The 71,848-nt window shown below is 48.5% G+C and overlaps 1 protein-coding gene across 7 annotated transcripts; it reads left to right on the forward strand.

Annotated features, from left to right (window-relative positions):
* The first annotated feature begins 40,608 nt into the window (after positions 1–40,608).
* Positions 40,609–58,333, forward strand: LOC132386448 (NACHT, LRR and PYD domains-containing protein 3-like). Of its 7 annotated transcripts, none has more exons than XM_059958721.1 (8): positions 40,609–40,963; positions 46,815–47,018; positions 47,396–47,492; positions 49,823–50,830; positions 51,415–51,575; positions 53,126–53,297; positions 53,398–53,463; positions 56,337–58,333. In XM_059958721.1, exons 3-8 carry the CDS (start codon positions 47,483–47,485, stop codon positions 58,073–58,075), a joined length of 3,156 nt encoding a protein of 1,051 aa, XP_059814704.1. In that variant the 5' UTR covers positions 40,609–40,963; positions 46,815–47,018; positions 47,396–47,482; the 3' UTR covers positions 58,076–58,333. The 7 variants fall into 7 exon arrangements, with proteins under 7 accessions (XP_059814704.1, XP_059814705.1, XP_059814708.1 ...); XM_059958722.1 differs by having other exon boundaries at positions 46,818–47,018; XM_059958725.1 differs by lacking the exon at positions 40,609–40,963 and adding an exon at positions 40,977–41,764.
* The last annotated feature ends 13,515 nt before the right edge of the window (positions 58,334–71,848 follow it).

Here is a 71,848-nt window from a genome sequence, read left to right on the forward strand (position 1 = left end):
GAAGTAGGCAACATACACGACGTTTAGGAAGCAATGATCAGATGGGTCTATTGAGGAATTTTGGGTAGCAAGAAATGAGCTTAGGAAGGAACTGAGGAGAGCAAGAAGAGGGTAGTAGAATGCCTTGGCGAGAAAGGTAATTGAAAAAGCCAAGGAATTCTTCAATTATGTGAAGAACAAAATGATGAGAGGAGTGAATATAGGACCTATTAGAGACAAAGGTGGGAAGATGTGCCATGAGGCTGTGGAATTGAGCAAGGTCCTCAATAATTACAAGTCCTCGGTATTCACCAATATGAGGGAACTTGTTTACGTTGAGGACAATATGAGTGAGGTTGGTGTTCGGGAGCACGTTGATATTCAGTGAGATTAGGCGTTGGAGTTGTTAAAATACGTTAGTGTTGATAATTCCCCAGGGCCTCACGGAATGGTCTGCAAGCTGCTCCACGAGGCGAGGAAAATATTCCTGAGCCTCTGTCTAGGATCTTAATGTCCACGTTGTCCACTGGAATGGCACCGGAAGGTTGGTGGGACGCTAATGTTGTGCCCTTCTTCAAATATGTTAGTAGGGATAGTCCGGGTAATTATGGACCAGTGAGCCTTATGTCTGTGGTGGAAAAACTGTTGGAAAAGCTTCATAGAGATTGGATCAATGAGCATTTCAAGAATCATGGTCTGATCAGGGACAGGGTCGTGTCAACCAAGCCTGATAGAGTACTCTGAGGAGTTGACCAGGCATATAGATTGGGGTAGTGCAGTGCATGTGGTCTTCATGTACTTGAGTAAGGCAGTTGGCAAGGGTCCTCACGGTAGGCTTATTCGGAAAGTCAGAAGGCATAGGATCCAGGGAAGTTAGTTCAGGTGGATTCAGAATTGGCTTGGCTGCCGAAAGACGAGTGTTGGGGTACAGGGAGTAAATTCAGATTGGAAGTATTTTGACTAGTGGTGTCCCACAAGGATCTGTTCGGGTATCTCTACTTCTCGTGATTTTTATTAGTGGCAGGGTCGAAGGGTTGGTTGGCATGTTTGCAGACGACACAATATTTGGTAGTGTAGTGGATAGTGCAGAGGATTCCCGAAAGTTTCAGAGTAAGATTTATAGGATGCAGAAGTGGGTTGAGAACTGACAGATGAAGTTCAACACGGAGAAGTGTGAGGTGGTACACTTTGGAAGGACAAACCTCAAGGAAGAGTACCAAGTAAATGGCAGGATACTTGGGAGTGTGGAGGAGCAGAGAGATCGGGGGCAAATGTCCTGAGATCCCTAGATGTTGCCTCACAGTAGATAGGGTAGTTAAGAAATCCAGTGGAGTGTTAGATTTCATAAGTCGAGTGATAGAGTTAAAGAGTCGCGGGTCATTCCAGTTCTGTTCGCTTCCCTATAGGGAGAATGAGGAAGCATTGGAAAGGGTACACAGGAGATTTACCAGTATGCTGCCTGGTTTAGAGCGAATGCATTATGAGCAGCGATTAAGGGAGGTAGGGTTTTACTTATTGGAGAGATAGAGGATGACAGGAGACATGATAGATGAATATAAGATATTAATATGAATAGATGAAGTGGACACTCATTGCCTCTTCCCCAGGGCACCACTGCTCAGTACAAGTGGACATGGCTTTAAGGTAAGGGGTGGGAAGTTCAAGGGAGATATTGGAGGAAGGTGTTTTTTACTCAGATAGTGGTTGGTGCGTGGAATGCACTGCTTGAGTCAATGGTGGAGTCCCATACAATAGATAAATTTAAGAGGTATATTGGGGGTTTATATGGGAGGCATGGTATAAGGGTCGTCACAACATTGTGGGCCGAAGGGCCTGTAATGTGTGGTGTTGTTCTCGGTTCTATATTCTATACAGTCCCATCACACACTCTAGGGGTCCGACACATGGTCAAGCTCCCACCACACACTTTCTTTTTATTTCTGCTCAATTCCACCGGATATCGATTTCTCGTTCCTCAGCTTCTCTACGTTTCTGTGTGTACAGGCCGGTCGTGTGGATTCACACCATTTCCTCCCAGTGATTGCAAACTCACCACCTGTCCACAGCCCTCTTTCCACTCCCCCACCTTCCGCTGTTCTATCTCTGGTCTCACAGACAATTATTATCTCTGGGACAGACACACTGTTGGAGACCACAGCAACCCTGAAAAACTGGTGATAGGTGAGAGGGGACCGATGGAGTGAAGAGGGAGTTTCGCTCTGTTTCTCAATCCGTTACTGTGCTATCGGTCTGTGAGGCGGCAGATTCACTCTGTGTCTGGCCCCAGGAGCGTGTGATGGAACGGTGTAGAGGGAGAATCACTCTGTATCTGACCACGAGAGTGAGCGATAGGACAGTGTGGAGGGAGCTTCAGTCTGAGTCTAACCCCGGGAGTGTGTGATGGGACGGTGTGGAAGCAACTTTACTCTGTGTCTAGCGCAGTTAGTATGTGCTAGGACTGTGGTTTGAAATCTTGACCCTGTGTCTATTCCCTGCAATGTGTTTTACAGAATGTGTTAGGAACATCTGTATGTCTGCCAGCAGGACTATTTGATGGGATAGTGCATGAGGAGCTTCACCCTGAATCCAAACCTCCGAGTCTGTGTGATTGGGCAGATTGGATGGATCCTTACTTTTGATCTGATGCCTGGAATGCGTGATGGGGATGGGTGAAAGGATTCCCAATCTGTGCCTGATTACCCGCTGATGTAATTGACCCTGAGAAGTCACATTCACAGTTTACCGGTAGTATTTTACAGAACAAACGATGGGCGAAGCAACATTGTTCTAACTGTGTTCCAAAGCGTCTTGAAATAAATTTAAAAGAGGAACAGAGATATGTGATATATCCACACCGGAGTGAATCTCCCTCCACACAATGCCAGATCATACCTCGGGTGTCAGACACATAGAGAATCTCCATCCATATCGTCCTATCACGTTTTCTCGGTGTCACTCACAGATTGACTCTCCCTCCGCACCGTCCCATCATACATCCTGGAGTCAGAAACAGAGTAAAGCGCCCTCCACACCTTTGGTATTATTTCTGCTGACTTCCACGCATATCGATCTGTCCGTTGTCTTCTGCTCCGCCTCTCTGTTTGTACAAGCCAGTCATGAACAAACACGACAATGTGTTTTGGGTGAGTGTTTCAGGAATTTCTCTTTAAGACTGCCCACAGGACTATTTGATGGGAGAGTGTAGATGAAGCTTCACTCTGTCTCTGAACCGCCGACTCTGTGTGATCGGACGGTTCGGAGGGATCTTCTCTTCAGAAGTAGCGCCATGAATGTGCGATGGGCAGGTGTGAAAGGATCCCCGTTCTCTGTATGACTACGGGTGGATGTAATGGACGGTGTGGAGAGAGATTCACTGTTCATTGCTCCTGTTTTCCAGAATAGACGATGGAACGAAGCAGCATTGTTCCAACTCTGTCTGAAAGCGTCAGGAAATAAACTCGAAAGAGGAAAAGGTACGCGTGATATATGCACACAAGCGTGAAGCTCCACCCAGTCCATCCCATCACATACTTCGGGGGTCAGACACACAGAGTTGCTCGCTGCAGACTGCCCCATCATGCCCTCCCGGGGTCAGACACAGAGTGAAGCGCCTCGCAAGACGTTCCATCACACAATCCCAAAAGCACAAGATTTCCCTCACGGGAAACCTTTCCAAAATGTCGTGAAACATAGGTTAAATCGGCAAATGGCTGTTTGGATTTTTTTAAATGGCTTAAAGTAAGAAAGCAGAGGGTAGTTGTGGAAGGAAAGTATTCTGCCTGGAGGTCGGTGATTAGTGGAGGGCCGCAAGGATCTGTCCTGGGACCCCAGCTATTAGTGATTTTTATAAATGACCTGGATGTAGAGGTGGAAGGATGAGTGAGTAAGTTTGCGGATGATATGAAGGTTGGAGGAGTTGCGGATGGAGCTGCAGGTTGTCGAAAGTTACAAGAGGATATAGACAACTGTAGAATTGTGCAGAAAAATAGCAGATGGAGTTCAATCCGGACAAATGTGTGGTGATGCATTTTAGAAGGACAAACCAGAAGACCGAGTACAGGATTAATGGTCAGTTAATTAAGAATGTTGATGAATAAAGGCTCTTTCGGGTTCAAATCCGTACATCCGTCAAGGTCGCTGCACAGGTTGATAGGGTAGTTAAGAAGTACTAAACCCATAACCCTCCATTTTTCTTTTATCCATGTGCCTGTCCAAGAGGTTCTTAACTACCCATAATGTTTCAGCCTCCATCACAATCCCTGACAAGTAATTCCAGGAACTCAAAACTCTTTGTTTAAATAACTTACCCCTGATGTCTCCCCTAAACTTTCCTACCTTAGTTTGTTTACATATGCCCTCTTGTGTTTGCTGTTGTTGCCCTGGGAAACAGTTACTGACTATCCACCCTATATATGTCTCTCATAATCTTGTAGACTTCTATTAAGTCCCCTCTTATTCTTCTACGGTTCAAATAGAAAAGTCCCAGCTCTGCTAACCTTGCTTCATTTGACTTGTTCTCCAAACCAGGCAACATCCTGGTAAATCTCCTCTGCACCCTCTCCATACCTTCCACATCCTTCCTATGGGATGCTGGGCTTCATTAATAGGGGGATTTTATTCAAGAGTAGAGAGGTCATGTTGCAACTCTACAAATCTCTGATGAAACCGCACTTAGATAATTGTGTTCAATTCTGGTCACCTCATTGTAGGTTTAATATGTTTTTAAGATTAGATGGGTCGGCATAACTTGGAGTGCTGAAGATCCTTTACAGTGCTGTAGTGTTCTATGTTTCTACGTACCTCCCTCCACATTGTTTTTTGGGGGAGTGTGTTAGGATCTCCTCTGTATGTCTGACAACAGGACTATTTGATGGGAGAGTGCATAAGGAGCTTCATTGTGTCTCTAACACGCCGAGTCTGTGTGACCGGACGGTTCGGAGGGATCTTCACTTTACTCCTGACGCCTGGAATGTGTGATAGGCATGTGTAAAAGGATTACCATTCTTTGGTTGACTACCCGCGGATGTAATGGACGGTTTGCGGACAGATTCATAGTTTATTGCTACTAATGTGAAGAGCAGACGATGGGGAGAAGACACACAATTGTTCTACAAACGTTCGTAATTCTGTTTCAAGGTGTCTTGAAATAAATTCAGAAGAAGAAGAAAATCTGTGATATATCCACACCAGAGTGAAGCCTACTCCACTCCATCCCATTTCCTAATTCGGGGGTCAGACACACAGAGAAGAACCCTCCACACGGTCCCATCAAACCCTCCCTTGATCAGACACACAATCAAGTTCCCTCCACACATCCCTGTGTGTACCGGCCGCTCTTGTGGATTCTCACCCCTTTCTCCCAGTGACTGCAAACTCAATACGCCTTCACAGCCCTCCCTCAGCCCCGCGTCCATACACTGTTCTGCCTCTGGTCGCACACACACTTATTACCGGTGAGACTCTACAGGAACTGTTGTCTGGTGAGAGGCAGGGAGTTACCGTACTGTGAAATGTCGGATTAACTCTGTGTCTGACTCCTGGACTGCGCGCTGGGACTCGGTGGACGGAGCTTCACTATGTTTCCAATCCCGGGGAGGGTGGTGGGACCGTGCGCAGGAGAGCTTCACTCTAGGTCTGACGCTGCAAGTGTGTAATGGGACGGAGTGGAGGGAGATTCACTCTGTGTCTGACCCCGGGAGTGTGTGATGGGACGGAATGGAGGGAGATTCACTCTGTGTCTGACCCCGGCAGTGTGTGAAAGGACAGTGTGGATGTAACTTCTCTGTGTGCCTGTCCCCCGATATATGAAAGGGGATGGAGGGTGCTTCACTCTGGTGTGGATGTATCATTCATAATTCTTGCTCTTTTGAATTTATTTAAGGAATCTTTGAAACAGAGTTAGAACAATGTAGCTTCGCCCCATCCTTTCACACCGGCCCATCACACATTCCAGGCGTCAGGTGTAAAGTGAAGATCCCTCCGAACCGTCCGGTGACACAGATGGAGAGTTTCTGCGAGAGCTCTTGAACTGTCTGCTGAGCCGACGCCACTGCTATTACTAATTTTATTTTTTCCTGTCTGTATGCCGGCCCAGTCAGTGTAACCGCAAGCTTTCAATACTTCACTGAAATACATACACCCCTCAGAGAGTCAAATCTCAGACACCGCGCAGCGTGTGTTAGTTTCCTGTAAACTTCAGCATCTAAATATATGCATTCTTTGATAAGTTCTACACGGTGTGAAAAGGGCAATCTGTTGCTAGTCTCGGTGGCTCGGTTACTTCGGTGGGTGTTTCTGGTTTGTCCCGGGGCCTTGGTTTCTAGAGCACAGAGGACCTGAATAAACAGGAAGTTGCGGTAGGCGATGGGGTGTTGGTTGTAAACCACTCGGACAGTAAATGCAACATATCCGCCCGAGAGAGCGAATAGAAGAAAAAAAAAAGAGGGAGCTCGAGAGAGAAGTCTAATTGATTCCCTCCAACAATCCACCCTCTCTATTTCTACCCAACTCTACATTCTCTTGCACTTCTCGCTCTCCCCTTCTTTCAGTGATACCCCTTTCTAACCCCTGTCACTCAAGATTCTCTCTCCGCCAAACGCTAACTTTTTACTACCTCTCCATCTGTTTCTCCCAGCTCTCACTACACCCCCACCCCGCCACTCTCATCTCTCAAGACCACCCTCCTCACAACCTCAATCTCCCTCTCCCCCAGCACTTCCTCCCCCTGCTTGCGAGTCCTCTCTTTATCAGCAGCCCATCCGGTGTTTCTCTGAGTCGGTCTGATCCGCTTGTCAACACGGGCTTCCTCTGACAACGGTTACTTCCACTCGCTGAGCTCAGAGACGCAGAGAATCCTCCACAGGATGGACGACAGCGAGACTTACATGAAAATGCAGATCGTAAAACCCATCTCACCGTCTCCATCGAGAGGTAAGTGGGGCAGAGACACCCGGGGAGTGTGTGATGCGGAGTTGTGGAGGGAGATTTATTCTGTGTCTGACCCCGGGAGCGTGTGATGGGACGGTGTGGAGGGAGATTTATTCTGTGTCTGACCCCGGGAGCGTGTGATGGGACGGTGTGGAGGGAGATTTATTCTGTGTCTGACCACGGGAGCGTGTGATGGGACGGTGTGGAGGGAGCTTCACTCTGTGTCTGACCCCGGGAGTGTGTGATGGGACGGTGTGGAGGGAGATTCACTCTGTGTCTGACCTCGGGAATGTGTGATGGGACGGTCTGGCGGGAGATTTATTCTGTTTCTGACCCCGGGAGCGTGTGATGGGACGGTGTGGAGGGAGATTCACTCTGTATCTGACTCCGGGAGTGTGTGATGGGACGGTGTAGAGGGAGATTCATTCTGTGTCTGACCCCGGGAGTGTGTGATGGGACGGTGTGGAGGGAGATTCACTCTGTATCTGACCCCGGGAGTGTGTGATGGGACGGTGTGGAGGGAGATTCACTCTGTATCTGACTCCGGGAGTGTGTGATGGGACGGTGTAGAGGGAGATTCATTCTGTGTCTGACACCGGGAGTGTGTGATGGGACGGTGTGGAGGGAGATTCACTCTGCATCTGACTCCAGGAGTGTGTGTTGGGACGATGTAGAGGGAGATTCATTCTGTGTCTGACCCCGGGTGTGTGTGATGGGACGGTGTGGAGGGAGATTCACTCTGTATCTGACTCCAGGAGTGTGTGTTGGGACGGTGTAGAGGGAGATTCATTCTGTGTCTGACCCCGGGTGTGTGTGATGGGACGGTGTGGAGGGAGATTCACTCTGTGTCTGACCCCGGGAGTGTGTGATGGGGCGGTGTGGAGGGAGATTCATTCTGTGTCTGACCCCGGGAGTGTGTGATGGGACGGTGTGGAGGGAGATTCACTCTGTGTCTGACCCCGGGAGTGTGTGATGGGGCGGTGTGGAGGGAGATTCACTCTGTGTCTGACCCCGGGAGTGTGTGATGGGACGGTGTGGAGGGAGATTCACTCTGTGTGTGACCCCGGGAGTGTGTGATGGGACGGTGTGGAGGGAGATTCACTCTGTGTCTGACCCCGGGAGAGTGTGATGGGACGGTGTGGAGGAAGATTCACTCTGTGTGTGACCCGGGGAGTGTGTGATGGGACGGTGTGGAGGGAGATTCACTCTGTGTGTGACCCCGGGAGTGTGTGATGGGTCGGTTGGGAGGGAGCCTCACCCTGTTTCTGACTCTCACTGTTCTGTCCACAGAAGTCACTGATGTATCGGATGTGGAACTTCATTTCAAGACCCTCTCTGTTCCCAGGGTTCGGACGAATGGAGGTCAGTTTCACTTTGTTGGTTTGACTCTGCTCAGCTGATGTGCCTATTCCTGTTGAGAAATTTCTTGGCAAGCTCAATGTTAATCCTAATTGATCCCTGTGAGTCAGTTCAGAGCAATGCGTGAGAGACTGGATGAGATACGAGCTCTCTGGTGTGGTCGGTGAGGAGTGAGCGTTCTGGGAAGGGTCGGTTTGGAGGCAGAGCAACAGGCGGGGCAGTATAGAGGGATGGCTGAAGAACAGGATGGGGAGTTGCTGTGTGTGGGGTCGGTGCAGCGAATGCCTTGAAATATTTTTGTGCGGTGGTAGCACAGTGAGAGGGGTTTAAACTGGGGACACTGAGGAGGGATTGTGTGGTGGGGGGAGGGCGGGGTGCGACAGCCGGGAGTGCTGTGGCATGACGGTGAGCAGGAAACACCTTGGGAGGAGTGCGGCAAGAGGCAACTCTCTCAACCCCCTCTCTCCTCTCTTTCCCCTGCTTCCCTCTTTTTCTCACACCTCTCACACGCCGCTGATCCTCTCTCAGCCTCTTTTCGTCCTGTCTGGCCCACTATTTCCTTTCTCTCACCATTCATCTCACGCTCTCACCCCTTTCCCAACCATTCTCTTTGCCTTTTCCACATCTCTCCCCTTTTACGCCTCCCGCTCTCTCCGTTGCCATTTCCCCTCCAGCTGTTTCTCTTTCCCACTCACCCCTTCCCCACACTCTCTGCTCTCTCTCACACTCCCCATCTCGCCCGCTCTCGCTGTCCTCGCGCACTCTTTCCGTCACTTCCCTCACATCGTCAGTCCACTTCCTTTCCCTCCTAACTCCCTGTCCCCGTTCATCCCCTCTCGCTGTCCCCCAATTTTCCGATCTACTCCCCTATACAGCTTCTCTGCCTCTGTATTCACCCCGCCTCTCTCTCCCACACGCTCTCTCCTCTCTCGCATAACATTCACTCTTTAACCCCTCTCCCTTTCTCTCTCGCTCCGTTTGTCTTGTACCCCTCTGCCATCTAAATTTCTCCTCCCAATCCCTACACTCACCTTCTTTTTCGCTATCCCTCTCACCAGTCTCACTCTCCTTCAGGCATAACCTCGCTCCCTTTCCTCCGTCCCTCTCTCTTTCCCCTTTCTTGCCTCCATTCACTCATTTTCTCGTCCATCGCTCCAATCGTTCACTCCTCACTCCAATTATCCTTTTCATCCTCACTCTCCTGCTCTGTCTCCTCTGCTCTCCCCCCTCTCTTCCACCTCTCTCTCATTCCAATCCCTACCTCTCAGCCCTCTCTTTCCTCTCTCTATTTTCTTGTCCCTCTTTCCTCTCCCCTCCACCATTCTTTACAGGTTCTCTCTCTCTCATTCCCCAGACAGTCAGACTTCCACCTACTCAGAGCTGAATATTGGGAAAGACAAACGCCTCACCGATGAGGATGAGGATCCTCCCATTGCCCCGGGACCCGGCGAGCTGCGAGTCACTGTACAGACAGGTCAGACAGAGTTCTGAAGGGGTCACGTGTTGTACTCCCAAGTGTCCACGTTTCTAATGCATCTGTCTGGACCACTGCCTCTGGCAGTTTGTGCCATGGACCGACCACAATCTGGGTAACAGAAGGTTGCTAATCGGCTCCCCAATTCAATGTGTTTGCAGGTTGCTCCCCTCAACTTAGACCTGCGAACTCTGCTCCTCGATTCTCCAAGACGATAGAAAATGACTCTGCGTATTCACTCTGTTTCTGCACATCGAGGCTTTAAATACTTCTTAAAGGTCACAGCTGTACTCCAAGGAATATAGTCCCAACCTTCCTGACCTCTCTCTGTATCTCCCTCCATCGTGTCCGGACAGTATTTTTGTCAATCTCCACCCGCACTCCTTCCAGTTCAATGTGTTTCAAATGTCGCCCCTCGTAATAACGATCAGACATGTGTTTATGGATAAGTACCTTGGTTGTCTAATTTACCAAGTACGTGAATTCCTACACTAAACACCTTGTGTCTGCACCAGCTAACTCACCCTGACCTTCCATGCACGCTCAGAGTACAGGAAAAATATCACCAGTTAAAAGGGAGTTTCTGCTGCTGGTCACGTGTTTCCTTGTCAAGGGCAGCTCCTGACTCACGAGTACAACTGAGGTTTTTGAAGAAGTAACGACGAGCTTTGATGCGTTTAGGGCGGTAGATGTGTTCTACATGTATTTAGTAAGGCATTAGACATGATCCCACCAGAGACCCATCCAGACAGTCATGAGGCATGGGATCAGTGTAACGTTGGCTGCTTGGGTAAAACATTGGCTTACAGGAAGAAAGCATAGGGTAGTTGTGGAAGAAAAGTTTTCTGCCTGGAGGTCGGTGACTAATGGAGTGCCAGAAGGATCTGTCCTGGGACCACTGCCATTTGTAAATTTTGTAAATGACCTTGATGAAGAGGCGGAAGGATGGCTGGGTAAGTTTGTGGATGCCACGAAACAATAGAGGAGTTGTGGATTGAGCTGAAGTTTGTCGAATGTTACAAGAGAATATAAAAAGGATGTAGAGTTGTGCAGAAAAGTGGCAGATGGAGATCAATCCGGATAAGTGTGACGTGATGCATTTTAGAAGGACAATCCCGAATGCTGAGTATAGGGTTAATGGCCGGCTACGTACAAGTGTTGATGAACAGCGGGAACTTGGGTTTCAAATCCATACATCCCTCTGGACGCTACGCAGGTTGATGGGGTCTTTCAGAATGTCTGTGGGATTCTGGACTTCATTAACAGGGTGAATGGGTTCAAGAGTAGAGAGGTCATGTTGCAACTCTACAAATATCTGGTGAGACCCTACTCAGAGTACTCTGTTCAATTCTGTTCACCTCATTATAGGAAGGGTGTGGAAACTATGGAGAGGGTGCAGAGGAGATTTACCAGGATGTTGCCTGGATTGGAAAACAAACCTTATGCGGCATGGTTAGCAGAGCTGGGAATTTTCTCTATGGAGCGTACAAGGATAGGAAGGGACATGATAGATGTCTACAAGATTATGAGAGGCATAGATAGGGTGGTTAGCAAGTACGTGTTTCCCAGGGCACCAACAGCAAATACCAGAGGGCATATGTAGAAAGTTAAGGGACTGAAATTTAGGAGATACATCATGGGTAAGTTTTTTACACAGAGGCTTGTGATTGCCTGGAATGACTTGCCAGGGATGGTGGTGGAGACTAAAAAAATAGAGGGTTATGTTGTGGTGTGTATTCAGTACGTTTTTAAAGGAATATATATGGGTCGGCACAATATCGAGAACTGAAGGACCTGTACTGTGCCGTAGTGTTCTAGTGTTTCCGTGTTCTACTGCCCACTGCTTTGTCCCCGTCACACCTCTGTCAGATTGGCCCGTTCCTGAGGAACCCGTCCATCTTTGTTGACGCACCACCGAAAGCATTCAATCACGATACAACTGGGCTTGGGAGGGTAACTACTCCCTCGGTGATCGGAGTTAAGTGCAGAGAGTCATGAACGAATCTCAACATATCCGGGGTATCAGCCTCACCTCCACTGACTCGCTCTGCACTTCCCGCTAAAGCAGACAGCCAGTCTGGATAATTCTCTTACACCCCATCACCTCCTATCGGTGGAAGATGCGAAAGCACATTTCACCAGGCTCAAAGATAGGTTCTACCCCGCTGTTATCAGACATTTGAACAGCCCACTATTCCCATAAGATGTATTATTGACCTCAAAGTTTAACTCGCTGTAGTGATTCAGAAACAGCTCCTTCACCTCTGCCATTCGATTCCTAAATGGATGTTGAATCTTTGGATACCACCTCGCTTTTCTTATATACTGTATTTCAGTGTTTGCACTTTTTAAAATCTATTCAATATATGTAATTGATTTACTTGTTTATTTATTTTTATTTTTTAGTTATTTATTTTTTCTCTGCTAGACTATGAATTGCATTAACTGCTGCTGCTAAGTTAACAAATGACACATTACATGCCAATGATAATAAACACGTTCCTGATTTAGATTCTGATACTGATTTTTTCTTGTGTCATCACCTTTGCTGACACATATGTTAAGGTCAGATTGATTAACGTAATGGAGTGGATTACAGAATAAGCAGTCTGACGTCTTTAGCAGATGAACTTCTAGACACTTAAGTTTTGACATCAAAGAAGACATCCTTTTTTGAGATTATCTTACTGTTTTTAAGTGCCTTGAATCTAAATCTCTTTACAATTCTTTGTACTTAGCCCTCTTCTGGTTAGGTATTTTCATATCTTGACTGTTTATCATCCTTTCCCACATCTATTCTAAAATATTCTACATTAGGATTATTGTTCTCGAAATGACTGCTGGTACACTGGAGATGCTTCATCTGCCCTTACTCCCAAAAACTCTATACAGTAACACCTTTCCTGATGAAATGAAAACATACTGATCAAATAAGGCTCTGATGTGCATATTTCAGAGGGAGTGAGTCACCCCTCCCTCTGTCATCTTGCCATGACATATTCTTTAGTCTAGATTCGGATGATCAAATTTCCTTCCAAATATTATTGTGTATCTCTTGTTCACAGGCAGGTTTGTAGTTTCAATTGCAGTTTTGCTCCTCCATGTCCATCAGTGTTCTGGGAGCGTAGCTTCTTCTTTGTTATCTAATTCTTCTCCAAATAGATCTGCTTCCATTGCTAGATGATTTCAAATCCATCCGCTGATATAATTCATTTCTGGGGTCCATGTTGTTCCTTGCTCCTTTTGTCCCTACTTTCAGCTTTCATTGAATATTTTGTAGTTAGCAATTTACTTCCCTTTGAGAGATTTAGAGGCGGAGTATTACAGAGCCAGAGTTGTGTTACTTGATCTTTAGCATGTGTTTGTTGGCATTTTTCATTTTAACAAGTCTGCTAATGTGTTGATCTGAAGAAAAAAGCAAGTGCTGGAAGAACTCAATGGGGCCGAGCAACATCTTTGGAGCCAAAGAGATGATGTATGAATCAGGGTCAAGGTCCTGACTCACAAACTAAACTTTAGTGTCTTTTGTTGCAGGGCCTTAAACCTTTTCTTTTATGTGTCATTAGTCCACACATAGACCATATATTTGACCTGCCCAACTTTAGTCCTCAAAACATTCTGTTCTTACTATATGGGTCACATTGTTTTAGTAAAGAGGGGTATCTTTCCTGTAGTACTTCCATCAGTGGATTCACAAATAATATGAAACCCACATTGACCACAACAATTCTGTATTAAACTGTTCTCATAATGCATTGCATGTGCCACAATATGCATTTCATTAAGTTATCAGCACCCATGTTTGCATTCAGCACTGAAAGATAGTTGGAGTCTGCCATACTCCCAGATGAGTTGTGCTTCAGTTGCCTCTTCTTAGGTTTACTGTTCTGATCTCTCTGAGAGAATCACGTGTAAAAAGTCTGAGGTTACTCGGAAAGAAAATAACTCTCCAACTCATTGAAATAAAACTTGGCCTCTGTTCAATGAACTACATTGTGTACATTTCATGGAACAGTAATACAAATTGAATATTTTGAAGTTATGAATCATTATTATGAAGGAGGAAAGAGAAAGCAAATTAGGAAATTAGTTGCTTCACAAAAACACAAGAGATTCTAGATGTGCTGGAAATCTTAAGCAACACACATAATATTTAGAAGAACTCAACAGGCCAGACAGCACCTATGAAGTGCCTTGACGTGAAATGTCATCGGCTAATTTCCCATCAGAGATGCTGCCTGATATTTTGAGATCCCCCAGATTGTTTTGTGCATAACGTTAGAATTATGCGGACACAGACTGCGAAAATTGCCAATGGGCTTTAAAATGTTGTTTCATCTGTTGTGATTGACTTAATTGCCACAAACTTGGTCGTTGTTTTCCAAAAAGGTATTTTTGGTGCATGGAACAAAGTCAGACTCCTGGCAAGTGAGAGTCTTGTTTGGGTTTTCACTTCAGGTCAAGCTGGTTTACTTTCGTGTGTTCAACCTACAGTTAACCACAGATACATCCAGGACCATAAAATCTGTCAGCATCTATTGCTGTAAACTGTCAATGATGCGTGCTGTATTCAAAATAGTTTCTTTTTTATCTGGAAATATCTTGCATCTTGAACTTACAATATTTACTGTAGTATTTTTGCTCCCTTATGCTATCTACTGACGCACAGACTTCTGTGTTCTGCAGTTGCGTGTAATGTTCTAATATAAAAAAAAGCATCATTGAAAGTATAAAGGTAAAGGTTCAGGGGGAGGATAGGGCTGCATCAATTTACTGTCTCTTTGGTGATTTTGAAATCAACACATTAAATTTCCAACACGTTGCCAAAGTGGGTCAATAGCCTTTAATGGAGGCATACAGCATTCATTGCCATTCCATTCCTTTCTGCATCTTTTCTCCAAATAATCATTCCTTTCATTTATTAAAGTCACGAAGAATAAGGGTCCAAGAACAGATCCCTAATGCACTCCACTAGTGACCGACGTCCATGCAGAATATGACGCGTCTGCAACCACTCTTTGCCTTCTGTGGCAAGCCACTTGTGGATCCACAAAGCAATATCCCCTTGGATCCCATTCCTCCTTACTTTCTCAGTAAGCCTTGCATGGGGTACCGCATCAAATGCTTTGCTGAAATCCATATACACTACATTTACTGTTCTTCCTTCATCACCTTTTCCTCCTTTAGTCGCATCTCCAAAAAAATTCAATCATTCTCGTAAGACACGTTCTGCCCTTTACAAAGCCATGCTTACAACTCCTAAACATATTGTACTTCTCCAAATGTCCATAAATCCTACCTGTCAAGATCTTTTCCATCAACTTACCAATCTCTGAGGAAAGACTCACTGGTCTACAATTTCCTGGGCAATATCCTCTCACTTTCTTGAATAAAGGAACAACATCCGCAACCATCCAATCCTGCGGACCATCCCACGTTTCCATTCATGATGCAAAGATCATCGCCAGAGCCTCAGCAATCTCTTCCCTCGCCTCCCACTGTATCCTGGTGTATACTTCTTCCGGTGCCGGCGACCTATGAAACTCGATGCTTTCCACAAGCTCCATTACATCCTCTTTCTTAATATCTACATGCTCAGGCTTTTCAGTCTGCTGCAAGTCATCACTACAATCAGTAAGATACTGAAGTAAAATAATCATTAAGTAGCTAATTTTGTGTTGATAAATATTTATTGTGATCTTATGGTCGTATGGTCTCTCCACAGCTGCGCAAGAACGGGAGTCGAAAGTGAAGATCGGAAATAGACGGTACCGTCTGATCTGCCTACTCTGCCTAGTTACATCCGCCCTCATCGTGACTGTGGCCAGTCTCTCGATCTATGGTGAGTGGAACGGTCTCCGGATGGTGTCAGACCGTAAATAAAGAGAGTGGAATATACTGAGATTGTAAAACACAAAAGTGAAATCAAGACACCCTTACCGTAACACCAATGGAAGAAGGCAGCATACATGAGCCTTAGGAAGCAAGGATCAGGTGGGTCGATTGACGAACATAGGGTAGCAAGGAAAGTGATGAAGAAGTGGCTGTGGACAGAAAGAAGGGAGCAAGAGAAGGCCTTGGTGAGAAGGGTAAAGGAAAACCCCAAGGCATTCTTCAAATATGTGAAGAACGGAAGGATGACAGGTGTGAATGTAGATTAGAGATAAAGATGGGAAGATGTGCCTGGAGACTGTGGAAGTTGGCGAGGTCTTCAATGAATACTTAGCATCGGTATTCACCACTGAGAGGGAACTTGATGACGATGAGGACAATATGAGGGAGTTTGATTTTCTGGAGCATGTTGATATTAAGGGAAAGGAGGTGATGGAGCTTTTAAAATACATTAGGACGGATAAATACCCGGGGCCTGACGGAATATTCCCCAGGGTGATTCACGAGGGGTGAGAAGAGGTTGCTGAGCCTGTGGCTAGGATCGTTATGACCTCGTTGTCCACGGGAATGCTACGGGAGTATTGGAGGAAGGTGAATGTTGTCTTCTTGTTCAAATAAGGTAGGAGGGATGGTCCAGGTAATTAGAGACCAGTGAGCCTTACGTCCGTGGTGGGAACGTTGTTGAAAAATATTCTTAGTTATATAATCTATGTCCATTTAGAGAATCATGGTCTGAACAGGGACAGTAAGCATGTCTTTGTGAAGGGCAGCCCGTGTCTAACAAACCTGATAGAATTCTCTGAGGAGGTGTCCAGTCATATAGATGAGAATTCAGAATTGGCTTGCCTGCAGAAAGCAAAGTGTCGTGGTGGAGGGAATATGTTCGGATTGGAGGGTCGTGACCAGTGGTGTTCCACAAGGATCGCTTCTCGTACCTCTGCATTTCCTGGTTCTATCAACGATATGGATGTGAGGGTAGAAGGGTGGGTTGGAAAGTTTGGAGACGACGCAAAGGTTGGTGGTCTAGTGGATCGTATTAAGTATTTTCGAAGATTGCAGAGAGACTTAGACACTATGCAGAAGTGGGCTGAAAAGTGGCAGATGGAGTTCAACCCGGATAAGTGTGAGGTGGTACATTTTGGAAGGACAAACTCCAAGACAGAGTTCAAAGTAAATGGCAAGATGCTTGGTTGTGTGGACGAGATCCCTGAAAACTGCCTCACAGGTAGATAGGGTAAATAAGAAAACTTATGTTTGTTAGCTTTCATAAGTCGAGGGACAGAATTTAAGAGTCGCGAGGTAATGATGCAGCTCCATAAAACTATGGTTCGGTCACACTTGGAGTACTGTGTCCAATTCTGGTCCCCTCACTATAAAAAGGATGTGGAAGCATTGGAAAGGGTACAAAGGAGATTTGCCAGGCTGCTGCCTGGTTCAGTGAGTAAGCATTATGATCAGACATTAAGCGAGATAGGGCTTTACTCTTTGGAGAGAAGGAGGATGCTAGATGTATGCAAGACATGAAGAGGAACAGCTAAATTGGAAAGGCAGCTCATCTTCCCCAGGGCACCTCTGATTAATACAAGATGACATGGCTTTAAGGTAAGGGATGGGATGTTCACGGGGGATATTAGCGGTAGGCTTCTTACTCAGAGAGTGGTTAGTGCGTGGAATGCACTGCCTGAGTCAGCGCTGGAGGCAATTTCACTAGTGAAACTTAAGAGACTACCAGACAGTTATACGGATGAGCTTGAGGTGGTGGGTTATACGGAAGGCAGCGTTTAAGGGGTCGGCTCAACAGTGTGAGACGAAGTGCTTGAACTGTGCTGTATTATTCTATGTTCCATACCACGGACACACCACAAACCGTGATAAAACACGGTCTATACTGTAACATAGTCAAGAATCATGCGGACACAGACACGCCATTCACCATCACATCAACAATGCTGTTACCGTAGCACGGATACGACCTTCAACAAGACGCAGATGGACTCCTGACCGCGACACTGACACGACCATCGCCGTGACACACACGTGTCTGTAACATCGACAAGCCCCTGACCGTGTTACTGATAAACTGCTCAAGCCACACCGACACACACCTCACAGTGACACGCCACGCTCATCACCGTGACACTAAGGTACTGTACACCGTGACGTTATCCGCTCTGCACCGCATCGTGAGAAAGACTCACACGTTACTGTAACACCCCTTACCGCGATAGTATCACTGCTCAACATAACACCGATGTACCGGTCACTGAGGCAATTACCCTCACCTCACCCTGACACCGGGTAAACCTCTTAACAGATACCGACACATAAATTCAGAATGACACAATGATATCGACATAGAACTCTCCGTTACACCGACACACACCTCAGCGTGTCAGCCTCACACACACCGTGGCCATGACATGTCTCTCACCGTGGCACATACATAACATTCTCTTTGCGACCAGCATACCCCACGCCAGGATACCGTGACACGTCATTGTTACCAGGTACACCTCCCGCCGGGGCACAGAATCTCCTATCACAGTGATACCGACACGTTCCTCACAGCAACACGGACATGCCCCGCACGTCTACTGACGCAGACCCCCATGGTAACAACAAAACCTTCACTGGAACATTGATTTTCCCCCAAGGTGGCGCCGACGCCTCAAACTGTGCCCAAAGGATATGCTTTACTGTGAGACCCTTCACCGTGACACCAACACATCTCTCTCTGTGAACGGTTCGATAGCGTGATGCTGACTCACGTAAAGGCTAAACATCCTTCACCATCTCTCTCAGTGTCACAGATCCGTCACAAGTTCACTGAGATGGAATCGAAGTACAGATCTGTCAACGAAACCAAGACTCAAATCTGTGAATTGTTGACCAGCAGAAGAGGTGAGGCATCATCCCCCTCTTTCACCCGCTCCTCATCGCAGGGCAAACATGGAGAGAGGAAGCGTCACTCTGTGCTTGACATCAGGAGTGTGTGAAGAGATGGTATGGAGGGCGATTCACTCTGTGTTTGACCCGGTGTTTTGTGATGGGGCTGCATGGAGGAAGTTTCTCTCTCTCTGAATCCAGGAGAGAGTGATGGGACGGTGTGGTGGGTGATTCACTCGGTTTCTGTCTCCCGGAGTGTGTGATGGGACCGTTCAGAGAGAGCTTCACTCAGGAGTCAGGAGACCGCAGAACCGCTGTTCCCATCAAAAATAATTACACCGTTTCGGATACAGTTGGCATGAGGCAAGGCCCGGAGCTCAGTAAGGAAGGAGGGAAAAGAGGAGAGCAGTAGAGATAGGGGATTCAATAGTTAGGGGGCAGATAAAAGGTTCTGTGTGAGAGATGGAGAATCTTGGATGGTCTGTTGCCTCCCTGGTGCCAGGGACCGTGATCTCTAGGAAGGAGTTCTCAGTATTCTCAAGTGGGAGGGTGTGCACTCAGGTGCCGTGGACCATGTGGGGATCAATGACGTGGACCATGTGGGGATCAATGACGTGGATAGGAAGAAGGAGGAGGTTCTGCACAGAGAATTTAGGGAGATTGGGGCAAAATTGAATGACGGGACTCCAAGGTTGCAATGTCAGGATTTCTAACAGTGCCACGTGCCAGTGAGGCTAGGAATAGGGAGATAATTCAGCTAAATACGTGGCTAAAGAGATGGTGCAGGAGTGAGCGCTTCATTTTCTTGGACAATTGGGTCTTGTTGCAGGGAAGGTGGGGCCTGACGATGGGGCGGGTTGCTGCTGAACTATAGGGGGACTAAAATCCTTGCGGGAAGCTTTGCTAGCGCTGCTGCGGTGGATTTAAACTAGATTTGCAGGGGGAGCGGAACCAGAGTGATAGAGCAAATAGTGAGGTGGAGGAGGATAAAGGTAATGAGAGAACTGCTAGTGCACGGAGCAAAGCCAGTTCTGACATATAAAGAGGCTTTGAGAAAAGAGAAGCAGAATAAAGGGTGCAAAGGTAGTAAGGTAGAAGGGCTAAAATGAAGTCTCTTCAGTGCCAGAAGCGACGGGAGCAAAGGTGATGAGCTGAGAGCTTCGATAAGTACATGGAATTACGCTGCAGTGGCAATTTCAGAGACGGCTGGCACCAGGGCAGGATTGGATTCCCAATATTCCTGGAATTCAGGAATAAGGGATAGAGAGGGGGAAAGTGGGAGAAGGGATGGCGTTAATGGTCTGGAATAGCACTACGTCTACAGCAAGTGTGGCTAATGCTGCGGGATCCTCCTTTGAGTCAGTGTGCGTGGATGTCAGGAGCAGGAAGACAGCAGTTACACTACTGGGGGTATTCTATTGACATCTTGTAGCGGCAGAGGCATCTAGGATCAGACTGGGTGGCATATTAAGGAAAGGTGTAAAAATAGCAGGGTTGTTATCGTGGATAACTTTAACTTCCCTAATATTGATTGGCAGCTGATTAGTTCCAATGGTTTAGACGTTGCAGAGTTTGTTAAGTGTGTCTAGGTCTGATTCCTGTCACAGTATGTTGATAGGTCGACTAGGGTGAATGCCATATTAGATCTAGTATTAGGGAGCCAACCGGTTCAGGCCACAGATCTTAGTGAGTGAGCATCCGGGGGACAGTGTCCAACACTCCCTGGCCTTTAGCAGTATCATGTGGAATGATAGAGTCGGAGAGGACGGGAAATTTTTAATTGCGGAAGGTCAAAATTATAACGCTCTAAAGCTTGAACTTGCGGGTGGGGATTGGGACGACATATTTGCAGGGAAATGTAATATGGACATGTGTTTGATGTTTAGGGATCTCTTGCAGGATTTTAGGGATAAATTTGTCCCCGTGAACAAGATAAAGAATGGTGGTCTGAAGTAATCATTGGTGATAAGTGAGGTGGAAAATCTAGTCAGGTGGAAGACGGCAGCTTACTTGGGGTTTAGGAAGCAAGGATCAGATGAGGCTATTGAGAAATATAGGGTAGCAAGAAATGAGCTTAAGAAGAGGCTGAGGAGAGCAAGAAGGGGGCATGAGAAGGCCTTGACGAGCAGGGTAAGGGAAAGCCCCAAGCAATCTTCAATTATGTGAAGAACAAAATGATGACAGGTGTGAAGGTTGGACCGAATAGAGATAAAGGTGGGAAATTGTGCCTGGTTGTTGTGGAAGTGTGCAAGGTCCTCACTGAATACGTCTCTTCGGTTTTCACGGATGAGAGGGAACCTGATGACAGTGAGGACAATATGAGCGAGGTTGAAGCTCAGGAGCATTGCTGATATTAAGGGAGAGGAGTTGCTGGAGATTTTGAAGTACAATGGGTCGGGTAAGTCCCAGGGACCTTACAGAATAGTCCCCATGCTGCTCCACGCGGCAAGGGAAGAGATTGCTGAGACTGGCTAGAATCGTTCTGTACTCGTTGTCCAATGGAATTGCACCGGCGGATTGGAAGGAGGCGAATGTTGTCCCCTTGTTCAAAAAAGGTAGTTGGTATAGTCCAGGTAATTATAGGCTTTACGTCTGCGGTGGGAAATATGTTGGAAAATATTCTTAGAGATAGGATCTACAGGCATTTGGAGAATTGTCGTCTGATCAGGGACAGACAGCATGGCTTAGTGAAGGGCAGATCGTGTCTAGAAAAACTATAGAGTTCTTTGAAGAGGTGACCAGGCATATAGATGAGGGTAGTGCAGTGGATGTGATCTATATGGATTTTCGTAAGGCATTTGATGTTTCCGGACGATAGACTTATTCAGGAAGTCAGAAGGCATGTGATCCCAGGAGGTTTGGTTTGCCTGCAGAAAGCTGTGTGCCGTGACGGAGGGGGTATATTCCGATTGGAGGTTGTGAATAGTGGTGTTCCAAGTGGATCGGTTCTGAGACACTCACTGTTCGTGATTTTTATTAACGACCTGGATGTGGGTTTAGAAGGTTGGGTTGGCAAGTTTGCAGACGACACAATGGTTGGTGGGGTTGTAAATAGTGTAGAGGATTGTTGAAGATTGCAGAGAGACATTGATAGGATGCAGGAATGTGCAGATGGTGTTCAATCCGTAGAAGTGTGAGGTGGTACACTTTGGAAGGACAAACACCATGGCAGAGTACAAGGTAAATGGCAGAATACATTGTAGTGTGGAGGAACAGAGAGATCTGGGTTTACATGTCCACATATCCCTGAAAGTTGCCTCACCGGTTGATAGAGTATTTATGAAAGCTTGTGGGGTGTTGGCTTTCATAATTCAAGCGGTAGTGTTTTTAGAGTCGCGAGGGAATGATGCAACTCTATAAAACCCTGGTTAGGCCACACTTGGAATATTGTGTCCAGTCTGGTCGCCTCACTATAGGAATAATATGAAAGTATTGGAAAGGCTACAGAGGAGATTTACCAGGATGTTGTCTAGTTGAGAGAGTATGCGTTATGAACAGAGTTATGGCAGCTAGGGCTTTACTGTTTGCAGAAAGAAGGACGATGAGAGGATACATGATAGAGGTATACAAGATATTAAGAGGAATAGATAGAATAGTCAACCAGCGCCACTTCCCCAGGGCACTACTGCTCAATACAAGAGGACATGGCTTTAAGGTAAGGGGAGGGAAGTTCAAGGGGGATATTAGAGGAAGGATTTTTACTCAGAGAGGTTGGTGCATGGAATGCACTGCCTGAGTCAGTGGTGGAGGCAGATACACTAGTGAAATATAAGACACTACTAGATAGGTATATGGAGGACTTTATTTTGGGTGATATATGGGAGTCAGGGTTTAAGAGTCGGTACAACACGGTGGGCCGAAGAGCCTGTTCTGTCCTGTACTAATCTGTGTTCTATATCTGTGTCTGTTTGTCGTGTGTGCTGAGGTATTTTCCTCCGGGAGTGTGTGATGGATGATGTGGAGGGATATTCACTGTGCCTGATCCTGTTAATATGCGATGGGACGATGTTGGCGGCGGGGTAATTCTCTTAGTGCCTGACCTCAGGTGAATGTGAAGGGACGGCATGCCGTGAAATTCACTCTGTGCGTCACCCGGGTGTGTGTGATGGAAAAGTGTGCAGGGAGATTCACTCTGTTTCTCACTGTTCCTTGTTCGGGATTTCCAGAGCAAACCTGTTCCGAGAATTGGGTCACAAATAAAGACCGATGTTATTACATTTCCACGTTTGAAACATCTTTATACAAAGCGATTCAAGAATGTTCAAATCGTGATTCAAGGCTGCTCGAAATCAATTCAAGGGATGAAGCGGTATGTGTCACAGCACGGGAAGATCCCACAGTAACACTGGAATCATCACAAACCCCCAGAGTCAGACAGATATTGAATCTCCCTTCAAACCGTCCGATCACACACTCCCGGGGTCAAACACAGAGTGAATTTCATTCCACACTGTCCCATCACACTCTCCCGGTTGAGACACAGAGTGAAGCACCATCAACAACGTCCCATCACACAGTCCCGGGGTTAGACACAGAGTGTATCTCCTTCCACACCGTCCCATCACACATTATGGGGGTTAGGCACAGAGTGAATCTCCCTCCACACCGTACCATCACACACTCCTGGCGTCTGACACAGAGTGAAGCTCCCTCTGTCCCATCACACACTCCCGGGGTCAGACACAGAGTGAATCTCACTCCGCACTGTCCCGTCGCGCACTCCTGGGGTCTGACACACACTGAATCTCCCTTCACAGTGTCCCGGAAAGGATTCATGTTGTAATCAACTGAGAGAAGCTTTGTATCATAGTTTACGATTCTTGGCATTAATACAGTAAAATTAAATTTTCCAGAACTTTGCATCCCTCAGCCTTTTATACCATTTATACTGGATTGGAAAATGCGAAAACAGGTGAGATTTTGACTGATCTGCCGGGTGAGATTTGGGAATGAGATAGTCCTGACGGAAGAAAATTAAATTCGTTTACGGTCTGAAGTAGTTTTGTGGAAAATGTGAGGGGTATTGGGATTTGTTTGTATGTGGGTAATTGGCAGAGTGGTACAATAGGAGCATTTTGTGGCCGATACATGTCTGCCGGGGAAGGCAGGGCAGTGGGTATATTTCGGAAACTGACAGAGGGCAGTGGGGAGAGATCAGTACAAACGGAATATTTTAGTACTGACGCATGTCAGTCAGGAGAGCGCGGTGCAGTGGGATCCTTTTGGAGATAGTTGCCGGCCTGTGAGGCGAGGAAGCAACAGCGGGATTAGTTTAGTGAATGCCTTAGATCTGAGGGGCGAGAGTAGGACAACTGGATTAGTTTGGAGACCAGCACAGGACGATTGGCAAACAGTGTGTTAATGTGATTAGTTCGGAGGTCTTCGCCGGGGTGTGAGGAGAGGGAGGTACAGAGTGATTCGTTTGCTGAATGACATAGATAAGAGGGAAAATTGCAGGACTGCGGGATTAGACAGTGGGACAATGGAGTTTGTGCGGGGACTTAAACAGATCAGAGGGGTGTGTGGGCCTTTTCGATTCGTATGGGGACTGACAGAGGACTGTGGTGTGGAAGCGGTTCGGTGTCATTAGTTTGGGGGATCCGGGGCTGTGGGGAGACATTGGGTCAGTGCAATCAGTTGGGGAACTGACCCAGGATAGTGGGGAGACATTGGGACCGTGGTATCCGTCTGGGTACCGTCACGTGGCGGTGAGGGAGAGCGATTGAGTGGGAGGAGTTTGGGTACTGACAGAGGCTGTTAGGAGAGAGCGATTTCCTGGGATTAGCCTGGGGCCGGTAGGGCTCGGGTTTTCTGCTGGAGCTGTTTTGACTCTGTTGAAATTGTTTAACCCTCTTGTCCAGGAATGCGAGCTTCCGTCTCCTGCACAAGGGGTCTTCGGGGACGCCCTACTGCAGGCAGTGTGATCCGACTGCAGACAGTAGGATTTATCCTCGCGATCGTGATCAGCATTTCATCTGCGAGAAGTCGTTGTTGCGGGATATTCCTGAAAGGATCCAGGGTCTCTGTCAACAGCCAGTGGAGGCGCGTGAATCAAATGACTCATCCCAGTCTCCCCTTCAATCTCACTCCCCGATCCTTTCAGATTCCCCGCCCACCCTCTCTGCACCTCCCTCCTACTCCAATTCCTCCGCTTAACGCAACCATATTCTTCCTACCGCACACCGACAAACCTCTCTGCCCGTCCATCCCCTTCTTTGCCTCCATTCCCCTGTCCCGCTCTTTCTGCTTTCTCTACCTATCTTATTAGTACCTCGTACTTCCTCCGCCCGCTTTCTTCTGCTCCTTCTACCCACCGCTTTCACCTCTCTCCCACTTTCGTACGCCTCTCTACACCACTTGATTTCCTCACCGTTCACTCTAATCTCTCCATTTCCCCGATATTTCTGTCTCTCTCCTTTCCACCCACTCTCCCCTCAATCCTGTGCCGTCTGTGGCAGCCCAGCCGATTTGAATCCAGTGCCTATATTTTCCCACTGTCAACTATCAACCCCCCATCCTCTCAAACTCCCTCCTCGCCATCTCTGTCCCTTCCTCCTACCCCATTCTCCAACTGTTGAGGCGTCCCCATTCTCCCCACTACACACCGACAAAACTCTGTCCCCATTAACCCCCGGCTTTGTGGCCATTTCAAACCCGTCCCGTTATTCTCCACCCCCTATTGCCTCGCCCTTTATCTGCCCCCTCTTTCTCCTCTCTCAGCCAACTTTCTCACACTCTCTGCTACCTCTCTACCCACTCCCCCCCTCTCTCCATTATCTCTGAATCCTCCGTCTCCATGATCTTTCTTCCTCTTTCTCCTTCCCACCAGCTCTCATCAGAATCCTGTGCGGTCTGATTCTCGATAACACAACACTGGGGGAAAGTCTGTGCGCATTCCCTCTGTCTGAGCCGCTCTTGGGTTTATACATCTCTGTAACTTTGCAACACTGATCCAGGGAATAAAGTCGCAAACTTCCCTCCCTCTCTACATAACCCTCGATTTCCTGCAATTTCCCCGGAGAACTCCCTGCACACTCTTTCCAGGTCAGCGGCACCTTCCTGAAGCATAAAGCCTCACCGACGCTTTGTACCACTGCAGCGAGATCTCCCGACTCCTGTGTTCAGTGTCCTGACCGGTGAAGGCCAGCGTGCCCAGTGTCCTGTCCTATCGGATATTTTTCACCAGAATCGCTATTTGATTTTTGCCCTGAAATGTATACGACATGCAATTTGTTCTTTAGCTTCATCAGTAAAACAAAAATATGTAGAGCTAATGTAAATTACAAACATTAATAAACACCGCAAATATGTCGAGTGTGTGCTTGTGCTTTCAGAGATGTGATGGCGCAGGGTGAGAAGATGTTCCTGAATCGTTGTGTGTGGGTGTTCAGGCAACTGCGACTCCTCCTTGATGGTATTAACGAGCAGAGAGCTTCTCCCGAGTGGGGAGAGTACTCAGTGAAGGATGCCGCCTTCCCGAGGCATCGCCTCTTGACAATGCCCTCGATGGTGGGGAGGGGTGTGACCGTCAGAGTGGCGGCTGAGGCTGGAACCCTCTGTAGCTCGTTACTATTCTGTGCGTGGCAGCATCCGCACCCGGCGGCAATTCGACTAGTCAGAAAGTTCCCCACCGAGCATCCATAGAATTTTCCTCATCTTCACTGAGAGAGTACATCCCCTCAAACTCCTAAAGCTGTGATCCCTTCCGAACGGAGACAGCTCTGGATGGTGTTGAACCCAAATGCAGAGTCAGGTCTGGAATTAATTCAGACTCAGACTCGAAATGAATAAGCCGGCACCAACCCAAACCAAAGACGACATCTCCAGCAGTTGTACTGGAGACGGAACTCTTACGGTTTAGCATTGGTTTTACATTCTAGTCTTCTCAAAATGACTGGGCAGAGGGAAGCTACACATGATATCTAAATCGCGAGTGTGTGATGGGTCGAGGAAGAAGAAGTTTCTCGATATGCCTCTAACAAGGAGAGAGTGACGGGTCACTGTTGGAGGAGGTTTAATCAGAGCGATGGGACAGTGTGGAGAAAGCTACACTCCGTGTCTGACCCCGGGAGTGTGTGATGTGATGTTGTGGATGGAGCGTTGCTCAGTGTATGACTGTCGGAGTCATCTACTCATAAAATTCTGGTATTAGGACTGGTTTCAATGAGAAACAATTAGAAAGCAATGCCACGAAGTTCTTTTATTTATTTGTTTGTTTGTTTGTTTGTTTGTTTGAACAGCGAGCAAGCGATGAAGCCGATTAATTAAGCAAGTGCAAGAAATTATGACATTGATTGTTTTTTTTTCAGTTAATCTATAGTTTGCTTCTTTATAATTGCACAGTTAGAGCAGTAGGGATGTCTGGCAAGAGAGATCAATGCTTCCATTGCAGGGCATGGGACGGAAGAGAGACCTCCAGTCACACCGACGACGTCACCTGTGAGAAGTGCATCCAGTTGGAGTTTCTCGCTCTCGGCGAACACTAGGGGGCGCCACACCGCTCAACCTTGCACAGCCACCTCATTTTCTCTCCCAGCGAGTAACTTCTCAGTATACACCTGAAATGCAGTGGACATAACACCTCAGAGGGTGGTTTGCATTAAAAAGGTGGAATGGTGCGGATTAAACTACAGTTGCAGGGGACTGAAAACCAGACTGGCATAACAGTTAGTGGAGTGGTTGTTGGGGCAGATGTTGACAATTCCTCTGACAAAGTCAGGAAGCAAAATATTGAGCCTGCTGGGACTCATGTTCTCGGCTGCGTACATTTCATTGCAGGAAGTATTTTATGAAAGGCAGATGAGATCAGGGCAGGGGCCAGCGACTGGAATTATGATATTGCTGTCATAAGTGGGAGGTGGTTTCAGGGCGGGCAAGACAGTTAGCTCAACATTCCGGATTTTGTTTGAGGAGGAAAGAATTCAAGGGAGATGGGCGGCTTTAACTGTCACATCAGATGCATTGACAAACACACGGGAAGAGGGGTTCAAGTGGCTGTTTCGCTCTGAGTCTGACAGACGGAGTCGTTGTGACAGCGCCTCGCGGTTCGTTAAACCACAACCAATCAGGGAAGCAGATTCATCAGCAAAGACTAAAACACGTGAGACAGGAGCCACTGTTGATGTATTTGTTTTCAGTTTATTTATTGTTTCCTTCAAATAGAGCAGTAGGCCATGCCTGGCAGGAGAGTTGAATGCTCCTATTGCAGGACGTGGGTCGGTAGGGAGACCTCAGTGTCTCTGACGACTTCACCTGTGAGATGTTCATCATGATGCAGCTTCTCAGAATCGGCGTTAAGGGGTTGGAACTGGAACTGGATGAATTCGGGATCATTCGGGAAGCTGAGGGGTGATAGGCAGGACATATTGGGAGGAAGTTAGACCTAATGTACAGATCACAGGAAACTGGGTGACAGTCAGGATGATGAAAGGGGTTAAACAGCCAGACCTAGGGTAGAGTGCCCACTTGTGCCCTACCCACTCAATAACAGGTCTACCAACTTGTATACTTTTGGATGGGCGGAGGTGTGAAATGACCAAGTAAAGGGAAGTATCTCAGGTCTGGTCTCTTACACTGGTTTTAGCTCTGTGGTTCAGAAGGGAAGGGGGAGGGCGAGATGAGGAGAGGTGTGATGAGAGGGGATCTATTGTTAGGGAATGAGAAAAGACGTTCTGTGTGTGATAGAGGGATTACTGTATGGTATTTTGCCTCCCGAGTGTCGGGGTCACTACCGCTCTGAGCGGATCCTCAGCAATATTAAGTGGGAGGGTGAGCAGGCGAAGTTCGGTACGTGCTGATGTGGTTAGAAATAGGAAGGCAACACCGTCTAACACTTGGCTAAGGTGTCGAGGTATGAATGAGGGCTTCTGATGGTTGGAACGTTGGGTTCTCTTCTCAGGAAGTTGTGACTAGTGTATGAGGACTTTTTTTTAATATAATCCAAGTTGAATTTTCATTCAATCTTACATGAATAGGCATAAATGCAACCGGACGAAACAGCGTTAGTCCAGGACCAAGGTGCAAAAAAAAAACTTTAATATATAAGGCTTAAAATAAGCCACAAAGCAGCTTGAGTCCCGGGGTCCACAGAATGCGACCGATATCTGGATTAGACACCAACAAAGGTTGTCTTCTGCCTAGCGAACACTAGAGGACGGCACATACACCTGACCTGAGGCTGCGCCACAGCGCCCCCCTGGCGCAGCCCCTTCATTTTTTCCGCCACCGAGCAAATCTCACCGATTCCACCTGGACTGGACTGGAACTCATGTTCCATTGGGAAGTTCTGTCGTTAAAGAGGAGGAGTGGTGGGGATTGAATCAGAGATGCAGGGGGATGAAAAATAGAATGCCAAAACAAATAGAGGAGTGTTTGTTGAGGCAGATGGGGTTAAGAGCACAGACAAAGTGAGGAAGGCAAAGATTGAGCCTGCAGTTAGTCATGCTCTGAGCTGCCCCCGTTTCTAAGCAGGAAGTATTGTAGGAAAGACCAATGAGCTCAGGGCAGGGGTCAATGGCTGGAATTATGATAGTGTAGACATTAGTGAGACGGCGTTTCAGGTCTGGCAGGAGCGTCCGCTCAGCATTCCCGGTATCGGGTGTATTAGTCGTGATGAAGCAGGAAGTATTCAAAGTCGAGGGGCGGCTTTACTGGTCGCATGAGAATCACTGACAAACTCAGGGAGAGAGGGGTTCATGTGCCTCTTTGACAGGGACGTTAATGCGCAGGGAATGCAGTGAGATGGTTGTCGTGCAGTCAGAAGTGATTTACTCAATTGGTATATCACAGCATTGTAGGCCGAAGGGTCTGATCTGTTAGGTGACTTTCGTTCACTGCTCTGCAAGAGTGGCAAAAGACAGATTTCAACTCTTCGAGTGGGCAGACAATGCGGTGCGTTATATCACCGACTCTGATGAAAGATTCTTCAAAAAGGAGTACAAGAACTTCACAAACAGCATCGGCAGTGAGCGAGACACACAGCTGCACTGTGCACCTACACACACCTCACCGTGACATGGACACAACCCCGACCGGACGCTAAGCGACTCCAACCCGTGACACCCACACGCATCTCGCCGTGACGATCGGCGTCACAGGGATGGAACTGGAACGGGATGAACTCGGGAATCATTCGGGAAGCTGAGGGGGTGATAGGGAGGACTTATAAAGAGTTAATTTCAACCAGGGTGTAGGATACAGGAAACTGGGTGACAGACAGGCAGGTGAAAGCGGTTAAACAGCCAGAAGCAGTGCAGAGAGCCCTTGTGGCCAAACCCGCTCCATAATAGATAACCCCCTTGGATACATCTGGATGGCAGGAGAGAGATGCAAATGACCAATCAGGGGAAAGGCTCACGGGTCAGGTCTCCGGCACTGACTATGGTTCTGTGGCTCTGCAGTGAAGCGGGTGAAATATGGCGAACTCTATCGATAGGGTTCTCTTTCTTTGGGTAAAGGAAAAGCGGTACTGTGGACGAGTACGAGCACGCACACACACACAAACACACACACACACACACACACACACACACGCACGCACACACAAACACACACACACACACACACATTTATGCAGCTTGAGACACCCTGGGCATTTTTAATGACACTGCATTCTACATTTGTTCACAAAACTGATTTTATTCTGCCGAGCGAACACTGGGGGGCAGCACAGACTCCTGCCTGGAGGCCGCGCCACTCCGCCCCCACCTTACTCAGCTCCTTCATCTCATCTCTCATGAACAATTTTCTCAGTTTGCACCTGAACTGGAATCGAACTAATATCCCAGCGGTAAGTTTTGCCATTAGAAGGGAGAGTGGTGGTATAAACTAGAGTTGCAGGGACATGTAAACAAGAACGCCATTACAGATAGTTGAGTGGTTGTTTACAGAAGTCTCAGCAACAGTCAAGAAGCAAAAGGTTGAGCCTGCTGGGACTCATGTTCTGAGCTGCGTACGTTTCAATGCAGGATGTATTGTTCGAAGGGCCGATGCGCTCAGGTCAGGGGTCAACGCCTCTAAGCCTGACACGGCAGATATTAGTGAGTCTAGATTGCAAGTGGGACAATACCGTTTGCATAAGCTATGAACGAAACACACAACCCTCACTGTGACAGGGAGACGTTCTTCAATGGGACACTGAAAGTGTTTCGGTGTCACTGCCACAACCCACATCTGACGTGAACACGCCCCTCATCGTGACACTGACACACTGACAGGCTCTGCACCACAGCAGGATCTCAAAACTCAACGATACCAACACAGAGTCAGGCCCTGCACTGTAACTCGAATACAGTGCTCCCCGTATGCATAATACCCTCCCTGTCCGAAACCACTCCCCTACTCCATCACCCTACTACTTCACCATTCCCAATCACCGTCACACAGACTGCAGTACACCACTCCCGTCTCCATCACGCGTCCCTTGCCTACAAGCAAACCCGTATACGTGATCCACACTCTCTTCTGCACACTTCGCCGTCTCCATCATCGGTTACGTACCCATACGCCCCGCCCCTTCCCTGATACACTCCACCCGCTAAATGCTTCCCATCTACGTCGCCTTCTCACTCTCCTCGACCCCTGCGACACAGGCAATTGTGCGGAGTATGAGGGGGAGATGATCGCTGTTGTTTCACCTCCCCCCGTACCTTGGCTATCGATCGCCAGGATCTGAACCTCTCCACAACTCTGCATGCGCAGGCCGATCACGTTGTTCCACACCACTTGCATCAGTGTTTGCATTTTCACCACCCTTTCCCTGGCTTCCTCTCTCCTGTCCTTCCTTCCTCTAACGGCAGCACACAATCCGCTCACACAAGCACACGCACCATCTCGGAGAGACACACACATTTCAAGGCTACTGGAAAGCCGAAAATTTGGGCATTGGTGAGTGGGGAGACGGAGGAGGGAGAGGGTTTCGTACTTTTTTCTGATTCTCGTAGAGTGTGCTGCGATGGTGCGGGAGGTACTTCACATGCCTGACCCCGGGAGTGTGATGGGATAATATTTGGGTTACGTTGCTGTTTATCTGACCCTGGAAGTTGGTGATGCGACGGTGTGGACGGAGCTTCATTCTGTGTATGACCCCGGAGTGAGAGCTGGTACAGTGTGGAGGGCGCTGCTCTCTGTGTCTAATCCCGGCAGTACGTGATGGATCGTTGCGGAGGGAGTGTTACTCAGTGTATGTTACAGGGAAGTGTGGTGGGATTGTATGGAGTGATTCTCGGTCTGTCTCTGACTCCGAATCAAGGGTCAGTGGATTTCGGCTTTCAAACAGTCCATTCAGAGATAGGGAGCAGGAAAATGGCACCTTGCACGTTTTGCTCCAAAGGCTGAATCTGACCCATTTCTATGGCCTGTACTCTCCTCCCCATCCGTCCTGTTTTCTCAGCGCACCATTCATTCTCTATGATTCTCATGTGGGTGAGTGAGCAGCACGATGTCCTGTTCCATATTGATACCCGTGAAATCGGTATGCATGCGAAGGTGATTCTGCAAAGTGAGATCAGGGACTTTGCAATTGAATTAAATAACAACAGCACTACCCGCCCTAGTGAGGCCGCCTCAGAAGTTTGAGCATGATGCGACTGGTGTCCTGACCTGCGGATATTTAAAGACAGGAAGCTTTAAAGATAGGCAGTTGAGCTCAGGAAATGAATCAATACATTGAATTATGACACTGTCGGCATTATTGAGAATTGTGTGTAGGAGGAGCAAGCAGGAAATCACGATATTTCGGGATTCCCTCGCTTTAGACGAGAGAAAGCGGAAGGAATAACAGGAGGAGGGGCGACATTACAGGGCTGAGAAAATGACACCGCAGGGCACAGTCAGAACAGACAAGAGAACTCGTCTAAGTGAGGCTTTATCCCTGAAAATGAAGAATAATAAATGTATGACCGTAATCATTGGGCTACATTATAGACCTGACAACAGTCCGCTGGATGAACAGGAAAGAAACTGTCGAGAAATCGCTGGCTGTTGCAGGAAAAGTAAGATTATGTTAGGAGGTGATTTCAGCTTTCCACCTGTTGACTGAGTCCCAGACTGAAAACGGACCAGTGGGACAGAGTTTGTCAAACATGTTCAGGGAAGGACCGGTAATAAGTACGTAGAAATCCCAATGAGAGAGAACAACGCTTAATCTCCTACCAGGACATGAAACAAGTCAGGTGACGGAGGTTTTTGCAGGGTGTTATTATCATAGAAGATAGGACAATACAGCACAGTACAGGCCGCTCGTCCGGCCATTAAACCATGCCTGACATGAATGGATAATATGAGGGATATAACATTGAGGTAACTGGAGGAAATTGTAGAGGGGATGTCCCATGTAAGGCTTTTCTTTTCCTTTTGCTTACACAGAGAATGCTCCGGGCTTCGCTCATGCTGCCAGAGCTGGTATACTTGGCTGAAAGATTACGGGAGTTTGGCGACACATGAATTAAAGTAAAATAGAGGATTATACAGAGGAGTCATTTGTTATATCTTGGAATAGGTTCAGTGACGGTGGGACTGGTACAGAAAAGACGGCTTGTAACTGAACTGAAAGGAGACTAATGTCCCAGCGGCAAGGTATGTTAGTGCTGCACACAAGGTATGGGGGGGGTGTAATTTTAATAACCAGGGGAATGCGAACCGGACGGCCAGATCACTGGAGAACTCGCCTAGTGAGGTGTTCCCTGTCCGAAGGTTTTCAAGGACTGGATTAGTGGAGTTCCCAAACTGTTGAAAGAAACAAAAGGTGATGAAAGGTGATTTCAACTTTCCAGATTTTGACTGGGAATCCCACACTGTAAAAGGACTGGGGAGAGTAGAGTGTGTCGAATGTGTTCCGGTTAGTTTAGTACATCAGTACCTGGAAGTCACAAACGTGAGATTGTGCAAAACCTGATCTGTTTTTAGGAAACGAGAGAGATCCGATGAGAGACGTTTGCGTCGGGGAACACTTTCCAGTCAGTGATCCGAATGCCATTAGACTCAAAGTAAATATGCGTAAAAGACAGGTCTGGTCCGCTAATATTGGGTTGGACTACAACCAGGCGTGTTTGGTTAAGGTCTAAGGTGCAGACATAATGTCGGACAATGTGAAACTTTTTTCACTCAGAGGGTGATGAGAGTATGGAATGAGCTTCCAGAACGAGTGGTTTATGTGAGCTCGATCTCGACGTTTAAGAGATAGTTTAGAAGGCAGGGGTATGGTCGGTATGGTCCCGGTACAGGTCGATGGGAGTGGGCAGTTTAAAGAGCTCAGCCGAAGGGTCTAATTCTGTGCTGTACATTTCTCAGACACTTTAACTCTGACTCGTTGATTCCTTGGTCGCTGATTCACAGCAGACCAGAGGTTGATCACACAAAGGACAGAGTAAATATCAGAAGTTGAATTATTCGAGCTAAATTCAAATCGAAAATTGGCGGATATTCTCGGGTATGTTTTGCGGTGGTTACAAACTGCCCCGCCCACTGCTCCAACCGCTCCCCCTCGCCGATCGGGGAAGAGGCCAGATGATGGATTGATTTGGAACATGCGGTTTGTTTTTCTGTGAGAATCGGGGCGCAGGTATGTGTGTCAGTAGCTGTCTGGCCCTGCGCATTCTTTAGAACAGGGAGCGGCATTTCTGCCGAAACCAAATCCAGACAGTTCGACAATTCACTCTCATTCGACTCTGAACAAAACCACTTTAATATGGTATTTCAGCATTTCTTGAATAGATTCGAATTGTATTCCTTTGAATGAAGAAGATCTCACAGATGTAGTCAAAATGAGGTGTGTTGATAGCATAAATACAAGCTTTCGGTTTCCACTGAGGTTGTCTGGAGCTACAAGCAAGAGGTCATGGGTTATGGGTTGAAGATGAAAAGGTTAAGGAGAGCTTGAGAGGAACCATCTTCACGAAGCGGGTTGTGAGAGTGTGGAACGAGCTGCCAGCTACACATGTACATGCGAGTTCGATTTCAACATTAAGAGATAGCTTGGATGGAAGTGGAACGGAAGACTTTGGCCCAGTACAGCTTCAAGCAATTAGGCAGTTTAAGTGGCTGAGCCGAATACCATAGAACCATAGAAACATCGAAGATTCCAGCACAGAAACAGGCCTTTTGGCTCTTCTTATCTGTGCCGATTCATTGTTGCTTAGTCCCACTGATCTGCACCTGGGCCATATCCCTCCAAACACCTTTCATCCATTTACCCGTCCAGGTTTTTCTTAAATGTCAAAAGTGAGCCTGCATTCACCACTTCATCTGGCAGCTCATTCCACAGTCCCACCACTTTCTGTGTGCAGAAGCCCCCCTTATTCCCTTTAAACTTTTGCTCCTTCACCCTTAACCAACGACCTCTGTTCCTTTTTCTCACCTGGCCTCAGTGGAAAAAAGCCTGCTTGCATTCACTCTATCTACACCCATCATAATTTTATACACCTCTATCAAATCACCCCTCTTTCTCCTACGCCCCAGGGAATAAAGTCCTAACTTATTCCTCCTTTCTCTGTAACTCAGTTTCTCAAGTCCCGTCTACGTTCCTATGTCTCCTTGATCTCTGATTCAAAGCAGAGAAAACGGGTTGATTAAACAAAGATCAGAAATAATTAGCAGAAATTTAACTTTTCACGGCTTATATTCCCCAATAATATTCTAAGAACTAGTATATGTTCTGAAGTCTTTTCAATCTGCCACTTCTTGCTACACCACATGCTGATCTTCGCAACCATGGTAACACACAAAATTGTAGAGGAACTCAACAGGAACGGTAGCATCTTTGAAACTAATAAATCAGTCGAACTTTCGGCCCAAGACCTTTCAGTCGGGAACTGGAAAGGAAGAGTAAAGAGGGCAGAACATGGACTGATTTTGAAGATGCGGGTGGTTGTTCTGTGAAACTCGGAGCTCAGGGTCTGTGTGTTTTCATCCGCTGGACCTCGGTACAGGGAGCGGCCTTTCTGCTGAAACCAAGTCCAACCGGTTCCACAATTCACTGTCATTCAGGTGTGAAAGCATTCACTTTTATAATGTATTTAACAATTTCTGCTGCAGGGAAGGCGGATAGAACCATTAATTTGTCTTAAGAACCTGGGGTCTCGAACCCGCAACGTCACCCGTTACCGTGTTGCGAGTGTTTGCTGCGAGTTTCCAGCATTTTACGTTCCCCTCGGTCTCGCATCATCTGCAAGTATTCTACAAATATTTTCAGGATTCCTTCAAATAATTAGTTCGTGGCATTTCTTACTGCAACATTAACTTGGCTATGTTCCCAGTTACCGTTGACAGTATTTTTTAAATGTTTCCTGTAACCTTGAGGGTAAGGGGGAGGGAGAGGCTGATGGAAAGGAGAAGAGTGCGGTTTGATGGAGTGAGCAGGAGGAGGAGGGGCAGGATGAGTGTGTAGAAGTTGGAGAGGGGTAAGAGGAGGGTCGGGTGAGGGAGAGGAAGAGTTGTGGACAAGGCGGGCGATTGGGAGGGGTGAGAGAGAACTGCAGTGAAGCAAGAATGGTGAGTGACTGGGAAGGATAGGAGAGAGGAATGAGTGAGGTGGGCGGCAAGAAGAGAGGGGAGTGTAGGGGTACTCGATGCATCTCGTGATCACAATGCCACCAGATTCAAAGCAAATATGGAAAGGTGTATCTGCGTGGGTTGAGATTAGAATTTGGAAAGGAAATTGTTGATGGCATCAGAAATGACCATGTGGAAAGGACAGGCCTTTTTCCGGCAAAGGCGTTCTAATAAGCGGGAGACAGTCAAAGGTGAAATTTTGAGAGTATGAAGTATATATGTGCTTATCAGAATAAAAGATAAGTGGTTTGAGGAAACTTTCTTTTTGAGAGAGATGTAGAGTCTCTGGTTACGCTATAAAAGGATGATTTTACCACAATATTTTACCATACCCATACAGTCCCACAGATTTTACCATACGCACCAGAGTAGTTATGTGCAGATAGGTAATGATTGAGTGTACGGATTGCCACGTAACAATTAGAAAGAAATCAAGTGTGCTAAATGAACGCTTTGGGTGAAGGCCAGTTCTAACGGATTATACAGATCAGAACAAAGGGATTGGAAGGGATAACATTGGTCCTCTGAAGGATTAGAACAGTAAACCATACATGGAGCCAAAAGAAATTTGGGAGATGAGGAGATGGAAGAAATGGATTACCTGCATCTGAATTTACTCGGGACAAGGATACAGAGTGTGTATAAGTCATGAAGTCCTGGATCCTATGTGGATTAGAGAGGATCATCTGTTTCAGAAAAGGTCTAAAGCTCTGTGAGAATGGTAAAGGGATGTGAGTCTGATATCAGTATTGGGAAAGATATTGGGAGCTATTCTAAGGGATAGGACATATGAATTATTTGATAGACATTGACTGATTATGGATAGACAGCATGGCGTCGTAAGTGCTTGGTCTTGCCTCTGCAATCTTATAGATATTTTTGAGGGTGCTACAACAAAAGTTGATGACGTCAAGGAGGTGGAGATAGTCTTCATCGAATTTAGAAGGGAATTGCCAAGGTCCCGCATGGGCGGACTCTCAAGACGGTCCAGTCACACGGCATTCAATAAACTGGGTGAGACATTGTACTGGTGGGAGAAACTGGAGAGTAGCAGCATCTGGTTCCCTCTCTGACTGGAGCCCTGTGACTGTGAGCTGCAGAGATCAGTGCCGGCTCGGTTGTTCTACGTCATCGAAAGCAACAATCTACATCACACTGTAGTTATTCGGATGTTGCCGGGTCTGGGCGACCTGAGTTAAAGGACAGATTGAGAGGATATTATTGAAACCATGAGGCATATGGGGAGGGTTAGCCCAAGCAAGCTTTTTCCACAGGGACTGCAACCAGAGGTCATGGGTGAAGGCGGAAAGATGAAAAGTTTAAGAGGAACATGAGCGGAAACTTCTTGGCTCAGACGGTTATGGAAGGAGCGGCCAGCAAAGATAGTGCATGCGCACACGATGTCGCTGTTGAAGCGATCGTTTGGTCGGTAGGGGTATGGTGGACTGTGGCCCACACTCAGACCGGTGAGATTAGGCAGTTTAAATTCCTCGGCTGAAGCGCTGTTTCTATGCTGTACTGTTCTATGACTCTTTGACTCCCTAATCTCCGATCCATAATGCAGACAACAGTCTGATTAAAAGATGGCACAGAATAAATATCAAAAGTTTAATTATTCACACCTAATTCCCCAAGAATACTCCAACAGTGCAGATATGCTTGAAGTCATTCCACGCTGCCCGTCCCTCTGCACCACACGCTCCCTCTCGCCGATCTTTCGTACCCATGGAACACACTCAAGATGCTGGAGGAACTCAGCAGGTCAAGTAGCATCTATGAAACTGAATAATAATTTGATGTTTCGGGCCGAGCTGCCTCTGTGGAATTGGAAAGAAAGGGGGAAGAATCCAGATCATTGATTTGGATGATGCGGGTTGTTGTTCTGAGCTCAGGGTCTGCGTTCCGGCTCTGCTGGTCCGGGCACATTTCTTAGAACAGGGAAGGGCTCTTTGCTAAAATCAAATCTATTCAGTTTGACAATTCCCTCTGCTTCGGGTGTGAACAAGGTCACTTTATATATCGTATTTAACCATTTCAGCTGCAGCGTAGAGTGTTAGAAACTTTAGCATAATTTAAAGAACATTTCCTAGGGTCTCGAATCCGTGACGTTACCATTTACAGTTGTTGCCATGTTTGCTGTTTGTGTTTACCTCAGACTCGCATAATCTGCAGTTGGGTTAAAATAATCTCCAAAGGTCTTGTAAATAATTCAGTCCATTCTCTCCCAATCGTGACGACATCCCTTAATGTGAAGGTCATCACCTCCGAGCTGGAACCTGCGCGTTCCCAGTTACGGATTCTTCGAATCTTTTCAGTGCTGTCGAGGTGAGGGTGAGGGGCCGGAGCAGAGTGAGGTGTGAACAGGATCAACAGGCAGCTGTAGATGAAAATGAGTGTAAGGGCAGACAGCAGGGAAAGAGAAACAGAGGGGGGGTAGAGGGAGATAGAGAGATGGGAGAGAGAGCTTGAGAGGGGAGAGATAAAGGGAGAGAAATGGAGTGGACGGTTGGTGACTAGTTGAGTGAGAAGGATAGTGAGGCTTGGAGATTGAAAGAAATGGGTGAGAGGGGGAGATAGAGAGGAGAGAGGAAGAGAATATGTGAGCTCAAGGGAGAGTGTGAGGGATAGGAGTGAGCATGGAGTGACGTGTGAGTTAGGGAGAGAAGCTGAGGATTGTGGGGTGAGAGTGGGAGTAAGTGAGTTGAGTTGTTAGGACCACAGACAAAGTCAGGAATCGCAGGTTAACCAAGGTGCGAATAATGTTCCGAGCTGCGTACATATCAGTGCCAGAAGCATTGAAGGAAAGGCAGATGGGCTCAGGGCATGGATCAACACGTGGAGTGGTGACATTGTAGCCATTCGTGAGGCTTGGTTGCAGGAGGAGCAGGAATGGCTGCTCTGGGTTTCCATTGTTTTAGATGCGACAGTGCATGTGGGATTAAATGGGGGAGGGGTGGCAGGAAAATGTCCCGGCAGTGCTCAGTCAGGAAAGATTTCATGGGCAGAACTGTGGAATAAGAAAGATATGACCACGTTAATGGGGCTATATTACAGACAATCCAACAGTCTGTGGGATTCAGTGGAGCAGATTTGCTGAGAGATTGCAGTCTGTTGTAGAAACATACTTTGCGATGCGTGGTGAATTTAACTTTTCTCATATGCACTGGGACGCCCATACTGTAAAAGGACTTGGTGTAATAGATGGACCCCATACAGATTAGAGAGGAGGAGTTATTTGCTGTCTTAAAGCACATTAGGGACGATAAATCTCCAGGACCTCTCCTGCATGCTCTGGAGACAAGTGCAGAAATTGCAGGGCCCGAGCAGAGATCTTCAAATCATCCATGGCGACATGTGAGGTAGCGGAAGACGGGAAGATAGATAATGTTGTTCCACTGATTAAGAAAACCTCCAGGAAATTCGAGGCCGGGAATCCTGATATAAGTAGTTGGACAGTAATTGAAAGCTATTCTAAGGGACCAGATCTGTGATTATTTGGGTAGAATTTGACTGATTCGGGATGGTCAGGTTGGCGTTGTGCCTGGTAGGTCGAGCCTCAGCGTTCTTATAAAAGACAAGACAGTACATGTTACCTAAGTGGACTTTAGCAAGGCATTTGCAAAAGTTCAACTTGGGAACAAGTTTCAGTTGCTGGACACTCAAAATAAGGCAGTAAATTGAACTAAACAGTGGTTTGGTGGGGGAAGCCGCGATGTGGTCGTTGATGGTCGCCTCTCTGACTGGAGGCCTGAGTACAATGGAGTGCTGCAGGGATCAGCGCTGGCTCGGCTGTTCTTTGCCATCAAAACCAACAATCTGGATGATAATGTGGTCAACTGGATCAGCAGAGTTACAGAGAACGCCGATCTTGAGGATATAGGGATCAGTATCAATGGAACTGGACAATGTCGATGCTTCAAACAGAGACCCATCAGTGAAATTGGAAATGGAGGGGGAAGAGGACAGATTATGGATTGATTTGAAGGTTCGGGTTGTTGTTCTGTGAAACTCGGTGCTCAGGGCCTGTGTGTGAGCTGCTGCCTGTTCACGCACATTCCTCAGAACAGGGAGCGGCCCCACTCCAGAAATCAAATGCAACCGGGTCTGAAAAAAAAACACCCTCAGGCAGGCGCAAAGAAAGTCACTTCAATATCGTACTTAACTCTTTCTGCTGCCGGGAAGAGCGAGATGATCTCTGACATGATTTACACAGGGCCCCGAACTCGCAACATTAACAGTTACAGTTGTTGCCCCGTTTGCCGCGAGTTTCCAGCACCTTATATAGAGGCGCTGAGGAAATCTTTGTCCAGATTTGTAACAGTTGAGTGTGAATATATATGGTCGGAGGTGTTTGGATTAATTTCAGCAGAAAGGCGGCTCCCCGCACCTGAACAGGTGAGTGACGCTGGAGCTGAAACTACCTGCACCGGGCAGTCCTGTTTACACACAAGGGGCGGAAACTCAAACCCTCCCAGAACCCGGGCTGGATCAAATTCTTAGCCTGGGACTGGCTGGGTTAAACAGAGAAACTCCGCCCCACTTGTTGCGATGAAAGGAAAAGCAGCGATCAACGCGGAAATCCGGACAGAAAGGTTAACGCAGCCTGTTTGTTTTCCTCTTTAGGGTTGCCTCATTGATCCCACTCCCGCCTCCTCCCGCTGTCAGACCCGTCCTGAGCCGGTGAGAGTTGGTGTGAACCGGACCGCGGCAGTCCCGCTCTCCCCCGGCTCACCCGGCCCCGTCCATCGGATCACAGCCGAGCGGCCTCGGGAGCAGCAGCATCGACTCAACTCTCCGGACAGGGAGAACAAACCTGTTCCAGGCCCATTGACGTAACACCCGGATATCAGACTGTTTTCCCGGGACCACACTGAACACCAACCGGTTACGATATCAGAGGTAAGTGTTGTCTCTGATTCTGCACAGCTGTTCAGCGAGGCTCGGCTCTGTTCGGGATCGGGAGTGAATTTAGTGGCAGAAGGGAGTCCTGACGTGTTCGTGCTAACGAGTCCATTGTCCAGATGGATGAAGAGAAGCGAGCTGGGTACGACTGAGTGCGAGCAGAAGGAATCTTTCACCCTGGTAGAAACATATGAAATATCCCCCGGGACAGCGACCCGTCACCGATCTCTCTCGAACAAGAGAAATCAGCAGATGCTGGAAATCCGAGCAACACACACACAATGCTGGAGGAACTCTGCAGGCCAGGCAGCATCTGTGGAGAGACAGTCCAGTCACCTTGGAGGCCCCAGGTCGTGTTCTTTACATCGCGCCATTGGTTCCACCGCTCTTCCCTGGAGCAGAAAGGGTTAAATACAATATTAAACTGCCTTCACATCTGAACCACAGTGTCTTGTCGAACCGGTTGGATTGGATTTCAGCGGAACGGCCGCTCCCTGTTCTGAGGAACGTGCACAGACAGGCAGCCGCTTACACACAGACCCTGAGCACCGAGTCTCAGAGGACAACAAGCCCCACCTTCCGAATCAGTCAATCATCTGCCCCCTTACCCTTTCCACTCCAGTCCTGATTAAGGGTCTGTTTACACCTATCCAGAGATGCTGCCTGACCTGCTGAGTTCCTTCCAGCATTCTGTGTGTTGCCATGGTTACGAAAGTTCCGTGTGCGGCGGTGGGCGGCGCTATTTCTAAGAAACGGCCCACAGTACCCACACTGTCAGAATGTTCTTGGGCAATTAAGGTGAGAATAATTCAACTTCTGATTTTTTTTCATATTTATTTCCAACTAAACATTTGTCTGTGCTTTGGATCAGCGAACAAGGAGATATTTGTGTTTTTTTAACCTACTTCCGCTGCTGGTGCTCTTTGTGTTCCTACTGTTTTCTGTTTGCACGAGTGACATTTTCCACCGGTCAGGTGAAGATTAAGATCAGCGCCCAACAGTTTCAATGCAAGGGTGCGAGATGCAAACAGCAAGCACCTGTTCCGTTTCCGGAATTTCCTATTTCAGAAGAATACATCTATTGTTCCTGTGTCGATTGAGGGTGTTTTGAACTCTTCTCCACAATGGCCAGTGGAAGCAATGTCTCACTAATAGTACATCTCTCACAGCCAGACATCGCAACTGGAAATACCATAGACCCGACTCTACGGTTCTTCGTAGACGATGTTATGTCTCTGCGCTTCAGAATTTTATCTAAATTTCCCATTGCTGCCCTGTCCAGAAACAAGAGCTATTTAATTTCCTGGCTGCAGTTGCCCTCTATAGAAATCTTTGTTACCGTGTCCACTTCCTTTCTATTTATTACCACGAAGTTGATAGGGCTGGCCGGTGTATTGAGGAACAAGTCAACTTTCCCACTTTCTTCTTTCACGTTCATTAGAAGCTTCTGAAGATCCTTCTCACTTTCAACCATTGGAGTCGCATCACCCGCATGTCTGAGGCTGTTAATGTTTCATCCGGCAGTTTTACAATTCCTCCCTCGGAGTGTCAGGCACCCTGAGCCAATAGGCTGGTCCTGGGCTGATCCCATTTATTCCACTTACTGTTATTTAATGATTTATGGTTTCTATATTGCTATATTTCTAACACTATTCTTGTTTAGTTCGACTGCAACGAAACCCAATTTCCCTCTGGGTCAGTAAAGTATGTCTGTCTGTCTGCCTGCCTGTCTGTCTTTCCGTCTGTCTGTCTGTGTCTGTTGATTCCAACTCTTTGAGTCCTCGATGCCAGCATTCCTCATGATGTGTTCAGTATAGGAATAAAACAAGCAGGGAGGGCGTACGCAGCCTTATCGCACTCGTATCCCAATCCTGAACCAGTTTGTTGTTCCGTGGTCAGTTCTAACTGTTGCTTCTTGATCTTCGTACAAGATTCTCAGACGGCAGATCAGATGTCCAAGTATCCCCTTTTCTTTGCCACAGTTTATATGGTACACACTGTTGAAGGCTTAAAAATAGCCAATAAAACACAGACAAATACTTTTCTGGAATTCTCTCGATTTCTCTGTTATCCAGTATAAGCTAGCAATATGGAGCACAGGGAAACTGCCTCTACCTCTTCTAAAACCAGCTGGTACATACAGCAGTTCTCATTCCATTTATTGCTGGAGGCTTGCTTGCATGGTCTTTAACAATGTGAAATTAGTGAAATTGTTCGGTAATATGGCAATCCTTTACATCTCCCTTCTTGGGAATTGGGATATAAACTGTTTTTTTTTTCAGTCTAAAGGTCATTTATAGGTTTACCAGATTGCATGCAAATCGCATGCAGCACTTTTACACCATAATTTTTTTAAAGTTTTAAACAATTCAGCTGGACTCCTGTCACATCCTGCAGCCTTATTGTTGGCAAATTTTTCAATTCGACTTCATTTTCCAGAATATCTGGCTCTACATCGACGAGACAGTCACTGCAGGTGTCTTTGCTATTGGGATATTTTCTGTACAATTCTTCTATGTATTCCTGCCATTTCTTTTTGATGTCTTTGCTTCGATATAGTCCTTCCTTTTTTTTTCTTTTCCTGTACTCATTCTTGCATGAAATGTTCCTTTAATTTCTGAAATCTTCTTGAATAGATCTCTTGTTATTTTTTTCTCTAATGTTGGCTTGTTCAGCTTCTTTACATCGCTCCTTTAAGGAAGTGTTCGCATCTTTCCTTGCTATCTTCTTGAACTTCGTGTACAGTTGGAGGTATTTGTTCCAATGTCTATTGGCCTTCACTTCTCTTCACTGCTCAGCCCCCGCAGAAATCCAATTTGCTTTCCCGGCCTCCTTTGTGTTTGCAATACTTCTCGTTGGCACCTCTTGGACAATGATCCTTACTTCTATCCATAGTTCTTCCGGCTTTCTCTCCACCAAGTTTAATCCATGAATCTGTTCTTCACCCCCACGTCATGTTCTTGAGGGATGCGATCAAAATCAAACTTATGGTACGTTGGTATTCCTGGTGGTCTTCAGTTTCATTCTGAATATTGCAACAAGCGGCTCATGGTCTGAGATTGTCAGAGACCAGAGGGACAGATGAGTTCACTCAATGCGGCGACTCGGGGCTGTGAAGCGGTGCTTGTCACGCTGTCCTTCAGCAGTCAGGGCACTGAGTGCAGGAGTTGGGACATTATTCTCTTTGAGTTAACGCGAGCCGCGCTGCCCAGTAAGTCTCCCAATTTAACCCTAGTCTTGTCAAAGGACAATTTACAAGCTGCCCGCCTGCACGTCTTCAGACTGGGGTGAAAGCGGATCACCCGGAGGAAACCCATGTGATCACGATGAGAAGCTGCAAACTCTCAAAAACTTTCAAAAGTTGAAAGCGGGTAGTTCCAACTGTAAAGAGTTGTGTTAACCACTATGGAGCCTTTGTATAAGTTGTTGGTAAGACTGTGTTTGCAGTACAAAGTATAGTTCTAGCTACTATGTTTGAAAAGGCTTAGTTAAAGTGGAAATAGTGCAGGGAAGATTTGCGAGTGTGTTGTCAGGACCGGAAGGCCTCAGTGCTGGGGAGAGGATGCCACTCTATGTCTTTACTCCCTGGAATGTAGGAAACTGAGCAGTGACCTTACTGAAGTGTTTCAATTTATGAAGGGCAGTGAAGCCTCACATCTCCCGTCACTCAGAGCTCTCTCCTATTCCCTTATTCGTGATCCATCTTATCCTCAGCCCGCGGCAATTTCGCAATTCCCCACAACTTCACCACCCCATTCCCCGTTCCACCACTGTTTAGTGAATCACTGGCCAACTCTCCCAGTCCCGTCACTTCTGATCCCCGCAGCTCCCAGTGACATCGCTCCGACCTTTTGCCGTCCACCTCATCCTGGGTGGCAGCCATTTTGTGCTTGATACAGTTGCCGCCCGACCATCCAACGTCGTCGAATACGTAGCACTCCAAACTCATTATCCGCGCTCTCCTCTCGCCGTTCATTCAATCCAAACCATCCCTCCTCAACCATCCCTCCTCACCATCCTCAACCATCCCTCCTAACCATCCTCAACCATCCCTCCTCACCATCCTCAACCATCCCTCCTCACCATCTTCACTTTCTCCTCGCTCTCCTCTCTCCGGGACGTCAATCTAAACTTCTGCCGGGAGATATTTTCCGACATGAACTGTAAAACCATCATCTACTAGGAGTGATGACCACCCCAGTCCCCCGGGTGTTTGCTCTCCTCCGTGTGTCGGTCCCTCCAGGCCCATCTGTCATCTGTCCATCACCCGCTCCCTCAGCAAACTTCGAGCCGAACGCAATAGGCGACTGTTAACAGGGAGAATCTCCACGAATGTGTCTGACGGGATGAGGATCAACAACCGTTCCTTGTGAATTGATGTCCACCGTGGGCCACAGGTTTCTTGTGGCGACAGCTGCGCGAATGGGAAATTAATAATTTTTTTTATGCTACCAATGTCAAAAACTCTCCGGAATCGCGAAGCTCTTGGAAAATACATGTCTGAGGCCCTTCAGAAATCCTGTGGGGGCAAATTGTCGAACGTGTTTGTTTGAGTTCAGCAGAAAGGCGACTCCCTGCACCGGGACAGGTGAGGGATGTTCCAGCTGAAACTCGTCCTGCGCTGGGAAGCCCCGTTCTCACACAGGGTGGAGCTCAGAACCTTCCAGAAGCCGAGACGGATCAAATCCTCGGATTCGCTGAATTAAACAAAGAACCTCCGCCCATTGGCTGTGATGGAACTGCAAGGAGGGAAATTGTTTGACCTACGCGGAAGTTCAGACAGAACCTCCCCGCGTCCGCGAGAGACGGTTAACGCGGCCTTTGATATTCCTGTCTGTGTTTCCTCCATTTGCCCCCTGTCCCTTCTCCCCCGCTGTCGGACATACCCCGGTCCACAGAGGGTGCGCGCGCCAGAACTGCGGCCATGTACGCTTATTCCAGCTCAATCGGACCAGTGTATCTGTAATGCCCGACGGACACTGTATAAACAAATAGCCTCGGAGGCAGCAGCTTAGACTGAAATCTCTGTACATGGTGAGCACACGGCTCACCCGGGACCGCACTGAACTCCGGCCGGTTTCAACATCGCAGTCAGTGTTGTCTCCGATTCTTCAGAACCAGGGAGCGCTCACAGCGGGGTTCGGACCGGGAGGGAAGTCAATGGCAGGGAGGAGCTCTGAAATGTTCAAGTTAACGAATTAATTATTGACCAAACGGACTAGGAGAAGCGACGTCATTACCTTCAATCAAAACATTGTGCTGTTGGTTTCTACTGAGTCAGTACTGTAGAACGTTTCACACCGACAGTAATATCCGAAATGTCCCTCCCCCCCCCCTCTCTTTCTCCCTCCCTCCCTCCCTCTCTGCGGCTCTCTCCCCCTCTCCCTCTCCCTCGCTCTCTCTCTGTCTGTCACACACACACACACACACACACACACACACACACACACACACACACACACACACACACACACACACACACGCGCACACTAAAACTAACTACTCAAAACAACAGAGAAAACGTGAGATTTTACTGTTTGGACTGTCTCAGTCAAGAATGTGGCAGATCGGCTAATTCCATTGTTTTTATTTTTCTTAGAAAGAAAGATATTAAAGGCACAGATGATTAGTTGTTGAGATGAATTAGAATACTGGAAACTCACACAGTCTGGTAGCGATTGTGACAAGTCGGCATTCAGATTGCTGACACTGGGGAACTTTCTTTCCTCTGTCGCCGCGTTTTATTGATATCCCCCTGGAACAGTGAGATTTGACTACAATATTAAGCCTGCTTTGCTGACAGTTGAAGGGAGGGGAGGAATGTTGAACCGTTTGGATTTGTTTCCAGCAGAAACGCCGCTCCCTGATCCGAGGAATGTCTGCGTGTCGGAATCCGTCCTGCGGACGGGCAGCAGCTTGCACACAGAAAGTCGCGCTGTGAGTCTCACAGAACAGCAGCACCGGCTCCTCGCCCGATTGTCTGGCATGAAGTTGGAAGAAAACGAGTTGAAAATATATCCACACGGAGACTGAATATTCTTAGTGAATTAAGGTGATGATAATTCAGCTTCTGATATCTGTTTCCGATTTTTATTTCAAATCGATCCATTATCTGTGTTTTGCATCGGTGATTATTAACTCATTATTAACTCAGGCCAGGAGGAAAACGGGCCCAACTTAGAAAATTAGGACCATCTCAGTGTACACTGTGGTCAGCATTGTCTCGGTGGGCTGAAGGGTCAGTATCTGTGCTCTGTCGCTCTGTGCCTCTATCGGAAGGATGCTCCAGATATCACTGGACAGACATACAGACATGGTTTGGGAGTTGATGCGAACGGCGGCTCTGATACAGAGAATGGCTGTACTGTCACATTTGCAAAGTAATCCAACTCTCTCTGACTCGCTGTCTGCTTGTTGTGTGTAATTCAGGGCATCAACAGAAGGCGGCGCTGTCCAGCACCGGGATCGGTGTGCAGACAAGACGACGACAATCAACAACCGTCAGTCAGAATCAGAATGGCTACAGGTATGTTCACCTGGATCTTTTTAACTAAACTTCTGCCCTGTTGGTGCACAATAGTTCAGATGAAGAAGCTTACACAGGCGCTAACAGGGCAGAGATAAAGTTTCATCGAGCAGTGTCACTGATCCCACTGGTAAAGTGCCTTTGTGTAATCGATCGGTCCCACAGTTCCAGCGCAGGGACCTGACACCAGAAATGGTCGAATGACTCCACTCACCAGGCAAAGCTTCACCTGAGTGAAAGGAGCCGGAGACCCTGAATCAGCAGGTTGAGAGTGAAACACCAACAGGAATGTGACAGCGGTGTTGTTTGTTACGGAAAAGTCTACAGACAGACAGACAGACTTTATTGATCCCGAGGGAAATTGGATTTCATTACAGCCGCAACAACCACGGATAGTGTAGAAATATAGCAATATAAAACGGTAAATAATTAAATAATAATAAATTAATCATGCCAAGTGGAAATAAGTCCAGGACCCGCCTATTGGCTCAGGGTGTCTGACACTCCGAGGGAGGAGTTGTAAAGTTTGATAGCCACAGGCAGGAATGACTTCCTATGATGCTCTGTGTTGCATCTCGGTGGAATGAGTCTCTGGTCGAATGTATTCCTGTGTCTAACCAGAACATTATGCAGTGGAGGGGAGCATTTTCCAAGATGGCATGCAACTTGGACCGCATCCTCTTTTCAGACATCACCGTCAGAGAGTCCAGTTCCACCCCTACAACATTATCTAGGTTCAGGGTTTGTTGCACAACAGGGCCTGTTTAGAGGTGAAAGGCATCTTCAACTTCCATTTACAAAATTCAGAGGCAGGTGACAAGGGCATTTCCGGGATTTCAAAGATTGTGCGATAATACAACATTTCAGGTTTTGTCAGGGCAGCTCTCAACTCCCCCCTCGCTGCGCAAAGTAGATGAGGGGAGTTTTCCCAACTCTGTTTTCTGTAGCAGAGCCGAGAACATTGCCAGCATTGGAAATGGCTGAGGATCAGGAGACACTTCATTCGTGGTCTGCATTGGTCTGTCACTGTCTGGTATGGAGGGGCTACTGCACAGGGCCGAGAGAAGCTGCAGTAAGTTGTAAGTCTTCAGGGAGCGTTGTCTCAGAAAGGCAGCATCCATTATTAAGGACGTCCAGCACCTAGGGCATGCCCTTTTCTCACTGTCATCATGAGGGAGGAGGTACAGAAGCCTGAATGCACACACACAGCGATTCAGTAACAAATTTGTCCTCTCTGCAATCCCATTCCTAAATGGACATTGAATCTTTGGACACTACCTTACTTTGCTCAAAATATACAGTCTTTCTGGTTTTGCATATTTAAAAAAAATCTATTCAATATATGTAATTGGTTTACTTGTTTACTTTTTTCAAAATTTTATTCATTATTATTTTTCCCTACTAGATTACCTATTGCATTGAACTGCTGCTGCTAAGTTAACAAATATCACGTCACATGCCGGTGATAATAAAGCTGATTCTGATTCTGTTTTACGTGTGGAAGTTTACCCTTCAAGCTCCCGTGTTCCGGGGCAAACTGTCCCAGCCGAACCTGATAACAAACAACCCCATCCGGTAACGTACTTGTGAATCTCCCCGACACTCTTCCCAGCTGAATCACATCCATCCTGTAGATTGATAGCAACTGCATCCTTAGCAAATGCAAAGCTCTCTCAGCGAGACTTTGTTTAGCTACTAGAACTGCACGCAAGACTCTCCCTTTGCCAATGACTTGTATAGTTGCTGTGTGACAATTATTATCCAGGAGACGTGATGGGACCCAGGGGACCAGGCATCATGGGCTTCAAGGTTATGTTCAATCTGTAACCCAGGGGTCTGGACGTTGTCCATCTCAAGGCAGTGGTCAGTCTTTGACCCGGGGGACAAGACAGTGTGTGACAAAGCAACCGGAGAACGTGGGATCTGGAGGATCGGACCACGAGTAATCCAGTGGCTTGTCTGACAGTGATACACGTGACTGGACAGTTTGTGATCCAGGGAGATTTATGTTTGTGGGAGATAATCCCAGTGATAATTCCCGGTATCACCTAATGCCTGTCCATTAATAACCACTGGTTATTGGTGTGTTCAGCTAATGCGTAGTCTGTGATCAGTATTACTGTGTCTATCCAGTACATTTTCTGGGAGTGGATGTGTCCACTCACTGGCTTATCGGGATGGTCACCTAGCAGGAGGTGTGGTTCACATTCACCAGCACAGTCCCACTCCAAATCCGGTCAGCCGGAGTCCCGGCTCCATTGCAGACACTCATTGTGAATCCTTGTTCGAGCATAAATCACTCTAAACCTGCAATTCATCATTTACTGCAGGTGGGAAATTAAATCAGGTACCGAAAGTACTCAAGAGGCTTTTACCAGGCAGCTCATCGAGGGAAAATGATCGGGATACGGGAAGCAAGGTTCCAAAGCAGGGTCAGATTGAGAGCAATGTCCCAATGGAATGCGGTCCGGCCGCAGAGGAGGAGAAGCAAATTCAGCCCAGAGAGAGTGACGTCAGAGACACTGAGCAGGTCCCTGGAACCGGCACAAGTGAGGCGACTGCCTGTCAGCCCAGAGACAGTGACGTCAGAGACACTGAGCAGGTCCCTGGAACCGGCACAAGTGAGGCGACTGCCTGTCAGCCCAGAGACAGTGACGTCAGAGACACTGAGCAGGTCCCTGGAACCGGCACAAGTGAGGCGACTGCCTGTCAGCCCAGAGACAGTGACGTCAGAGACACTGAGCAGGACCCCAGAACCGGCACAAGTGAGGCGACTGCCTGTCAGCCCAGAGACAGTGACGTCAGAGACACTGAGCAGGACCCTGGAACCGGCACAAGTGAGGCGACTGCCTGTCAGCCCAGAGACAGTGACGTCAGAGACACTGAGCAGGACCCTGGAACCGGAACCAGTGAGGCGACTGCCTGTCAGCCCAGAGACAGTGACGTCAGAGACACTGAGCAGGACCCTGGAACCGGCACAAGTGAGGCGACTGCCTGTCAGCCCAGAGACAGTGACGTCAGAGACACTGAGCAGGACCCCGGAACCGGCACAAGTGAGGCGACTGCCTGTCAGCCCAGAGACAGTGACGTCAGAGACACTGAGCAAGACCCTGGAACCGGAACCAGTGAGGCGACTTCCTGTCAGCCCAGAGAGAGTGACGTCATGGTCACAGAGCAGGACCCCGGAACCGGCACAAGTGAGGCGACTGCCTGTCAGCCCAGAGACAGTGACGTCAGAGACACTGAGCAGGTCCCTGGAACCGGCACAAGTGAGGCGACTGCCTGTCAGCTCGGAAACTCATTAAACACGGAATTGTCGAGTGCCCAACAGGGAGTGGGTGAGTGAAACATGAGGGTGATGTGTTCGCAGAATGCGGTGGGAAGCGGGTAAATGTGATTCCTTGTTGGAGGGTTGGTCAGAGAGGGGAAAAGTGTGAGCGTGGTGCATGCGGTGTAGTGTGGCACCGGTTACCGCACTACAGGAAATGTCCTACCTGTTCGGAGGATTTCCAGGATGTGTATCGGAGGAAATGCAGCTATCCGGATAAGAGAGTATTTCCAGGATATGAGTTATGGGAAATATATTCGGCAGGAAAGAGAGAGTATCTCTGGGAAGCGACTATCATTGACAGTCTTAACATTTATTGCACATTTCAAACTGAAATCGGTGAGTGGGTGGGACGGTGGGAGAGATAGGAATCTGGTGAATGGGTTTCTTCTGGGAACGTCTAGCACAGCGCATTGATGCGACGGTTTTTTAAGACCAGTGTTGGAGATTAGGGCAAAATACGTGTTTCCATCTGAAAACAGGTGAAGATTGAGGTTCAAGACATGACTGGTTTGTTAGGGCTGGGTGGGAACGGTGGAGAAAAGTGATATTTGAGTTTGTGACTACATTCTCATTTTATATTCACTGAGCCAGAGTTTACAATCTCCGACCTCCTGGCAGAGGGGGGCGAGTATCGACTGTACCAACTGACCAAGTTCTACAGGGACAGACTCAAACATGCAATTGAAGAGAAAGTTGAACGACTCGGTTGGATGTTGACAAAGGATGGACATTTCAGTGGAGAAGAAAATGAGGTGAGTGTATTTAGTGTATTGTCACTGAACTGCTGGTATCAGAGGGAATAGTGATCAATATTAATCTCCTGCACGTTCTAGGAGTTCTGCATGGCAATGGAGACTTTGATCTCTGACTTGTCCTCAGTAGATTTGTTTCAGCTGTTCCGGTGGGGAGCACTGGGAACTGCAGGTTCAGCGTCACCTTTTCGTCTCACACCTGCTGTATTTATCAGTGTACCGGACCTCAGTAAGACCTGTGATGAGGTTCTGCACGGAAGGTGAGTTAGGAAGGTTCAATCACTAGGTATTAATATTGAAGTAGTAAAATGGATTCAACAGTGGCTGGATGGGAGATGCCAGAGAGTAGTGGTGGATAACTGTTTGTCAGGTTGGAGGCCGGTGACTAGTGTTGTGCCTCAGAGATCTGTACTGGGTCCAATGTTGTTTCTCATATACATTAATGATCCGGATGATGAGGTGGTACATTGGATTACTAAGTATGCAGAGGATTCTAAGATAGGTGGCATTTTGGATAATGATGTAGTTTTCAAATTTTACACAGAGATTTAGGACAGTTAGAAGAGTGGGCCGAAAGATGGCAGATGGAGTTTAATGCTGACAAGTGTGAGGTGCTATAGTTTTGTAGGACTAATCAAAATAGGACATACATGGTAAATGGTAGGGCGTTGAGGAATGCAGTAGAACAGTGTGATCTCGTAATAATGGTTCATAGTTCCCTGATGGTGGAATCTCGTGTGGATAGGGTGGTGAAGAAAGCTTTTGGTATGCTGGCCTTTATAAATCCGAGCATTGAGTACAGGAGTTGGGAAGAAAAGATAAATTGTACAAGGCATTGGTAAGGCTAAAATTGGAGTATTGTGTACAGTTCTGGCCACCAAATTATAGGAAAGATGTCAACAAAATATGGAGAGTACAGAGGAGGTTTACTGGAATGTTACCTGAGTCTCAGCAGCTAAGTACAGAGAAAGGTTGAACAAGTTAAGTCTTTATTCTTTAGAGCGTTGAATTTTGAAGGGGGGGGGGGAGCTTGATAGAGGCATTTAAAATTATGAGGGGATAGATAGAGTTGACGTGGATAGGCTTTTTCCATTGAGAGTAGGCGAGATTCAAACAAGAGTACATGAGTTGAGAGTCGGGGGCAAAAGTTTAGGGGTAACACGAGTTTAGGGGTAACTTCTTTACTCAGAGAGTGGTTACTGTGTGGAACTAGCTTCCAGTAGAAGTGGCAAAAGCAGGTTCAATATTGTCATTTTAAAAACTGGATATGTATATGGACAGGAAAGGAATGGAGGGTTATGGACTGAGTGCAGGTCGGCACGGACTGTGTTACTGTGCTGTAATCGTCATATCGTTCTATGACATAATTGCAAGGTCTGCATATCTGTACTGTTGAACAGGCATTCAGTCTAAAATTAATTTTGCATCTTATCAGGACCGTCGGTCAAATTCACCTCAGCTCATTAATCCAGGATGAATATTAAACTGTGAGATTCGCCATGACTGTCCATCTACTCCACAATAAATAAATTAATTGTTTGCTTTTATAGAAAGTCACTGAACTGACAGAGAAGGGAAACCGGACAGAGAGTTCCAGACTCTTCCTCAGTTTGGTGAATGGCAAAGGCTCCCGGGCCCGACAGGCGATGTGGGAATCCTTTGTGATGTGGAGGACTGAGTTACCGAAGTTGGACAGGATACTAAGGGAGATACAGGAGCTCGGTATGTTAAAACCACACACTGAACACAAAGACACATTGAACTAAATAGTTGTAATTATTTTAGTTCTGTTTTCATGAATTATTTTTTTTTATTTAAACAGGTCCTGACCCAGAGGAATACATGAACATCGCACAAGGGTTGTCTGAGTTACCCACTGAACTGACAGGTGAGTGATGAAATGCTCCGTTCAAACCACATCTCAAATGTTATACTGTGACTTGTCAGAATCTGGGAACGAAAATCCACCAACAATCATTCGCCGATCTCTGGTTTCAGGTTACAATTCAGATCATCTCTCGTTGTTGCCTGAACATTGTAAAATGTATTTTTCCAGCTGTTAATGTATTAATCCAGCCCTTGTGTCTCTGAACCCTCCACTCCAGGTCCCAACGCTCTGGGAATCCCCACTCACCCCAGACATGCTCCTGACACACAGTATGACTCAGTCCAGGTGACCTTTCAGATTCCGAAGCACCTTCTCCTTCGTAATAGCAGCTACACTCAGTCCAAGTTTCTCAAACCTCTACTTGCCTCACATGCCACCGAATCCAAGCAACATCCTGGTGAACCTGTTCTACACCCTCTCCAATCATCCCCAGTGCTGGACAATCAGAAGTGAACACAATACTCTAGATGCTCCCTAAAACCATCAGACTTAGGCAGATAATTAAGCCATCCAGCTCAGTGAATTTGCTCGGCAATTCCTCTCAACCCCATTATCCTGCCTTCTGTAAATGTTGACGCTCTTCGGAATCTGCAACATATACATAGACCTGCATTTTAGTATACCCATTGACTTGTCTTCCTCTGCCAACTATGACAATAATTTCACAGATTGACCACCCGTCAGCGAAAGCAATTTCTCGCAATATGGTTCCCCGCCAGCCAGGACAATTCACCACAGTTCCCAGGCATGTTAACCTTGTGTATGAGCCTCCCATGTGGGAACCTTGTCAAAGATTCTGCCAATATCGAATATGCTTCCCCGCCAGCCAGGGCAATTCATCACAGTTCCCAGGCATGTTAACCTTGTGTATGAGCCTCCCCTGTGGGAACCTTGTCAAAGATTCTACCAATAACCAAGTAGACAACATCCATTTGTAACTTCATCCATCACCTTTGTCACCTCCTGGAGGAACTCAATTAAGTTAGCCAGACACAAGCCCCACCCAAAGTCTTGCTGATGAACCCTCAAACATTCTCCCCTTAATACTCCCATGTGGCAGAAAATATAAAAAGCTGAGGGTATGTCCCACCAGGACAGCTTTAATTCTGCATTTATGACTATTGATTGGTCACCTACTATGTTATTACTGGCTCCTAAAAAATAAGAACATTTTATATATAAAATTGTAACATTATGTATCTCATAAATGATAACCACTTATTTAGATAACCATAATACATACAGAAAAGCAGAAAGAATACCTGTAGCTTATGAACAAATTTAAGGAACAACTGATAATCAATTATGTAATTCTATGTCAAACACTGGGGAAAGAAGACATCTTTCAATATTATACTGTATCAAAAAACATTTGATTCTCTCCCTTGGTTGGTTAACAGAAGTTCCAAGTTCCATAAGAACAGTAGTGTGTGTGTGTGTGTGTGTGTGTGTGTGTGTGTGTGTGTGTGTGTGTGTGTGTGTGTGTGTGTGTGTGTGCGTGCGTGCGTGCGTGCGTGCGTGTGTGTGTGTGTGTATGTGTGTGTGTGAGAGATAGAGGGGGAGGGAGGGGGAGAGAGAGAGAGAGAGAGAGAGGAAAACGGGCAGCTGGGATGCAGGCGTCTGGCTCAGCCACTATGCCCGGTGGAAGCGTTTCTTCCGACAGGAGAAGGGGTAAAGGCGGGTTACTGGTTCCTTACAACCGGTCCCTTTGGGCAGATGGGTCTGGTCGGCCGTGATTGGCAGCTCACCCAGCAACAGGAAAGCTCTGACCTCAAACATCCACTGCTCTGTAACTGTACCCCTCATGGGGAAGAGTTTGGGAGTAAACCCAGTGGATCTAGAGCCCCTGAGGCAGTCTTAAATGGTGTTCAACGCAGACTGGCATCTCCTGAAACACCTCTGGTGCCAAGCTGTGTCAGTCTCTGCCGTTCCTTTGTGTACATCAGATGCAGGGAGAGAGGGAGCTTGCAACATCGGCAGAAGCTTCCTCTCCATATCGGAGTGTCCCGGCTTGCAGGGACAGGACATCCTCGGTCGACTCTGACAGACGGAGGCCTCATTAGACAGAGCCTCACACCCCAACAGCAAGACTGATGAGTAGCAGTTGCCAAGACTTCACCACCCTCTCCCACAGACACGATGTACACCACTGAGACAGACGGAGGCCTCATTAGACAGAGCCCCACATCCCCACAGCAAGACTGATGAGTAGCAGTTGTCAAGACTTCACCACCCTCTCCCACAGACACGACGTACATCACTGAGACAGACGCTTGTGGTTTCTTCCATTAACAGAGATTCCATCGTTTCACCAATCCTCCATCACTGTGACTGCAAACTAGCCAGTTTCTTTCTTGCCATTCCGAAGGGTTATCGACCCACAAGTTCACTGCGATTGTCCCCCAGGCACTGCCAGACTTGTGTATTTCCGGCATATTCTGCTCTTGTTTTGATGCAAGAGCAGTGGACACCCGGGACACCCCAGTGTGTAGCTTTGCCAAAATGCACGTTGTCCTGCTCTCCATATTTCCACACCAGATCAACATTAACATCATCTGTTAATGACGCAACAATGCTTTAAATATTGTGAAACTTTGTAACGGGAGTGCAGTCAGGATTGCAATAGGATATCAGGGGAATGTTCACCTTCATCAGTAATTAGTGTCAGAATATGAGGATTAGATATTTTTCTGAGACAATCATCGCTGTCAGTTCCTATGTCTGTGGACAGAATTTTATTTTCTGTCCTAATATCCATGGAAGCATTGAATTAATTCATGTAATCTCAAACACAGAATATTGGACTGCAGTTATAAAGTTCTTTGTCAGTTGAGCTAGTTAACATTTTGACCATGTTCTCTGTTCCCATGAAGATGTTCAACAGAAACACAAGGAGACTCTGTGGGCACAAACTGAAACACTGAGAGTGAACACGATCCTGATGAGGGAGAAGGTGAAAGTTTTCCAGCTGATTGATCGATACACAAAGCTCACGGTCATTTCTACTCTTCGAGATCGGAGACTGGTGGAACACGAGCTGCTGGCAAGAGGCAGAGACCACGAGGATTATAGAGAGAAACATCTCCGTGGAGCGTTAGAAAAAATAGAGACTTCTCAGTTATTCCACAGCAGTTTTTCCCGGAGAAAATCCAAATCTGGCAGTTCTGCAGCAGTAGCTGGAGTGCCAGGAATCGGGAAAACAACAATGGTACAGAAGATTGTTTATGACTGGGCCGCGGGGAAAATATTCCAACAATTCCAGTTTGTCTTCAGTTTCAAATTCCGGGATTTAAACTCAATTAACTGCAGAATAAACTTGAGGGAACTGATTCTGGATCAGTATCCTTACTTTGGGAATATCCTGAGAGAGGTCTGGAAGAACCCAGAGGAATTGCTGTTTATATTCGATGGTTTGGATGAATTCAAGCACACAATCGATTTTGCGGACAGTCGGAGAGACACAGAACCCAAGCACCAGTGCCCAGATCCCGAGTGGTGGTGTGAAGTGTCTGACATTGTGTACAGTTTAATCCAGGGCAAGCTGCTCCCAGGGTGTTCAGTGCTGGTGACCACCCGCCCCACTGCATTACATTTATTGGAAAAGGCGGAGATCGGTGTCCGGGCTGAAATCCTGGGATTTGTTGGTGAGGAACGGAAGGAATATTTCATCAAGCATTTTGAAGATCAGATGGTGGCAGCAGCTCTTTTCAAACACGTGCAGGAGAATGAGATCCTGTACACCATGAGCTACAACCCCTCATACTGCTGGATCCTCGCTCTGGCACTGGGCCCCTTCTTCACAGAAAGTGTCAGGGACCCACAGAGAGTTCCCAAGACCATCACCCAACTGTACTCCTACTATATTTACAATATCCTAAAAAATCACGGTCGTGAGATTGAGAGACCCCGTGATGTGTTTCTCAGGGTGGGTCAGATGGCCTACAGAGGAGTGTCCGAGAAGAAGATTGTGTTTGCAGACGGAGATTTGATCAAGTTCAATCTGCAGCCTTCCCAGTTCCTGTCCGGGTTCCTGATGGAGCTTTTGGAGAGAGAGGATTCTGCCCACAGCGTGGTGTACACATTCCCACACCTCACCATCCAAGAGTTTGTAGCTGCAGTAGCACAATTCCTGACTGTACATCCTGAGGATATCCTGAAATTCCTCACTGAAGCCCACAAGACACAAGATGGGCGATTTGAGGTCTTTCTCCGATTTGTTGCTGGTCTATCCAACCCAATGACAGCTCGGGGCCTGGAGGAGTTTCTGGGTCCATTTCCTCATCAAACAACCTGCCGGGTGATTGACTGGGTGAAGGAGGAGGTTAAACGCCAGAGTGGAAACACTGATGACATTGGGAGAAGGAGACTCCTGAATACATTGCACTACCTGTTTGAGTCTCAGAATCGTGGACTGGCTCAGGCCGCACTGGGATCTCTGAAAACACTTTCATTCAGTGGAATGACAGTGACCCCGGTTGACTGCGCGGTCCTGTCTCATGCCATCGGACTCTGTGATACTATAAAACACCTCGACCTGCAGGGCTGCCACATTCAGTGTGAAGGAATCCAGCGGCTGGGACCCGGGCTGAACAAGTGCCAGGAGTTGAGGTAACTTGGTTTATCTCTCACTCAGAACTCTAAAACTGTTCCATTGTGCTGTTTCCAAGTAAACGGATTTGGGTAAAACTGCAGTAAATCAGATTGAGATGTATTGTGACAAATGCCACCCCCTTCATCCTGTGCGATCACTCTTCCCCATCCCGATTATTCCTGTTGGATTTCTCTTAGCCATTACCCTTCCTCTAGTCAGATTTCTCTTCCACACACCCGTTCCTGCTGTGGGATCTCTCTTCCCTATCCACTTCCTCTTGTGTGATCTCTCTTCCCAACCCCTCCCTCCTGTGGGATCTCTCTTCCCGATCCCCTTCCTCCTGTGGGATCTCTCTTCCTGATTCAGCTTCATACTGCGGGATCTCTCTTCCCAACCCCTTCCTCCTGAGGGATCTCTTTTTGCGATCTCCTTCCTCCTGTGGGATATCTCTTCCCCTTTCTCCTTCTGCCTGTGGCATCCCTCATCCCCATCTCTTTCGTCCTGTGGAATCTCTCTTTCCCATCCCCCTACCTCCTGTTGGAACTCTCTTCCTGAATCTGCTTCCTACTGTGGGATCCCTCTTCCCCATCCACTTCCTCCTGCCGGAAATTTCTTCCCCATCCCACTTCCTCCTGTCGGATCACTTTCCACATCACCCGTCCTCCTATAGGATCTCTCTTTCCCATCCCCCTTCCTCCTGTGTGATATCCCTTCCCGATCCCTTTCCTCCTGTGGTATCTCTCTTCCCCATTCCCTTCCTCCTGTCGGATCACTTTCCTCATCCCCCTTACTGTGGGATCTCTCTTCCCCATTCCCATCCGCCTGTGGGATCTCTCATCCCCGTCACTCTTCTTCATGAGGGATCTCTTCCCCATCCCCTTTCTCCTCTTGGATCTCGTTCACCCATCCCCTTCCTCCTGTGGGATCTCCCTTCCCCATCCCCCTTCCTCGTGTGGGATCTCCTTCACCCATCCCCCTTCCTCCTGTGGGATCTCTCTTCCCCATTCCCATCCTCCTGTGGGATCTCTCATCCCCATCACTCTTCTTCATGAGGGATCTCTCTTCCCCATCCCCTTTCTCCTATTGGATCTCGATAACCCATTCCCTCCCTCCTGTGGGATCTCTCTTCCCCATCCCCCTTCCTTGTGTGGGATCTTTACCCATCCCCCTTCCTCCTGTGGGATCTCTCTTCCCAATCCCCTGTCCTCCTGTGCGATCTCTCTTTCCATTCCGCTTACTCCTGTGGGATCACTATTCCCCATCCCCTTCCTCGTGTCGGATATCTCTTCCCATCCCCCTTCCTCCTGTGGGATCTCACTTCCCCATTCCCATCCTCCTGTGGGATCCCTCATCCCCATCACTCTTCTTCATGAGGGATCTCTCTTCCCCATCCCCTTTCTCCTATTGGATCTCGATAACCCATCCCCTCCCTCCTGTGGGATCTCTCTTCCCCATCCCCCTTCCTTGTGTGGGATCTCCTTTACCCATCCCCCTTCCTCCTGTGGGATCTCTCTTCCCAATCCCCTGTCCTCCTGTGCGATCTCTCTTTCCATTCCGCTTACTCCTGTGGGATCACTATTCCCCATCCCCTTCCTCGTGTCGGATATCTCTTCCCATCCCCCTTCCTCCTGTGGGATCTCACTTCCCCATTCCCATCCTCCTGTGGGATCCCTCATCCCCATCACTCTTCTTCATGAGGGATCTCTCTTCCCCATCCACTTTCTCTCTTGGATCTCGATAACCCATCCCCTTCCTCCTGTGGGATCTCTCTTCCCCATTCCACTTCCTCCTGAAGGAATTCTTTTCCGCATCCCCCTTCCGCCTGTGCGGTCTCTCTTCCCCATCCCCCTTCCTCCTGTGTGATCTCCTTTACCCATCCCCCTTCCTCCCAAGCGATCATTTTCCCCATCCCCCTTCCTCCTGTGGGATCTCTCTTCCCCATCACTCTTCCTCCTGTTGGATCTCCCTTCACCATCCGCCATCCTCCTGTGGGGTCACTCCTTCCCATCCCCTTTCTCCCGTAGGATCTCTCTTTTCTATCCCCCTTCGACGTGTGGGAACTCTGTTCCCCATCCCACTTCCTCCTGTGGGAACTGTCTTCCCCATCCCCCTTCCTTCTGTGGGATTTCTCTTCCCCAGTCCCTTCCTCCTGTGGGATCTCCCATCCCCATCTGCCTTCCTCCTGTGGGATCTCTCCTTCCCATTCCCATTCCTCCTGTAGGATCACTCTTTCCTCTCCCCCTTCCTCGAGTGTGATCTCTCTTCCCCAAACCCCCAACACCTATGGGAGCTCTTCCCCATCCTCCTTCCTGCTGTGAGATATGTCTTCCCAGTCCCCCTTCCTCCTATGGGATCACTTTTACAAATGCCCTTTCCTCCTGCAGGGTGTCTCTTTCCTATCCCCCTTCCTCCTGTGGGATATCTCTTCCCCATCCCCTTCATCCTGTGGGATATCTCTTCTTCCTGTGGGATATTTCTTCCCCATCCCCTTCATCTTGTGGGATATCTCTTCCCCATCCCCCTTCTTCCTGTGGGATATCTCTTCCCCATCCACCTTCTTCCTGTGGGATATCTATTCCCCATCTTCCTTCCTCGTGTAGAATCTCCTTTACCCATCCCCCTTCCTCCCAAGCGATTATTTTCCCTATACCCCTCCTCCTATAGGATCTCTCTTCCCCATCCCCCGTCCTCCTGTGCGATCTCTCTTCCACATCCCCCATCCTCCTGCGGGATCTCTGTTCCACATCCCCCTTCCTCCTATGGGATATCTCTTCCCTATCCCTTTACTCCTGTGGTATCTTTCTTCCGCATCCTCTTCCTCCGATCGGATCACTTTCCCCATCACCCTTCCTCCTGTGAGATCTCTCTTCCCGATCCCTTTCCTCCTGTGGTATCTCTCTTCCCTATCCCCTCCCTCCTGTCGGATCATTTTCCTCATCCCGTTTACTGTGGGATCTCTCTTCCCCATTCCCATCCGCCTGTGGGATCTCTCTTCCCCATCCCCCTTCCTTCTGTGGGATCTCTCTTCCGGATCCCTTTCCTCCTGTGGTATCTCTCTTCCCCATCCACTTCCTCCTTTCGGATCTCATTCCTCATCCCCCTTACTGTGGGATCTCTCATCCCCATCACTCTTCTACATGAGGGATCTCGCTTCCCCATCCCCTTTCTCCTCTTGGATCTCGATAACCCATCAGCTTCCTCCTGTGGGATCTCTCTTCCCCATTCCCCTTCCTCGTGTGGGATCTCTTTTACCCACCCCTCTTCCTCCTGTGGGATCTCTCTTCCCCATCCCCCTTCCTCATTTAGGAATTCTTTTCCCCATCCCCCTTTCTCCTGTGGGATCTCTCTTCCCCATCCCTCTTCCTCCTGTTGGATCTCCCTTCACCATCCGCCTTCCTCCTGTGGGGTCACTCCTTCCCACCCCCTTTCTCCGGTTGGAATTCTCTTTCTATCCCCCTACAACCTGTGGGAACTCTGTTCCCCATCCCCCTTCCTCGTGTAGAATCTCCTTGACTCATCCCCCTTCCTCCCAAGCGATCATTTTCCCCATCCCCCTTCCTCCTATAGGATCTCTCTTCCCCATCACTCTTCCTCCTGTTGTATCTCTCCTTCCCATTCCCATTCCTCCCGTAGGATCACTCTTTCCTAACCCCCTTCCTCGAGTGTGATCTCTCTTCCCCAAACCCCCAACACGTATGGGAGCTCTTTCCCATCCTCCTTCCTGCTGTGAGATAGGTCTTCCGAGTCCCCCTTCCTCCTATGGGATCACTTTTCCAAATCCCCTTTCCTCCTGCAGGATGTCTCTTTCCTATCCCCCTTCTTCCTGTGGGATATCTCTTCCACATCCCCCTTCTTCCTGTGGGATCTCTCTTCCCCATCCCCCTTCCTCCTGTGGGATCTCTTTTCCCCATCCCCCTTCCTCCTGTGGGATCTCTCTTCCCCATCCCCCTTCCTCGTGTAGGATCTCCTTTACCCATCCCCCTTCCTCCCAAGCGATCATTTTCCCCATCCCCCTTCCTCCTATAGGATCTCTCTTCCCCATCCCTCTTCCTCCTGTTGGATCTCCCTTCACCATCCGCCTTCCTCCTGTGGGGTCACTCCTTCCCATCCCCTTTCTCCCATAGGATCTCTCTTTTCTATCCCCCCTTCAACCTGTGGGAACTCTGTTCCCCATCCCCCTTCTTCCTGTGGGATCACTCTTCCCATTCCCCCTTCCTCCTGTGGGATCTCTCTTCCCCATCCCCCTTCCTCCTGTGGGATCACTCTTCCCCATCCCCCTTCCTCCTGTGGGATCTCTCTTCCCCATCCCCCTTCCTCCTGTGGGATCTCTCTTCCCCATCCCTCTTCCTCCTGTTGGATCTCCCTTCACCATCCGCCTTCCTCCTGTGGGGTCACTCCTTCCCATCCCCTTTCTCCCATAGGATCTCTCTTTTCTATCCCCCCTTCAACCTGTGGGAACTCTGTTCCCCATCCCACTTCTTCCTGTGGGATCTCTCTTCCCCATCCCCCTTCTTCCTGTGGGATCACTCTTCCCCATCCCCCTTCCTCCTGTGGGATCTCTCTTCCCCATCTCCCTTCCTCCTGTGGGATCACTCTTCCCCATCCCCCTTCCTCCTGTTGGATCTCCCTTCACCATCCGCCTTCCTCCTATAGGATCTATCTTCCCCATCCCTCTTCCTCCTGTTGTATCTCCCTTCACCATACGCCTTCCTCCTGTAGGATCTCTCCTTCCCATTCCCTTTCTCTCGTAGGATCTCTCTTTTCTATCCCCCTTCGACATGTGGGAACTCTGTTCTCCATTCCACTTCCTCCTGTGGGAACTGTCTTCCCCATCCCCCTTCCTTCTGTGGGATTTCTCTTCCCCATCCCCCTTCCTCCTGTGGGATCTCCTTTACCCACCCCTCTTCCTCCTGTGGGATCTCTCTTCCCCATCCCCCTTCCTCATTTAGGAATTCTTTTCCCCATCCCCCTTTCTCCTGTGGGATCTCTCTTCCCCATCCCTCTTCCTCCTGTTGGATCTCCCTTCACCATCCGCCTTCCTCCAGTGGGGTCACTCCTTCCCATCCCCTTTCTCCCGTTGGAATTCTCTTTCTATCCCCCTACAGCCTGTGGGAACTCTGTTCCCCATCCCCCTTCCTCGTGTAGGATCTCCTTGACTCATCCCCCTTCCTCCCAAGCGATCATTTTCCCCATCCCCCTTCCTCCTATAGGATCTCTCTTCCCCATCACTCTTCCTCCTGTTGGATCTCCCTTCACCATCCGCCTTCCTCCTGTGGGGTCACTCCTTCCCATTCCCTTTCTCCCGTAGGATCTCTCTTTTCTATCCCCCTTCCTCGAGTGTGATCTCTCTTCCCCAAACCCCCAACACGTATGGGAGCTCTTCCCCATCCTCCTTCCTGCTGTGAGATAGGTCTTCCGAGTCCCCCTTCCTCCTATGGGATCACTTTTCCAAATCCCCTTTCCTCCTGCAGGATGTCTCTTTCCTATCCCCCTTCTTCCTGTGGGAACTCGGTTCCCCATCCCACTTCCTCCTGTGGGATCTCTCTTCCCCATAACCCCAAGCGCTGTGGGATCTCTTTTCCCCATTCCCCTTCCTCCTGTGGGATATCTCTTCCACATCCCCCTTCTTCCTGTGGGATCTCTCTTCCCCATCCCCCTTCCTCCTGTGGGATACCTCTTCCCCATCCCCCTTCCTCGTGCTGGATCTCGTTTACCCATCCCCCTTCCTCCCAAGATATCATTTTCCCCATCCCCCTTCCTCCTATAGGATCTCCCTTCACCATCCGCCTTCCTCCTGTGGGGTCACTCCTTCCCAACACCTTTCTCCCGTTGGATCTCTCTTTCTATCCCCCTACAACCTGTGGGAACTCTGTTCCCCATCCCCCTTCTTCGTGTAGGATCTCTCTTCCCCATCCCTCTTCCTCCTGTGGGATCTCACTTCCCCATCACTCTTCCTCCTGTTGTATCTCTCCTTCCCATTCCCATTCTTCCCGTAGGATCACTCTTTCCTATCCCCATTCTTCGACTGTGATCTCTCTTCCCCAAACCCCCAACACGTATGGGAGCTCTTCCCCATCCTCCTTCCTGCTGTGAGATAGGTCTTCCCAGTCCCCCTTCCTCCTATGGGATCACTTTCCCAAATCCCCTTTCCTCCTGCAGGATCTCTCTTCCCCATAACCCCAAGTGCTGTGGGATCTCCTTTCCCCATCTCCCTTCCTCCTGTGGGATCTCTCTTCCCCATCCCCCTTCCTCCTGTGGGATACCTCTTCCCCATCCCACTTCCTCCTATAGGATCTCTCTTTCCTATCCCCCTTCTTCCTGTGGGAACTCGGTTCCCCATCCCACTTCCTCCTGTGGGATCTCTCTTCCCCAAAACCCCAAGCGCTGTGGCATCTCTTTTCCCCATCCCCCTTCCTCCTGTGGGATATCTCTTCCCCATCCCCCTTCCTCCTGTGGGATATCTCTTCCCCATCCCCCTTCCTCCCAAGCGAACATTTACCCCATCCCCCTTCCTCCTATAGGATCTCTCTTCCCCATCCCTCTTCCTCCTGTTGTATCTCCCTTCACAATACGCCTTCCACCTGTGGGATCTCTCCTTCCCATTCCCTTTCTCCCGTAGGATCTCTCTTTTCTATCCCCCTTCGACGTGTGGGAACTCTGTTCCCCATCCCACTTCCTTCTGTGGGATTTGTCTTCCCCAGCCCCTTCCTCCTGTGGGATCTCCCTTCCCCATCTGCCTTCCTCCTGTGCGATCTCTCCTTCCCATTCCCATTCCTCCCTTAGGATCACTCTTTCCTATCCCCCTTCCTCGAGTGGGATCTCTCTTCCCCAAACCCCCAACACCTATGGGAGCTCTTCCCCATCCTCCTTCCTGCTGTGAGATATGTCTTCCCAGTCCCCCTTCCTCCTATGGGATCACTTTTACAAATACCCTTTCCTCCTGCAGGATGTCTCTTTCGTATCCCCCTTCCACCTGTGGGATCTCTCTTCCCCATCCCCTTCATGCTGTGGGATATCTCTTCCCCATCCCCCTTCTTCCTGTGGGATATCTCTCTTCCCCATCCATCTTCTTCCTGTGGGATATCTCTTCCCCATCCCCCTTCTTCCTGTGGGATATCTCTCTTCCCCATCCACCTTCTTCCTGTGGGATATCTCTTCCCCATTCTCCTTCATCGTGTAGGATCTCCTTTACCCATCCCCCTTCCTCCCAAGCGATCATTTTCCCTATCCCCCCTCCTCCTATAGGATCTCTCTTCCCCATCCCTCTTCCTCCTGTTGGATCTCACTTCACCATCCGCCTTCCTCCTGTGGGATCTCACTTCCCCATTCACCTTATAACCATATAACCATATAATGGTTATATAAGTGGAGTCTCATATAGATAGGGTGGTGAAGAGGGCTTTTGGAACGCTGGCCTTTATAAATCAAAGCATTGAGTACAGAAGTTGGGATGTAATGCTAAAGTTGTACAAGGCATTGGTAAGGCCAAATTTGGAATATTGTGTGCAGTTCTGGTCACCGAATTATAGGAAAGATATCAATAAATTAGAGAGAGTGCAGAGACGATTTACTGGGATGTTACCTGGGTTTCAGCACTTAAGTTACAGAGAAAGGTTGAACAAGTTAGGTCTCTATTCATTGGAGCGTAGAAGGTTGAGGGGGGATTTGATCGAGGTATTTAAAATTTTGAGGGGGATAGATAGAGTTGACGTGAATAGGCTGTTTCCATTGAGAGTAGGGGAGATTCAAACGAGCGGGCATGATTTGAAATTTAGGGGGCAGAAGTTTAAGGGAAACACGAGGGGGTATTTCTTTACTCAGAGAGTGATAGCTGTGTGGAATGAGCTTCCTGTAGAAGTAGTAGAGGCCAGTTCAGTTGTGTCATTTAAGGTAAAATTGGATAGGTATATGGACAGGAAAGGAGTGGAGGGTTATGGGCTGACTGCGGGTAGGTGGGACTAGGTGAGATTAAGGGTCGGCACGGACGAGGGGGGCCAAGATGGCCTGTTTCCGTGCTGTGATTGTTATATGGTTATAAATGAAATACAGTACAATGTTGTAAAATGCATGGTTGTACACTTTGGTAGAATAAATAATAAAAAAAAATTCACCCTCCTGAGGGATCTCTTTTCGCGATCTCCTTCCTCCTGTGGGATATCTCTTCCCCTTTCTCCTTCTGCCTGTGGGATCTCTCATCCCCATCTCTTTCGTCCTGTGGAATCTCTCTTTCCCATCCCCCTACCTCCAGTGGCATCTCTCTTTCCCATTCTCCTTCCTCTTGTGGGATCTCTCTTCCGCATCTCACTTCCTTCTGTGGGAATTCTCTTCCGGATCCCCTTCCTCCTGTGGTACCTCTCTTTCCCATCCCGCTATCTCCTGTTGGATCTCTTTTCCTGATTCTGCTTCCTACTGTGGGATCCATATTCCCCATCCACTTCCTCCTGCCGGAAATTTTTTCCCCATCCCCCGTCCTCCTGTGCGATCTCTCTTCCACATCCCCCATCCTGCGGGATCTCTGTTCCCCATCACCCTTCCTCCTATAGGATCTCTCTTCCCGATCCCGTTCCTCCTGTGGTATCTCTATCCCCTATCCCCTTCCTCCTGTCGGATCATTTTCCTCATCCCCCTTACTGTGGGATCTCTCTTCCCCATCACTCTTCTTCATGAGGGATCTCTCTTCCCCATCCCCTTTCTCCTCTTGGATCTCGATAACCCATCCCCTTCCTCCTGTGGGATTTCGCCTCCCCATCCCCCTTCCTCGTGTGGGATCTCCTTTACCCACCCCTCTTCCTCCTGTGGGATCTCTCTTCCCCATCCCCCATCCTCCTTTGGGATCTCTCTTCCTATTCCCCTTCCTCCTGTGGGATCTCTCTTCCTTGTCCCCCTTCCTCATGCGGGATCTCTCCTCCCCATCCCCCTTCCTCCTGCGGGATCTCTCTTCCCCATCCCCCTTCCTCCTGTTGGATCTCTCTTCCCCATTCCCCTTCCTCCTGAAGGAATTCTTTTCCCCATCCCCCTTCCTCCTTTGGGATCTCTGTTCCCCATCCCCCTTCCTTCACCATCCGCATTCCTCCTGTGAGACCTCTCCTTCCCATTCCCTTTCTAGCATAGGATCTCTCTTCTATCCCCCGTCCTCCTGTGGGATCTCTCTTCCCCATCCCCCTTCCTCGTGTGTGATCTCTCTTCCCATTCCCCTTCCTCCTGTGGGATCTCTCTTCCCTGTCCCCATTCCTCCTGCGGGATCTCTCTTCCCCATCCCCCTTACTCCTGTGGGATCTCTCTTCCCCATCCCCTTTCCCCTGTGGGATCTCTCTTCCCCATGCCCTTCCTCCTGTGGGATCTCTCTTCCCCATCCCCCTTCCTCCTGTGGGATCACTCTTCCCCATCCCCCTTCTCCCTGTGGGAGATCTCTTCCCAATCCCCCTTCCTCCTGTGTGATCTCTCTTCCGGATCCCTTTCCTCCTGTGGTATCTCTCTTCCCCATCCCCTTCCTCCTGTCGAATCTCTTTCCTCATCCCACTTACTGTGGGATCTCTCATCCCCATCACTCTTCTTCATGAGGGATCTCCCATCCCCATCCCCTTTCTCCTCTTAGATCTCGATAACTCATCCCCTTCCACCTGTGGGATCTCCTTTCCCCATCCCTCTTCCTCCTGTTGGATCTCCCTTCACCATCCGCCTTCCTCCTGTGGGGTGACTACTTCCATCCCCTTTCTCCCGCTGGATCTCTCTTTTCTATCCCCCTTCAACCTGTGGGAACTCTGTTCCCCATCCTCCTTCTTCCTGTGGGATCTCTCTTCCCCATCCCCCTTCCTCCTGTGGGGTATCTCTTCCCCATCCCCCTTCTTCCTGTGGGATCGCTCTTCCCCATCCGCCTTCTTCCTGTGGGATATCTCTTCCCCATCCCCCTTCCTCGTGCTGGATCTCCTTTACCCATCCCCCTTCCTCCCAAGCGAACATTTTCCCCATCCCCCTTCCTCCTGTGGGATCTCTCCTTCCCATTCCCTTTCTCCCGTAGGATCTCTCTCTTGTATTCCCCGTTAACCTGTGGGATCTCTCTCCCCATCCCCCTTCCTCGCGTAGGATCTCTCTTCCCATTGCCCTTCCTCGTGTAGGATCTCTCTTCCCCATCCCCCTTCCTCCTGTGGGATCTCTCTCCCCATCCCCCTTCCTCCTGTGAGATCTCTCCTTCCCATTCCCTTTCTCCCGTAGGATCTCTCTTTTCTATCCCCCGTCCTCCTGTGGGATCTCACTTCCCCATCCCCCTTCCTCCTGTGGGATCTCACTTCCCCATCCCCATTCCTCCTGTGTGATCTCTCTTCCGGATTCCTTTCCTCCTGTGGTATCTCTCTTCCCATACCCTTCCTCCTGTCGGATCTCTTTCCTCATCCCACTTACTGTGGGATCTCTCATCCCTATCACTCTTCTTCATGAGGGATCTCTCATCCCCCTCCCCTTTCTCCTCTTGGATCTCGATAACCCATCCTCTTCCTCCTGTAGGAATTCTTTTCCCCATCCCCCTTCCTCCTGTGATACCTCTCTTTCCCATCCCCCTACCTCCTGTTGGATCTCACTTCCTGATTCTGCTTCCTACTGTGAGATCCATAATCCCCATCCACTTCCTCCTGCCGGAAATTTCTTCCCCATCCCCCGTCCTCCTGTGCGATCTCTTTTCCACATTCCCCATCCTCCTGCGGGATCTCTGTTCCCCATCCCACATCCTCCTGTGTGATTTCTCTTCCCGATCCCTTTCCTCCTGTGGTATCTCTCTTCCCTATCCCCTTCCTCCTGTCGGATCATTTTCCTCATCCCCCTTACTGTGGGATGTCTCTTCCCCATTCCCATCCGCCTGTGGGATCTCTCATCCCCATCACTCTTCTTCATGAGGGATCCCTCTTCCCCATCCCCCTCCTCCTGTGGGATTTCACCTCCCCATCCCCCTTCCTCATGTGGGATCTCCTTTACCCATCCCCCTTCTTCCTGTGGGATCTCTCTTCCCCATCCCCCATCCTCCTTGGGGATCTCTCTTCCCATTCCCCTTCCTCCTGTGGGATCTATCTACCCTGTCCCCCTTCATCCTGTGGGAACTCTCTTCCCCATCCCCTTCGTCCTGTGGGATATCTCTTCCCAATCCCCCTTCCTCCTGTGGGATCTCTCTTCCCCATCCCCCCTCCTGTGGGATATCTGTTCCCCATCCCCTTCGTCCTGTGGGATATCTCTTCCCAATCCCCCTTCCTCCTGTGGGATCTCTCTTCCCCATCCCCCCTCCTGTGGGATATCTGTTCCCCATCCCCCTTTTTCCTGTGGGATCTCTCTTCCCCATCCACCTTCCTCGTGTAGGATCTCTCTTACCCATCCCCCTTATTCCTGTGGGATATCTCTTCCCCATCCCCCTTCTTCCTGTGGGATATCTCTTCCCCATGCCCTTCCTCTTGTGGGATCTCTCTTCTCCATCCACCTTCTTCCTGTGGGATATCTCTTCCCCATCCCGCTTCCTCCTGTGCGATCTCTCTTCCCAATTCCCTTCCTCCTGTGAGATCTCTCCTTCCCATTCCCTTTCTCCCGTAGGATCTCTCTTTTCTATCCCCCTTCCTCTTGTGGGATCTCTCCTCCTCATCCACCTTCTTCCTGTGGGATATCTCTTCCCCATTCTGCTTCCACCTGTGGGATCTCTCTTCCAAATTCCCTCTTCCTCCTGTTGGATCTCTCTTCCCCATTCCCCTTCCTCCTGAAGGAATTCTTTTCCCCATCCCCCTTCCTCCTTTGGGATCTCTCTTCCACATCCCTCTTCCTCCCGTTGAATCTCCCTTCACCATCCGCCTTCCTCCTGTGGGATCTCTCCTTCCCATTCCCTTTCTCCCGTATGATCCCTCTCTTGTATCCCCCGAACTCCTGTGGGATCTCTCTTCCCCATCCCCCTTCCTCCTGTGGGATCTCTCTTCCCCATCCCCCTTCCTCCTGTGGGATCTCTCCTTCCTATTCCCTTTCTCCCGTATGATCTCTCTCTTGTATCCCCCGACCTCCTGTGGGATCTCTCTTCCCCATCCACCTTCTTCCTGTGGGATATCTCTTCCCCATTCCGCTTCCACCTGTGGGATCTCTCTTCCAAATTCCCTCTTCCTCCTGTTGGATCTCTCTTCCCCATTCCCCTTCCTCCTGAAGGAATTCTTTTCCCCTTCCCCCTTCCTCCTTTGGGATCTCTCTTCCACATCCTTCTTCCTCCCGTTGAATCTCCCTTCACCATCCGCCTTCCTCCTGTGGGATCTCTCCTTCCCATTCCCTTTCTCCCGTATGATCCCTCTCTTGTATCCCCCGAACTGTGGGATCTCTCTTCCCATTGCCCTTCATCGTGTAGGATCTCTCTTCCCCATCCCCCTTCCTCCTGTGGGATCTCTCCTTCCTATTCCCTTTCTCCCGTATGATCTCTCTCTTGTATCCCCCGACCTCCAGTGGGATCTCTCTTACCCATCCCCCTTCCTCGTGTAGGATCTCTCTTCCCATTGCCCTTCCTCGTGTAGGATCTCTCTTCCCCATCCCCCTTCCTCCTGTGCGATCTCTCTTCCCCATCCGCCTTCCTCCTGTGGGATCTCACTTCCCCATCCCCCTTCCTCCTGTGGGATCTCTCTTCCCCATCCCCTTTCCTCCTGTGGTATCTCTCTTCCCATCCCCTTCCTCCTGTCCGATCTCTTTCCTCATCCCACTTACTGTGGGATCTCTCATCCCTATCACTCTTCTTCATGAGGGATCTCTCATCCCCATCCCCTTTCTCCTCTTGGATCTCGATAACCCATCCTCTTCCTCCTGTGGGATCTCTCCCCCATCACCCTTCCTCGTCTGGGATCTCCTTTACCCATCCCCCTTCCTCCTGTGGGATCTCTCTTCCCCATCTCCCTTCCTCCTGTGGGAATTCTTTTCCCCATCCCCCTTCCTCCTGTGATACCTCTCTTTCCCATCCCCCTACCTCCTGTTGGATCTCTCTTCCTGATTCTGCTTCCTACTGTAGGATCCATAATCCCCATCCACTTCCTCCTGCCGGAAATTTCTTCCCCATCCCCTGTCCTCCTGTGCGATCTCTTTTCCACATCCCCCATCCTCCTGCGGGATCTCTGTTCCCCATCCCACATCCTCCTGTGTGATCTCTCTTCCCGATCCCTGTCCTCCTCTGGCATCTCTCTTCCCTATCCACTTCCTCCTGTCGGATCATTTTCCTCATCCCCCTTACTGTGGGATGTCTCTTCCCCATTCCCATCCGCCTGTGGGATCTCTCATCCCCATCACTGTTCTTCATGAGGGATCTCTCTTCCCCATCCCCCTCCTCCAGTGGGATTTCACCTCCACATCCCCCTTCCTCGTGTCGGATCTCCTTTACCCATCCCCCTTCTTCCTGTGGGATCTCTCTTCCCCATCCCCCATACTCCTTGGGGATCTCTCTTCCCATTCCCCTTCCTCCTGTGGGATCTCTCTCCCCTGTCCCCCTTCCTCCTGTGGGAACTCTCTTCCCCATCCCCCTTCCTCCTGTTGGATCTCTCTTCCCCATCCCTCTTCCTCCCGTTGAATCTCCCTTCACCATCCGCCTTTCTCCTGTGGGATCTCTCCTAACTATTCCCTTGCTCCGTAGGATCTCTCTCTTCTCTCCCCCGTCCTCCTGTGGGATCTCTCTTCCCGTTCCCCTTCGTCCTGTGTGATATCTCTTCCCCACCTCCTGTGGGATCTCTCTTCCCCATCCCCCCTCCTGTGGGATATCTTTTCCCCATCCCCCTTCCTGTGGGATCTCTCTTCCCCATCCCCCTTCCT

This window comes from Hypanus sabinus, unplaced genomic scaffold (assembly GCF_030144855.1).
Source record: "Hypanus sabinus isolate sHypSab1 unplaced genomic scaffold, sHypSab1.hap1 scaffold_1165, whole genome shotgun sequence".
NCBI lineage: Eukaryota > Metazoa > Chordata > Chondrichthyes > Myliobatiformes > Dasyatidae > Hypanus > Hypanus sabinus.

What these genes read in the sequence shown, in the direction of transcription:
- LOC132386448 (XM_059958721.1), top strand. An exon ending in GAGTGCCCAACAGGGAGTGG is followed by an intron (nt 50,831 to 51,414) that starts GTGAGTGAAACA and finishes TCACTGAGCCAG; the next exon opens with AGTTTACAATCTCCGACCTC. An exon ending in TCAGTGGAGAAGAAAATGAG is followed by an intron (nt 51,576 to 53,125) that starts GTGAGTGTATTT and finishes TTGCTTTTATAG; the next exon opens with AAAGTCACTGAACTGACAGA.